The sequence below is a fragment of the Lithobates pipiens genome, unplaced genomic scaffold (genome assembly GCF_037356315.1).
Source record: "Lithobates pipiens isolate NorthernLeopardFrog02 unplaced genomic scaffold, aLitPip1_a1.2 Scaffold_8, whole genome shotgun sequence".
NCBI classification, from domain to species: Eukaryota; Metazoa; Chordata; class Amphibia; order Anura; family Ranidae; genus Lithobates; species Lithobates pipiens.
Genome location: NW_027507903.1, coordinates 121,129,523 through 121,201,611, shown reverse-complemented (window position 1 = coordinate 121,201,611; position 72,089 = coordinate 121,129,523). Strand labels below are relative to the sequence as shown.

The 72,089-nt window shown below is 44.2% G+C and overlaps 2 protein-coding genes across 4 annotated transcripts in view; one reads left to right on the top strand and one right to left on the bottom strand.

The window, feature by feature from the left end:
- Window positions 1–1,735, bottom strand: part of IDH3A (isocitrate dehydrogenase (NAD(+)) 3 catalytic subunit alpha) — a 51,790-nt gene extending 50,055 nt beyond the window's left edge. Inside the window, exon 1 of the mRNA XM_077474252.1 lies at window positions 1,631–1,735. Coding sequence (XP_077330378.1) covers window positions 1,631–1,657 — 27 coding nt within the window. The 5' untranslated portion in view covers window positions 1,658–1,735. The remainder of the gene's footprint in view (window positions 1–1,630) is intronic.
- A 17,535-nt stretch (window positions 1,736–19,270) lies between these two features.
- Window positions 19,271–71,827, top strand: CIB2 (calcium and integrin binding family member 2). 3 transcript variants are annotated; one of them, XM_077472688.1, is made up of 7 exons: window positions 19,283–19,428; window positions 22,645–23,126; window positions 43,644–43,678; window positions 54,050–54,161; window positions 59,888–60,035; window positions 65,959–66,154; window positions 70,600–71,827. In XM_077472688.1, the coding sequence occupies exons 2-7, from the start codon at window positions 23,076–23,078 to the stop codon at window positions 70,619–70,621; spliced, it is 564 nt and encodes a 187-aa protein (XP_077328814.1). In that variant the 5' UTR covers window positions 19,283–19,428; window positions 22,645–23,075; the 3' UTR covers window positions 70,622–71,827. The 3 variants fall into 3 exon arrangements, with proteins under 3 accessions (XP_077328816.1, XP_077328814.1, XP_077328815.1); XM_077472689.1 differs by having other exon boundaries at window positions 19,285–19,428; window positions 22,642–23,126; XM_077472690.1 differs by lacking the exon at window positions 22,645–23,126 and having other exon boundaries at window positions 19,271–19,428.
- The last annotated feature ends 262 nt before the right edge of the window (window positions 71,828–72,089 follow it).

The window sequence follows — 72,089 nt, the reverse complement described above, 5'->3', positions numbered from 1 at the left end:
GGTGCTACCCCCTTATCGATGGCCCTGCTTGTGAAAGATACTGCCACCCCTCCAGCACAGGCTGCCCTATAGAATTTCCTTTAGATGTACCAAAACTGTGTAACCTGATGATGAGAGTTGAGCTCAGGTGTGTTGGGATACTACTCTGAACCCTATATTCCCATCACACGTTCCTGGATAAAGATCTAAAGGTTTTGGGTGCAACCACCAACTGGATACTGGATCAGAAAGTGACAACAAGGATATCTGCCAGCACACCACGGATCATCAAGTAGAGTCCAAGCTGTTTTTTTAATGAAAGGTGAAAAACCTTCTGCAGCCCCCCCCCCCCCCGAGCCCCCTTTTACTTACCTGAACCCAATCATTCTAGTGACAGGGACAAACAGAGCAGCTCCGATTCCTTCTGCTGTCAAAGCCAGTGACAGGGGGGGGCGGGGCAAGTCCCGCTGTCTGTGTCAATGGACGCAGCAGCAGGACTCGGGAGCATGCCCACATGAGTGCCCCCAGGGAATGTAGGTCTCCCTGGGGGCACACGAGAAGAAGAGGGAGAGGAGCACCCTTCAAAAGAGGAAGATTGGGGCCCCTCTGTGCAAAACCCTTGCACAGTGGAGAGAAGTATGACATGTTTGTTGTTTTAAACAAAAACAAACTTTTACCACCCCTTGAAGCATGATCACATCACAGAAATGTAGTGCACCATTTCGGAGTCACGAAGGACCCATTCGTCAGGCAGGTAGATAGTAGGGATGAGCTCAGGTGTGTTCACATACTCCACACGCAGAGCCCGCCAGGAAGTCAGCACAGCGCTGCGCTAATCACAGGCAGTGAGACATTGACGATCTCTGAAACCCCACATCGGGGCAATGTCTCACTGCCTGCGATTTCCTGGCGAGCTCAGCACGTGGAGCATGCGAACACGCCTGAGCGCATCCTTAGTGGATACTAGTCTGAACCCGCAATGAAGCAGTCACAGAGGACAACCAATAAGTGACCGAGTGACACTAAGTAAGTGACATTCCCCGCCCCCAACCGTATACACACCCCTTGTATTTGTGTGGGGGAATGCCTCCTCCGTCTGATTGGTTCTCCTCTGTGGCACTTCCAAGCGGGATCACACAGGGGGGCGGGGCTAGTATCTGATCACACCTGAACTCATCCCTAATGAGGATCTACTCAAACTATCCTTCCAATCAGGAGAGGTATTGCATATTTACTACATAGATGTTGGTAGATCTATATTAGATTGTATAGTGTATGCCCCCCCCTCCAGTCTGACCTTTACTCAGTTACCATACAAGTGACAAATGCATCCTACATGGGGTTTCTCCCACGGGAAGAGGACGATAGGGGGCGCCCTAGCATAGTCACCGTATAGGGAATACAGAGTGCACACATCCCGGGCTGTCCATGTCCTCACATACACAGCTCATGGCTGCTCACGCTTCCTTCTAGCCCCGCTACCGTAATTAACCTAGACAGCCCGACCTTGCTATGCCAGGTGCCGTACACGCTGCTGGTGACTGCACCAGGCCGGGCTGCTGTATTCGTCTCTCCTCGGTAGTTATCCTCCCTCAGCCCAGCACAGACCGCGTGTCTCCCATACACACAGCGGCGCGGCCCCATCACTCACCAATGACCTCCAGCCGCTGCCTGCCATGTTCTTGCGGGGATCTGCGAGGGGGCGGAGCTTCGCACGACGCGTCTAAAACCCGGAAGTCCCTCCCTGTACTATACCGGAAGTGTCTGTTGCCTAGCTGCGGACTGCGGAGCTGTGTGCGATAGAGTTGGGTTCATATCAGTCATTTCTTATCTCATCTTATAAATGTATATATGGCATCAACATGAATGACCAGCTTATGGTTTAGCTTGCTGGTATTGGTTTTCAGTAATAATCATGGTGTGATGTTTGTCAACCAAGAAGGAGCCTGACATCGTGTCCATTGAATGCAATGTAATAGATTCTCCCCTCACTACCAATGATACTTTTACCACACTCTTTCATCCCGCCATTCCTATGTCACCTTCTCCCCTTACTCCTAGCCAATCATTGGGCCTGGATACTGTCACATGACGAGGGGAGGAGGTCATGAACCCGGCGTAACCAACCGGTGTTTCCACCCATCAGAAGTTCAGTAAAAAAAAAACACTTTTCTTCTGCCAGTAGATGCCAGTGACAGGAAAAGGTTGCCAGTAAAAAATATGGCTGTGACGCTCGGCTCACCGGCTGAAACCATACAATGGGGGGAGGGGAGAGTGAGTCTGGTGGAGGCGGTGCCTGAGTGAGTTATGTGACATCATGGTTCAAGGGAGCGGAGCAACCGGAGCCTCGTGTGCGGGCACATATATGTGCTCGGAGCCTCGTGTGCGGGCGCATATATGTGCTGCTGGATTTGTGCCGCTGCACAGTGTGCCCCTAATACAGAGACAGCTTCAGGTCTCCTACTAACGATCGGGGACCATGTCCTGATTACCTAATCGCTGTGATACCCTCTGATTGGCAGTGATCAGTTGCTGCACACCCCTCCAGAAACACACGGCACCTGCCACAGGAGCATGCATGCTAGGTAAAGGGCAAACCTGCAAACAGGCAGCTTTGGGCCAACCCAGGACAACAGCAAAGGAACTATTTAAAGGACAAAAATAGGTGATGATAGGCAGGTCTGGACCTTTTCTTTTAAACTTTAAAACATGGGTTTAAAGTGGTTGTAAACCCTTACAAACCACTTTGGCCTACAGGTAAGCCTAGATTAAGGCTTACCTGTAGGTCCAAGAAGTATAGGTTTAGGAGATATTTACAAAAAGACAGGCACCGCTGTCTACGGCCCATGCACCGTAGACAGCGGCACACTAAGCAGGCTGCAGATCACTGCGATATGCTGCTCGTGTCGGCTCCCGTGCGCATGCATGGGAGTGACGTCATCGCGACTCCGGCGAATCACAGCGCCGGAGCAGCGAGACCCGGAAGTCACTCCAGGTTACATGGCAGCGGCGAACATGAAGATGAAGGATGGCTTCGGGGGCTTCGTTCTCAGGTAAGTTATTCATAATGAGCTAGTATGCTATGCATATTAGCTCCTTATGCCTTTGCCTTGCAGGTTGCATTTTTTTTTTTTTTTTTATTGCCTTTACTTCCTCTTTAACAACTGGACAGGAAGTACACATTCTGCTTCTTCAACTAATAATTGGACAAATTTATTATACGAGATTCAGCAAAACTGTTCCTCGGAGGTTGGAAATAATGAATAAATAAATAAATGTTCTGCTCTGTGTGCTTTGTAGGGGGACATTGCTGTCCTTGTATGTTAATAATTATTACAGAGGCTGCACATCCCTGCCAAACAGTGAAAGCCAATGCAGTATATGTGTCAGATTTAATCAAGCACATTGACCCCTATGAAGATAAGCACCTTGTGTCCAAAGTCCTAATAAAGTATTTCTAAACTTGAAATTTCACAATATAAATGGACAGAAGCTTCCACAGACACCGACCTTTCATGATCACAGACACCGTATTTTCATGATCCACTGGTAGATCAAAATTCAAAGCAATATGAGAGGATGTGTGTACTTTTCTAGGAAGGTAGTCTGTAGTCCTAAACTGAACCTGTGTTGAAAGTAAACAGGGGTATTACGGTTCCTGAATATCTATAATTATTACAAGACATTGGTACTTGATTCCCTAATAATAAAAAGTTGATGCTCCTGTGATGGTTATTTCTGTCTGAGTTTCCTGACATATAAAACAAGTATAAAGGTTAGTAGAATTGTTGGATGTATAATTTGTGTAATGCATTCTCTATTAAAATGAATAAAGGCCAAAGCTGGAAGAAATGATCTCTGTATTGATAGAGAGGTGTCCGTTTATGAAGCAGTGAAATATATTCACTGCTTCATTCTCAGAGATTGTTCTCCTCTGCTTGCCAGTTTATGAAGCTTTGTAGATCGCTTCTCCTTTGGAGGAGTGAAGAGATCTACAAACACTTCAAACACTGGAGAACGGCCCCGATACTGAAACTTTAGGAGATTACAGTACAGAAATTCACAGAAACACAGAGATGTCAGTTTATTAAGCAGTGATAAATTATCACTACTCAGTACACAGACAGACAGCGTGGTTAATGTTAATAAAATAAATAGCCTCCCCTACATAATATATATACCATATTTATCGGTGTATAACACACACTTTTTCCCCTTAAAATCAGGGGAAAATCATGGGTGCGAGTTATATGCCATCTCCGCTGATTGTGAGTGGAGAGGAGCGAGCGCCACCGATATAAACATAGCCGAGTGTACTCGGCTAGGCTCCGCTCCACTCACAGTCATGCCCAGTCCCACCACTGGACCTGCGTTATGTCCGTCATAGGGGCGGGACTGTGAGAGGAGCCGAGCACACTCGGCTTTGTGTATGTCAGCGGCGCTCGCTCCTCTCAGCTCACAGTCAGTGGAGATCAGCGCCAATTTTAAATATTCAGCCTGCAATGAGGCTGGGCAATGCTGCAAAGACACTGGGCAAGGCTGCAAAGACACTGGACAATGCTGCAAAGACACTGGGCAATGCTAAAAAGACACCGGGCAAGGCTGCAGATGGACACTGGGCAATGCTGCAAAGACACTGGGCAATGCTGCAAAGACACCGGGCACGGCTGCAGATGTACACTGGGCAATGCTGCAAAGACACTGGGAAGGCTGCAGATTGACACTGGGCAAGGGTGCATTGATGGACAAGGCTGCAGATGGACACTGCAAGGATGCAATGACACTGGACAAGGCTGCAGATGGACACTGATAAGGTTGCATTGATGGGCATTTAAATGTAAGTTTTTTTTCCTTAAATTTCCCTCCTAAAAGTTTTTTTCCTTAAAATTCCCTCCTAAACCTGGGGTGCGTGTTATACGCCGGATCGTGTTATACCTCAATAAATATGGTATATATATATACATATATATATATATATATATATATATATATATATGTATACACATAAATATGACAGGTACATGGTTACTGTCTTGGGGGGTCTGAATGAGGTACAAAGAAGTTTCCTCCTTCCCCCTCAGATCCCCCCAGATTCCCTCTTCACTCCCCGATTCTCCACCTCTGAGCTGGTGAATCGGGGAGGGTGAATTCTGACTCAGATCGACAGTGAAGCATTGAGATCGCAGCTTTAAAAACTGTCCGTTTCTGTGTCAGTCAATGAGGATTCTCAGTGTGCGGAGATCATCGGCGGGAGAACATGTTCAAATTTGTTCTTCCCCGATTATCTCTGTTTCATAAACCGTTTATGAGCTGAGATCAGTGGCGATCCTTGGGATCACGATGTTCACAGTTTCATAAACGGACACCTTAATGTGACACTAAACAATATACTTATTCTTCAAAAATAATCCATACACATCCACTGCTTAATGGCCCTGTAATCTATTTTTCATTAAACTGTTTCTTACAGTGTTTTTCCGCCTCCATCCAACGCCCTTTGTGATCTCCTGAACATCTTCTCTTCCCTCTCAATTCTGTTTGGTTGGGACGAGCAGTACACGTTAATTGCGGTTACTAAAGGCTGTGAGTAGGCACTGCTGTATCACACATTTCGCAGAGCCTACCTTCTGAGTTACAGAGGTGCTGAGAAGAGGAGTTTTAGAAGGCGGAATCAGCAAATGGATCATAGTTTGCAGGAAGCAATGTACCATGGGATATGTAGTCTTGAGAAATTGAAAGTTAAAGAGGAGCTCCAGACTCAACCCCAAAACAATAAAAGTCAAGAGCTACAAATACTGTAGCTGCTGACTTTTAATGTAAGGTCACTCACCTGTCCAGGGATCCAGCGATGTCCTCACCCGAGCCAATTAATAGTTAAATGAAAATGTATGCTGTGACCATAGAACTACTTTACATTTCACTTTAAATATATTATGTTCCTTGTACAACTATTTTTACAACACATATGACAAGATCAGTGAATGAATAGTCTTACCACAGTCATTCATGGTATCATTCATACCAACAGAAATGACAGAAATGAGGGTAGTAATACTGACAGCCAAAGAACAGCACAATTAAATGTGTGCCCCTTACTTGCATTGTAAACACTTTCATACTTAGAAATGACCTGTAATAGGCATTTTGATAATTAGTTATAACTTTGAAAATGTTTGAATCTCATATCTGAACCAGGATAATATGGGAATATTATGTTCCTTCTAGTCATGTAAACAGGATAGATATAGCATTTAATTATATTAGAGAAAACCCTAGAAGGGCTGGCTCTAGTATTCCACATCTAGGTATTGTGCTTTAGGGGTATCATTTATTCATGTGCCCTGCCCCTTGTTTTTACCCCCAGGCTAATGGGATATAAAGACATAAAGACAATCCCTTACACATGATATAGCAGAATTGAGTTACATGGACAGTTTGCTGTATTACAAGAAACATTAGACACATACTCCTCCTTCAAAACAGCACATTCGTTTAACCATACACAAAATGTATGCACTTCACATATAATGGGCTATCTACTATTGACGTTTATACCTTTATTATAAATAAATGCATATATCCCTATACAGGATAATGAAACACATCTCAGACACAGTAAGGAAAAACTAGGTATGCTTGCCTGAAAAAAAATTATTCTGTTCAAAAATCAAGTTCTACTAAAATCCAGCCCAGTGATGGCTGGTGCCTCCCCCCAGGTCCACCCACACTCAGCCCCTCCACAGTGACGCCCCTCCAGCACCCAGCCATTCTACAGTGACGGTCCCCCCACACTCAGCCCCTCCACGGTGATGTTCCCCCCGGCACCCAGCCCTTCTACGGTGGCGGTCCCCCAAACTCAGCCCCTCCACAGTGACATTACCCAGGCACCCAGCCCTTCTATGGTGATGGTCCTCGACTCCTCCCACACTCAGCCCCTCCACAGTGACATTCCCCCCGCACCCAGCCTTTCTACGGTGACAGTTAGAGATGGCCTTGCGGTTCGCCCGACAGTCGGTTCGTGGCAAATTTTGCTTGTTTGCGATTTGCCAAACCGATGGACTTGTGTCGCTGTTCGTGCGGCGGACATATGTGTTTACATTGTGAAGAACTTTGACCCATGATGACACATCCACCATGGGGTACATGACAGCCAATTGAGACATTTCAGCACATGGACAATTGGACATTCCCCCTACCTTATAAATAGACCTGATCTGGCGGCCATTTTACATTCTGTCTTTTGTCAGTGTAGGGACAGGACGCTGTGTGGAGCAGGGACAGTCAGTTTAATCACTAGCTATTACTATTAGGTCCACAAAAGTCCTTTTAAGGACTGGTATAGGTGTACAGTATATAGGGTTGTAATACACTTAGAATATACTTTCTTTCAAATATACAAAGTATATTCTGGTGCACTGCCACTGACACGGACCTTTTTTCTACCTTTGGCTCACTTCCTTGTACAAAAAAAGCACACAGTACTATATGCCCATACCCTCCTGTTTGAAGAGGTTGAGCGGTGTCATATTTTTGGGTCCTGCAGCGAGTTGCTGGTGTCAGTCCTGGTGTCAGTGCTCTCTATCTCAGTGTTGGTGTCAGTGCTCTCTATCTCGGTGCTGGTGTGGTCTCAGTGCTCTCTATCACGGTGCTGGTGTCAGTGCTCTCACGCTGCTGGTATCAGTGCTCTCTATCACAGTGCTGGTGTCAGTGCTCTCTATCATGGTGCTGGTGTCAGTGCTCTCTATCACGGTGCTGGTGTCAGTGCTCTCTATCACGGTGCTGGTGTCAGTGCTTTCTATCACGGTGCTGGTGTCAGTGCTCTCTATCTCTGTGCTGGTGTGGTCTCAGTGCTCTCTATCATGTTGCTGGTGTCAGTGCTCTCACGGTGCTGGTGTCAGTGCTCTCTATCATGATGCTGGTGTCAGTGCTCTCTATCTCGGTGCTGGTGTCAGTGCTCTCTATCTCGGTGCTGGTGTCAGTGCTCAGTCTCTATTGTGGTGCTGGTTTCAGACGGTGAGGGAGATAGCAGCAGAGAAGCCAATCAGCAGGCAGTGCCAGTACCATGGCTGAGGATCAGCACTGGACTGGCACCTCCGGACCACCGCAGTGGAGCCCTGCATAGGTGGGGGTAAGGGCCGGGCAAAGGGAGGGGCCCAAGCACAGGTTTGCATACTGGGACACTGGCACACGACTACGCTGCCCTGACTGTGGTACTGATCATTTCCTACACCCTCTTCATAGCCTGGCCTGACCTTGCCTCTCCTCCATGGCCTTCATGCGCTCCTGAATTGTCAAAATTTCACAGATAAAAAAAGAATGCTTGTCGTTGTCGATCCCAGATTCACTTAATACTTTTGTTATGTCAGTGTCCATGTTGTGGGACTATGTGTGCACAGCTAGTAAGTATTTTGTGGCTGAAAATATGACCTGGAGGTTTTTAAGGTTCGCCTGCCATTGAAGCGTTAGCGAAATGTCCCGTCAGAAGTTCCTCCATCACTAGTGACGGTCCCCCTATACTCAGTCCCTTCACGGCTTTCTCGGCTTCTCATCATAGACAACTCGATCTGCCTCCTGTCCTGATTGGCCAGGAGGAGAGAAGAAGACAATAGCGAATATTAATTCGCTAGTGTAACAAGTGGGTGGGTTCAGAGCCCAACCTTTTTCAAGCACATAATTAGAGCCTCGGGCTCTAATCATGTGCTTGGAAAAAAAAAACAACTCGAAGAAAGTTATGAGTCCAGTTTCCTGCAGGGGGGCGGCACCACTGTGCCCCTAATGGACTGGCTGCTCCTGATCCAGCCTTGTGTAAATGTTGATGTAAACCTAATCCAAAGATAGAAACATCCCCTGTTACTCTCCAGCTCTCTCCCCCGCCAGACCTCCACAGACATTCCAGTATTCCGGGAGAATGTAAAAGGGGGGCACAATTCATTTGGGAGCACCTTTATGGGGTTGATTCCACCTTTTAGCATTGAATTTAAATGCATTGCAATTCAGGAGCGCTGGCTCTTTAAACATTCCTGCTTACCTGTGAGCAGGTAGGAATGAGCCAATAGAATTCCTGGGAATGTTCTGGAAGCAGTGAGGCTCAGTATAAAAGGGGCCCACCACCCAGGGATCTTGCCGCTGGTTAAAGGCTTGGCTTTAAAGAAGATCTACCCATCCTCCCTAACGTCGCGTGCACTCTATGTGGTACGTCACCTTTGCATCAAAGGGGGACTTTTGATGTAAGTTATTTGCTTGAGTCATTAAGGCTAAGAAATGTTGTGAATGATACATTTATTTGAAATGGATTTATAATATGGTTTATGTAAAATTATATTTTGTTAAACCAATAAAGTGCCACGGCCAATTTATGCCAATATTAGACTGTGGTGTCTTATTATTAATAGTTTTTTTTTGTGTTGGGAGTTGGGGAAAAGGGTGCAGAATGCAATGCCATGCTCCTGTAGCGCTGTTTTACAATGTTTAGGTTTTTTGCAGATACTTGTGTCTCTATCATAGGCGTGTGCAGGGGGTATACAGGCACACCTAATCACTATGCGTGAAGCTGATTCCCCCTACTGCCTGGGTTTTACCTCCATGTTACCCTCCTCAGTGCTGCTGCCTTCCCTCCTCTCCCCTGCTGCTGCAGGAAATGTTTCAGAATAGAGAGCGCAGGAAGGGACTAGTAAATATGTCATTTACCAGCCCCCTTCCTTTTCTAAATGAACACAGTGAACACACCCACTCACTGTGTTTATTCATAACTGAAGCATAGTAAACAGTGTTTACTATGCTTCCATTTGTGAATGAACAGGAAGCTGCTCAGCACAGAGCACTTTTCATTCATTGTGCATGCATCTGAGGCTGCAGAAAAATGCATGTGTGTTTGAGCTTTGGGGTGCATACCACAATGCAATAGGCTGCGCAGACCTATGGTCCCTATTGTTACTAAACAAAAGCTGCTGAGCTGTTCAAGTGTGTGTAAGGGGAGCAGCTTTAGGAAGTCGGTTAGCCAAGGGGCCACATACCTGTTTTGGCTGCTATGACCATCGATCTTAGGACAACCTATCAGTGCTTACAGGGGCTGTAACTTTCCAGGACTGTGAATCGAGAGGGTTCCCTACTTTATGGTAAATCAATCCAGAGATTACTTCATGCTAATTCTATGGGGATTTTCTATACTGACTTTTTCTTACAGTAAGCATATATCCTTTCTCATTCATAGGATCATATGTTAAAGAGGAGCACCAGTCTCCTATGTAAATTAAAAAAAAAACGAGCTGCAAAGCCAGTACCGACACCAGGAAAAAGCTCTTGTAAAAACGCGCTTTTAGAAGCATTTTGTATCAGCCTTAATGCACGTTTAGTTGCAATAACGTTTAGCAGCGTTTCTCTGCCCTCTGCATAAATCGCCATCATGTTATGCCGATCCCTTTTTTTGGCCACTAGGGGTGCACGCATGACCCCTTTTTGTCAACAGAGCCGATGCGAGTGCCCAGTGGTCGGGATCACTGCCGGGCTCCCACGATTGCCACCACCAAGAACCAGGATCTGTGTGTGTAAACACACAGTTTCCGGATCTCCGAGGGAAGAAGAGATAGCAATCTGTCATCCCTTCATTTAGAACACAGAGAGGAAACACATTTTACCCCTTGATCGCCCCCTAGTGTTAATCCCTTCCCTGCCAGTAACATTTTTACAGTAATCAATGCATTTTTATAGCACGGATCGCTGTATAAATGCCAACGGTCCCAAAAATGTGTCAAAATTGTTCGCCGTGTCTGCCATAATGTCACAGACCTGATAAAAATCGCAGATCGCCGCCATTACTAGTAAAAAAAAATGAATAATAAAAATGCCATAAAACTATCCCCTATTTTGTAGATGCTATAACATTTACGCAGACCAATCAATATACGCTTATTGCGATTTTTCTTTTTACCAAAAATATGTAGAAGAATACATATCGGCCTAAACTGAGGAAAAAATATTTTTTTTTATATATTTTGGGGGATATTTATTATAGCAAAAAGTAAAAAATATTGTGTTTTTGTTCAAAATTGTCGCTCTTTTTTGTTTATAGCGCAAAAAATAAAAACCACAGAGATGATCAAATACCATGAAAAGAAAGCTCTATTTGTGGGAAAAAAAGGACATCAATTTTTTTTGGGTGCAACATCGCGCGAATCGCGTGCAATTGTCAGCTAAAGCGACGCAGAGACGAATTGCAAACAGTGCTCTGGTCAGGAAGGGGGTAAAATCTTCCGGGGCTGAAGCGGTTAACGCGCGTTTAGTCCCATCAGACGTTTTTTTACAGCTGTAATGCTGCTGCTCAAGAATGCGCTGGCCCTGGGTTTTTTTGCAGATTGAAAACGCCTATGCCTCTTACAGCTCTTAAAAGCCTATGTGTGAATGGAAACATAGAATAACACGGAGAGGTGATTTTGGCTGTTAAAAAAAAAAAAAACGCCAGATGCTCCTAAAAGTGTTCGAAAAAATGCCCTGTGTGCATGAGGCCTAATAAACAGCCACTCACCTGTCCCATGATCCAGCGTCGTGCTCGGCCCATCCGTTTTCACCCTGTGAACCCAGCTATGATAGCTTGCAGCTTCAGCCTGGGTTCACACTGTAGCGATGCAGGAACCAGCGAGATTCCAGTCCAGTTCCCGCATTGCATCTTTCCTGCAGGCAGTTCACACTGCCCTCTGTGAACCTCTGCGGGTGTCAATACAATTTTAATCACACCCACAGATCGGTTCACAGATTGCAGTGCAAACTGTGGATTCGGACAGAAATCGGAACGCATGAATGAGAACATCCATGTGATCCAATTCCAGTGCGGTGAAAAAAAGTCCCTGCACCTTTTTTGTGCGAAACCAATGCGAGTTCGAACTCACATTGCACAGACATGGCATGTAAATGGCACAGCAATGCGAGTGTAAATCACATGCAATGTCTGTGTTCACTAAAATGCGAACCAGGGCTTACAGCCAGGTTCCCACTGTGCATGCTGCAAACTGTAAATGGTCCCGCAGTCTTCTGGGACCTGGACATGTCCCAGAAGACTGCAGGCGGGGAAGGGGGAAGGAGAACTTTAAAAAAGCTCCACTTCAGAAACGGGAGCGGGTGAGGGGGCCTTAAATTGGAACTTCCCCTTTTGGGTGGAGCTCCACTTTAAGTTTCCACTGTGTCAACATGCTTCTGGGTGATGTCTATATCTATCTATTGAAAATAGAGGAAAGAAAGCTTGAAAAAAAACAAACAAATGCAGGTGGGTAGTTGGTAGTTAGGGTGTTATTGTGAAGGTCAGGGTTACATAGAAGGATAGTGCAAGGTTTAATATCAGGATTAAAGTATAACTAAAGGCAAAAGTTTTTTGTTTTGTTTTGAATAGAGTGGAGAGGAATTAGAACACGTCAGGTTTTTATTGCTGTCTGCTCCCCCTGTGAAGGAGATTCCCCCTCTCTATTTGTCCTGTTTACCATTATCATTAAAAGAAAAGTAATAGAGGGGAAATCTTCCAATGGGGACACTAGTTTTGGTGACCTGGGCATCCCCAATTAGGTCCCATAATTTGCAGGGATTTCCTCTCACTTCCTGTTTTGACTATGGGACAGGAAGTGAAGGAAAATCTCCGTAATGGGACACAGATGGCGAAAGACCAGGGGTTATAATCTTACTCTATCCAAAATGAAAAAAAGTTTTGCCTATAGTTCTACTTTAAGGCTCGGTTCACACTTATGCAAATTGCATGTGGGTTTCCCCGCATCCAATTCGCAGGAAATTGTGACTGGCTCTCTATGGAGTCAGTTCACACGGCTCCGGGGCGGCCGCAGAGCACCCTGGAAAAGGGTCCTGTGCTTAGCTGCATTTAGGTGCAAATTCTGGCAAAATTTTGCCCCCTCATCCCTTATAGGCTGGCTTCACACTGAGTTGGTTTTCAGGCGTTTTAGCGCTAGAAATAGCCTCTAAATAATGCCTGATGTTATGAAAATTTTATAAGCTTCTCTTTATAAGCAAATATTTCTGTGTGCTAATAAGCACAATCATAGCTCTATTTTATAATGCTGGGAAAGCACGCTTGTGTATCTCCAAGTAACACAAACATTTTATTTATGCTGTAAACATGAATAACAAAAGAAAGTGGTGGCTTCAGAATCAGCCAATCAGACACTTCTATTCTTCCAAAACAACCAATCACACACATGTGTATATATATTCAAATAGAATTCCAGAAGTGACGTGTGCCAACAGTCGTGTGCAGAGCCATTTGGCTAGGTTCCCTGTGACACACAAAGTGTTTGAAATAAAATTTGAACACTACTTACTTAGCCCTTGTACACACGGTCGGAGAATCCGTCGGAATGTGTCCTATCGGACCGTGTTGTCGGATAATCAGACTGTGTGTGGTATGCATCGGACTGATTCCGTCGGAATATCCGTCGGACCCAATTTTCCAACTTGTTGGAAATATTTTCCGACCAACTGGTTCGATCGGACATACTCCGATCATGTGTAGAGAATTTTGATCGGACCAAGTGCCACGCATGCTCACATGAAATTCCTACATCAAAGCTATTGGCTACTAGCCTTAACGTAGTCCCATCGTAACGAAATTACATCATCACGTTCTGAATGATCGGATTTTCCGACAACTTAGTCCAACCGTGTGTATGCAACAGTTTCGGACAAGATCCGACGGGCAAAATCCAACGGATTTGGTTGTCGAAATCTCCGACCGTGTGTACAGGGGCTTACAGGGCTCTGAAATAAGGATGAGCTCAGGCGTGTTCGCACACCCCACACGCAGAGCCCGCCAGGAAGTCGGCACTGCGCTGCGCTAATCACAGGTAGTGAGACATTTCCCGATCTCTGCAGCCACGCATCAGGACAATGTCTCACTGCCTGTGATTAGTGCAGTGCCGACATCCTGGCTGGCTCTGCACGTGGGCTGTGTGAACACACCGGAGCTCATCCTTACTCTGAACACGATTGTGTGCACATTCCCACTGCTACCAATGACGCGAGCCATACTCTATCATGGCTCAGTGAGCCATAATTTTTGTATGGTTATGCTATGGTTCCCATGTACGCAGATCTGTTTGCTAGGAGCGTTAATGCAATCGCCATGAGGTTGCCAGTCTCTTGGTGAGGCATAAACAAACATCCCTAAAAGAGCAAACAGATCCACGTGAAGGTCCACGGGAAGGTTTCCGCAGCCAATGGTCTTCCACCAATGTTTTTATGTGCAAATAAGCTCGCATGAGCGTATTACAGCAAAACTGACACGGGGGACATCTGACAACATAGATTAATAAAAATATCCACATCACTGAAAACCTCCCATTCATTTCAGTGACTTCATTTCTTGCAAGCAGCATCTTTGGGGCAGTATGGGAGCGCTGTATACAGCGCTCCAAAAACGCCCTGCCCATTGAAATTAATGGGCAGCACTTCCAAAGCACCTGAAAAGCGATTCGGAAACGTCGCAATATGGGCGCTTTTAACCCCTTCTTCGACCACTAGAGGCGGGTTAAAAGCGCTCTGCCAACGGCCAAAAAGTGCAGCTAAAACGAGCAGCGCTTTGGCGCTAATGCTCGACAGCCCCAGTGTGGAAGTAGCCTAAAACTGAACACCTATTAATTACACAGGTTCCGAGGCTGATTGAGGTGGTAAATAAACTCATTTAATTAGCTTCAGAACGTGTGTAATTAATATGTGTTCAAGTTTAAAGGGATGAGGTGGCAACTCTACCTGATTTGCACCTGAAACGGTGAACAGGAACGTACCAGACTCCTGCTATGAGCCGCCGCCGCAGCTAGTGTGAACCCAGCCTAAGGCAGCATTAGCATGAGGTTTAACAGTGTACCCAAAGGAGTAATAGCGTGATGTTGTAGAGAGTGTGATGTGTAAATGGATAGTTAAAGCGGTTCTTCACCCTAATCTTATCCCTCCCCCCCTCCGGTGCCACAATCGGCACCTTTCAGGGGGGAGGGGGGTGCAGTTACCTGGATAATCCAGGTAACTGCACCCACTTCCGGCCAGACCGCCGCAGACCCCCGCAGACGCTCCGCCCCCCCCCCCCCCCCGTTGTGTTCTGGGAAACACACAGTTCCCAGAGACACAGCGGGGGACCATAAGAGACGCGCAGCGCGACTCGCGCATGCGCAGTAGGGAACCCGGGCAGTGAAGCCGTCATTCTTCACTTCCCGATTCCCTGACAGAGGATGGCGGCGGTGGCAGCAGCGAGACGAGCGATCGCTCGTCATCTGCCGCCGACATCGCTGGAACCTGGGACAGGTAAGTGTGATTTTATTAAAAGTCAGCAGCTGCAATATTAGTAGCTGCTGGCTTTTAATATTTTTTTTTTAGGTGCAGCTCCTCTTTAAGGAAGGGTGTGTCAATAATAGTACATTTAAGGGAGGTTTATTGTGAGGAGGCCTTTAGGATATAATACATTATCAGTGCACTGTGCCAAGAAAAACCAGTGCCAAGCCCACAGTGCTGATGATTGCTGAATGAGCATTGTAATGATATTTCTTGCACTAAAACTTCATAGCTTAACCATTTCAGACATCTCTCTGTGGGGTCATGGATGTGACACACAATAGTCGTGTTCCTATATATACCAATATTCTTTTTTTTTTTAAATATACATTTGATGGTGGTAGAATGTATGCTATTATATTTTTATAATGGTTTTTACATTTGTGTATTTGTTTGATGAATACATTTAAGCAATGCTTGCAATTTTATTCTGTTTCCAGTTCCTCTATTTTTGGGTGCCTTTTCCCTAGTCAATAAACATAGAAGGCCAGTGGAATGAAAACAGAATTGTTTCATCTGCTGTACATTAAGGGCCGGTTCACACAGCGGGCGATGCGAGGCGACACGACTCGCCTCGCTCCCGCAAGTCGCCCCCGTTCTGTACAATGGAACCGTTCTGAGAGGAGCGACTCGAGTCGCTCCGACTCAGAAAAAAGGTTCCTGTACTACTTCTGGGCGACTTCGGGGGCGACTTGCATTGACTTCTATACAGAAGTCATCTGCAAGTCGCCGCTGAGGTCCCTGCAGGTCGCGGCGAGGCAAGTCGGAGACGCCTCGCCGCGCCTGCAGTGTGAACCGGCCCTAAAGAGTATGTCAACTCAACATTTCATATTCCTGATATATGTCTGCTGTACCATGTACGCGTATGAATAAGTATCCTGTTCTCTTTGTATCGCTTTCATTGTGCGAAATACCTGATTTGCTTGCCAGCCCCTCTGCTTTATGCTTAAAAACTGGCCACCCTAGGTATGAGAACACAGCGTGGTCAGTTCTCTAGCTGTGCTGGGAACGCAGCCTATTTTCCTCCAATGATCAGACTTGTCCTGACATGCCCCCCAATGTGCTGCTGTTTCTCCTCCCTCAGTTCTCAATCTAGAGCACTAAATTTCATTTCTGTCTGCTGTCTTATTCCTCTGCTATCAGCAGGAATGACTTCTGACAAGTTTTTCTGACACCAAGAGAAAAATGGTGATGGAGAGGGAACTCCAGCTGATTGACAGCCTCAGCTCTGTTTCTATGAGCTGTGTGAAGGGGGTGTGTCTCTTCCCTCCAATTAGCTCTCAGAGCTCTCCTTACTGAGCTCTGCAGAGTGCCATTTTAGCTCTCAGTCCCCTTTCTTCTGAACTCATAGATCAGCTTTAAAAAATCTGCACTTGAATGACTGCAGATAAACAGATACAACTTATGTAGGAGGATCTGTTTCATCTCTGTGTATCACCTGAGGCCAGCCACTTCACAGGGTATATGTAAGGCTTTACAACCACTTTAATCAATCTAAAGCCGCGTACACACGTAGCGGTATGTCCGACGGGAAAGCGGGACTTTCCGAACGGGCTACTTGCCCACACACGGCACTTGAGCGGACTAATACGGCGTACTAAGTCCACGCAGAGGAAAGTCCGCTCATTTCGAGCGCGTCTCCAGGTGGGCGGGGCCCGCGAGGGAGATGTCGCTGCCCCCGCCGCCTGTTATGGACTTAAAGGGGAACCCAAACACCGAAAAAAATCGGCGTGGGGGTCCCCCCCAAGTCCACAACAGACCCTTGTCCGAGCACGCTACCCGGCCGGCCAGGAAAGGGGGGCGAGCGAGCGCCCCCCCTCCTGAGCCGTACCAGGCCACGTGCCCTCAACATGGGGGGTGCCTTGGGGAAGGGGAGCCGCGCGCCCCCCCCCCACCCCAAAGCACCTTGTCCCCATGTTGATGAGGACAAGGGCCTCTTCCCGACAACCCTGGCCGTTGGTTGTCGGGGTCTGCGGGCGGGGGGCTTATCGGAATCCGGGAGCCCCCTTTAATAAGGGGGTCCCCGGATACCGGCCCCCCACCCTATGTGAATGAGTATGGGGTACAATGTACCCCTACCCATTCACCTGTAAAATAAAAGTACAAAAAAAACACAACACACGAGATAAAATACTTTATTGCACAGCTCGGGGGGTCTTCCGTCTTCGGGGGTCTTCTCGCCGGACTCCTCCGCTATCTTCTTCTAGCTCTTTTACTAGCGGAGGAGCCCGGCTTTCTTCCTCGCCGCCGGCCTCTTCTTCCGACTTCGGGGGTCTTGTCCCCCTCTTCGGTTCTTCTGCCGGGCCACTGCGCCTTCTTATAGCTCTTTTACAGGTGGTGGCCCGGTCTTCTGTCGCCGTCGCCGCCTTCCGTTCTTCTTCTTCCTCTTCTTCTTCTCCAGGAGATGTTGACTCGACGATCTCTCCGGCCGCAATGCCAGGGACGCGCTGCACTGCCACTTATATAGAGACAAGGGGCAGTGTCACATGGGTTTATGTCACATGGGTTGGTCACATTGGTTGATGTCACATGGCGACAGTCCCAGCATCCTCTGGGACTGTGACATCGTAAGGGGGTGGGGTCACCATGTGACACCAACCCATGTGACATAAACCCATGTGACACCGCCCCTTGCCCCTATATAAGTGGCAGCGCAGCGCGTCCCTGGCATTGCGGCCGGAGAGATCGTCGAATCAACATCTCCTGGAGAAGAAGAGGAAGAAGAAGAACGGAAGGCGGCGGCGGCGACAGAAGACCGCGCCACCGCCTGTAAAAGAGCTATAAGAAGGCGCAGTGGCCCGGCAGAAGAACCGAAGAGGGGGACAAGACCCCCGAAGTCGGAAGAAGAGGCCGGCGGCGAGGAAGAAAGCCGGGCTCCTCCGCTAGTAAAAGAGCTAGAAGAAGATAGCGGAGGAGTCCGGCGAGAAGACCCCCGAAGACGGAAGACCCCCGGAGCTGTGCAATAAAGTATTTTATCTCGTGTGTTGTGTTTTTTTTGTACTTTTATTTTACAGGTGAATGGGTAGGGGTACATTGTACCCCATACTCATTCACATAGGGTGGGGGGCCGGTATCCGGGGCCCCCTTATTAAAGGGGGCTCCCGGATTCCGATAAGCCCCCCGCCCGCAGACCCCGACAACCAACGGCCAGGGTGCTTTGGGGTGGGGGGGGCCGCGCAGCCCCCCTTCCCCAAGGCACCCCCATGTTGAGGGCACGCGGTCTGGTACGGCTCAGGAGGGGGTGTGCTCGCTCGCCCCCCCTTTCCTGGCCGGCCAGGTAGCGTGCTCGGACAAGGGTCTGTTGTGGACTTGGGGAGGACCCCCATGCCGATTTTTTTTCGGCGTTGGGGTTCCCCTTTAAGTCCATACCAGGCGGCGGGGCCAGCGACATCTCCTTCGCGGGCCCCGCCTACCTGGAGACCCGCTCAAAATGAGCGGACTTTTCTCCGGGCGGGAAAAGTCCGCTCATTTCAAAAGTAGGGCGGACTGGCACACACACGGCTGGATTGTCCGCCGAAATTCGAGTCCGGCGGGAAGATTGGTGTGCAACACGGCATTCTAAGTCCGCCGTACTTTCGGGTCAAAAAAGTATGCCGGAGGCTACACACGGGGGGATTGTTTGGCGGACTTGAGTTTGCCGGACTTTTCCACCGGATTGTTTGATCGTGTGTACGCGGCATAAGTGCTGTAAGAAGAAAATAAATAGCATCTTCATCCCTTTTGGCATGCAATAAACCTACTCATCAAACATGAAATTGCAGGAGATGACTGTAGTTTGACCTCAAGCTCAGCACAGATGTCCTAGAAAAGTAATAAATTGGAATTTTAGGCTAAATATAAGCCTGCTTAAAAACACTGCTCCACCCTCCTCTTACCTACGCTGTATATTGTTTTAAAAAAAAAAAATAATTGTGTAAATACCTTTTCTTGTATCCGGATACATGATGCAGAAGCTCCGGCTCCTCAGTGTCAGGGAACGTTTAACAACAGGGCTGAAATGACGTGAAGTCATCCACCAGCATCCATTGCCCCAGCATTGTTGGGGCTCCCTCCTCTCCACCGCAACATCTGGTTACTGACACAGGGGAGCTGCTGCTTCTGCATCATATGACTGGACTGAAGGGGATTCAAGAAAAGGTATTGACACAGATCTCTTTTATAGACAGTATACAGCATGGGTATGAGGAAGGGGGAAACAGTTTTCCAAAAATGTATTATATATTATACAGTGGGGGAAATAATTATGTGATTCCCTGCAGATTTTGTAATTTTGCCCACTTACAAAGAAATTAATGGTCTATCATTTTTATCATAGGTGTATTTTAAATGATAGAGACAGAATATCAACCAAAAAGCCAGAAAAAAAACACACAATACAAATGTTATAAATTGAATTGCAGTTCAGTGAATAAAATAAGTATTTAATCCCCAAGAAAAACATGACTTAGTACTTTGTTGGCAAGGACAGAGGTAAGACGTTTCTTACATAGTTAGTGACTAGATTTACACACATCTCAGGAGGGATTTTGGTCCACTCTTCTTTACAGATCTTCTCTAAATCCTTAAGGTTTATTGGCTGTCGCTTTGTGACTCGAAGTTTTAGCTCCCTCCATACATTTTCTATAGGATTAAGGTCTGGAGACTGGCTAGGTCTCTCCATGATCTTAATGTGCTTCTTCTTGTGCCACTTCTTTGTTGACCTGGTGGTATGTTTTGGGTCATTGTCATGCTGGAAAACCCATTCACCACCCATCTTCAGTGTTTTGGCTGAGGAAAGAAGGTTCTCGTCCAAGATTTTATAATACATGGCTCCGTCCATTAGCCCCTCAATGTGGCAAAGTTGGCCTTTACCTTTAGCAGAGAAACAGCCCCAAAGCATAAGGTTTCCACCTCCGTTCTTGACTGTAGGGATGGTGCTCTTAGGGTCATAGTCAGCATTTTTCTTCCTCCAAACACGGCGAATCAAGTTAATGCCAAAAAGCTCAATTTTGATCTCATCTGACCACAGCACTTTCTCCCAATCCTTCCCTGAATCATTTAGATGTTCATTGGCAAACTTCTGATGGGCTTATACATGTGCCTTCTTGAGGAGGGGGACCTTGTGGGCGGTGCAGGATTTCAATCAATGGCAGAGTATTGTGTTTCCAGTGGTTTGTTTGGTGACTGTGGTCCCAACTGCCCTGAGATCATTCACAAGCTCCTTCTGTGTAGTTATGGACTGATCCCTCACTTTTCTCATGATCATCCATACCCCATGAGGTGAAATTTAGCATGGAGCTCGAGGGCGATTATTTTGTATTTCTTCTATTTGAGAATAATTGCTCAAACAGTTGTCGCCTTCTCACCAAATTTCTTGCTGATGGTCTTGAAGCCCATTCCAGCCTTTTGCAGGTCTACAATCTTGTCCAAGACGTCCTTTGACAGCTCTTTGGTCTTGCCCATGATGGTGAGGTTTGAATGAAAGAAAGAGATTACGTGGACAGGTGCCTTTTTATACATATAATGAGTTGTCCCTAGGAGCACCTTCTTAAATTGACAGGACTAATCTGTGTACCAAGTGAGCACATACTGTAGCCAGGCTGTGGGAGCCAGAATTGTTGTTGGTTGGTAGAGATCCAAATACTTCAGAATCAGAAAATATTATTGTCATTTTACAATAACAATCACAAAATGAAACAGAGTTATAGCTCCCTCACATACTTATTTTACTCACTAAACGGCAACTCAACTTATAACATTTGTATCGTGGTTGTTCTGGATTTTTGGTTGATATTCTATCTGTATCATTTAAAATACACCTATGATAATGATGGTAGACCCTTCATTTCTTTGTAAGTGGGCAAACTTACAAAATCTGCAGGGGATCAGATAATTATTTTCCCCACTGTATATATTGTTATTATTTATTATTGTACAGTATTTTTATATCAAAATAAAAGGAGACTGTGCAGTTACAATATAGTTCAATACAAGAGGGTTCAGAGAGCCCTGCCCATGAGAGCTTACAATCTAAAAGGGAGGCTAATAACTGTCAGATGAGCGGATAGAGAAAGTAATAGTATGGTTTTTTAGGTGGAAGTGGGATAGGCTTCCCTAAATGCAAACAGAGTAGGAGATACAGTACAGTAACTGGAGAGATTGGGGTAGGGAGTTGCAGAGGATGAGAAAGGCTTTGGAGAAGTCCTGGAGGCAAGCACTGGAGGAGGTGACTAGGGGGAGAGTTGGTTATGAAAAGAGTAAAGGGCACAGTTTGGGTGGTACTTTCAGATGCAGCGGTAAAGTAGCTTACGGTAGAGTTGTGGATGGCTTTGTATGTTGTTAGTATTTTGAATTATTATATTTGTTGAGCAGAAACCAGTGGAAGGATTGGCAGAGAGGGGTGGAGGGCACTCAAGCCCCATACACACTATCAGTTTTTCTGCTGAGTTTTTCCTTCAGGTTTACCAAAACCATGTAGTAGAAGGGCCTGCCTGATTGCATACAAATTGAAACTCCTAAGGTTTGACCTCATATTATATGCAGGGGCGGACTGACAACTCAAGGGGCCCCCGGGCAATAGGAGATTAAGGGGCCCCAGGCAATCAGACTATGGGGCCACACAGTATACACAAACACACACACAGTATACAATCACACAGGTTACACATACATGTTCACACAGTATACACAGATATGTTTCTATTGGCTGAGAAGGTACTGAAGAGGTGGGGCAGCTATAATCTCAGGATTTTTAGACCAATAGGATGTCGGCAAGGGACATTTCAGAGGCAGATGTAAAAAAAAACATAGATTTTTACATACTGTCCCTGGTTTAACTGAGGCTGGAAACCCTGATGGGGCCCCCTAGTGGCCCGGGGCCCTCGGGCAGTGCCCGGATGGCTTAATGGTCAGTCCGCCCCTGATTATATGGTTTGGGTAAATCTGAAGGAATAACTCAGCAGGAAAACTGATAGTGTGTATGGGGCTTCAATAGTTGTTAAAAGCGGATGAGTCTGGCAGTAACATTCATGATGGACTGAAGGGCATTCCCTGTGTAAAGATAGGCCACCAATGAGAGAGATTGCTAAAGTCATGGCGTGAAATAACAAGGGAGCAAATTTCTATGTACAGTGTACAGAATGCCTCCGGATTTGCCTATTATGAGGAAACAACATTTAAATGTTTTGGTAGTTTTAGAAAAACAAAGCAACTGCAGCTTGAGATGTAAAGGGACTTTAAAAACAATAAATAACAAAGCAATTCAATTACAAAGTGTATATGTAGCAATATATATATTTTTTCGATTTGGATAAATTCAACATTTAAAAAAATGTAACTTTGTAACATCGATTGACACACTATTTATCTCAGCAGAACCCTGGAATCAGTCCTGGTTTTGGGGCTAGGGCTGGTCAGTGGTCAGCTGCTGGGTGATTTCTCTGCGCCATCTAGTGGCCTGTGACAGAAGTGCTGAGCTGTAACAATTCAGAGGGAGTGTCTTGTCCTCTCTGATGAAGTGAGCAGCACATAGAACATGCACAGACATCCTGGAGACTGCAAGCTGCTGGCAGAGGAGCATCAAGGAGAATTCCGAGAAATCCACACACCATTCTCAACTATCTCATCTACAACCCAGTGGATGCTTCTGAAATCTGACACTGAATCTCATCTCTCCTTTTACCAAGCACCCTGATGTCCCTGACTACCCCATCTGCCTCCTTGTAAATGCCAATGCATACACTAGATATCCCAGCTGCCTCTCACTGTGTGATGCATTTCAGGAGAGCAAAGATCCCTTATTTAACATGGGAAATAAGCAAACTATTTTTACTGATGAACAGCTAGATGCTTACCAGGTAAGGACCAGAAAGTGTCATTAATGTATTGGTGTGTGCTATAGTCTCATATACCTGTCATAATTATATTGATGTGTGCCATATACTCTTATACCTGTCATTACTGCAAATCCATTATTAACAGATAATGGATAGTATGGGGGAGCTGTGGATGATTGTATTGGTTCATCTGCTGTTGATGATCACCAGTGTTCATAGACAGAACATTATTATTGTAGTTGTATAAACACATGCATTACACTTTGGATTATTTTGTAGTTGTATAACACAGGTATTACACTCTGGATTATTATTGTAGTTGTATAACACAGGTATTACACTCTGGATTATTATTGTAGTTGTATAACACAGGTATTACACTCTGGATTATTATTGTAGTTGAGTAACACTTGTATTACACTCTGGATTATCATTTTAGTTGTGTAACGCTCCAGATTATCATTGTAGTTGTATAACACTTGTATTACACTCTAGATTATTATTGTAGTTGTATAATACTTGTTTTACACTCTGAATTTTTATTGTAGTTGTATAATCTGGATTATCATTGTAGTTCCATAACACTTGTATTACACTCTGGATTATCATTGTAGTTCTATAACACTTGTATTACACTCTGGATTATCATTGTAGTTCCATAACACTTGTATTACACTCTGGATTACCATTGTAGTTCTATAACACTTGTATTACACTCTAGATTATTATTGTAGTTGTATAATACTTGTTTTACACTCTGAATTTTTATTGTAGTTGTATAATCTGGATTATCATTGTAGTTCCATAACACGTGTATTACACTCTGGATTATCATTGTAGTTCTATAACACTTGTATTACACTCTGGATTATCATTGTAGTTCCATAACACTTGTATTACACTCTGGATTATCATTGTAGTTCTATAACACTTGTATTACACTCTAGATTATTATTGTAGTTGTATAATACTTGTTTTACACTCTGAATTTTTATTGTAGTTGTATAATCTGGATTATCATTGTAGTTCCATAACACTTGTATTACACTCTGGATTATCATTGTAGTTCCATAACACTTGTATTACACTCTAGATTATTATTGTAGTTGTATAACATGTGTTTTACACTCTAGCTTGTCATTGTAGTTGTGTAACACTTGTATTACACTCTGGGTTATCATTCTAGTTGTATAACACTTATACAACTGCAATGTCAGCCTAGAGTGTAATACAAGTGTTATACAACTACAATGATAATCTAGAGTGTAATACAAGTGTTATACAACTACAATGATAATCCAGAGTGTAATGCAAGTGTTATACAACTACAACTACAATGATAATCGAGAGTGTAATACAAGTGTTATACAATTACAATGACAAGCTAGAGTGTAAAACACGTGTTATACAACTACAATAATAATTCAGAGTGTAATACAAGTGTTATAGAACTGCAATGATAATCCAGAGTGTAATACAAGTGTTATATAACTACAATGATAATCCAGAGTGTAATACATGTGTTATACAACTACAATGACAACCTAGAGTGTAATACATGTGTTATACAACTACAATGACAACCTAGAGTGTAATACAACACTTGTATTACACTCTGGATCATCATTGTAGTTGTAAATAATACAATGTATAAAGATACTGATGCGCACAATTCTGTATATATAAATAGGTAAGCTAACCATGAATATGTAATAAGCTCTTGTGTACACAGTGACCTGTGGCCATGAACTCCATTAGGTTGTTGTTGTTGATGTACAAACATAGCATTGACAGGAAATGAGACCTTACTGTTGTATGACTCACACATAGCACTCATTAGCTTGGTCTTTGACGTCATAATGCATGACATCCTCTTTGGAGGAGATGACTGCATTCTGATTGTAGATGGGTTATGTGAATGGAAGGCAGTCATTGGCCCTGGGTATCACCCCACCTGGCACTAAGGAATGGGTGCTCTGGGCTACAGTAGAAAGATAGACTTGGCCACATATGTAAGATAATGGGCAGGAATGAACAGTATAAGGCTGGTATGATGGTTTGATGGCTGTAAAATTAGTGGTGGCTTGTAAGACTGGAAAATGGTGCTGATGGGAGGGCAATAACCAAGAATACTTTATAGAATTGTCTATGTAATTTGTTGGCTGTCTGTTTTCTAACATGATAACATCTGGCACACATCCCATGCCATCCAAGCCTACATTCAGTATATTATTGCTTAGAGGCCAGCCATATAAATGGCAGTAACAAGATAACCGTTCATGGTGACTATATAAAGAGCACGGCCTGCAACAAATCTTTCATTGCAAGTGTCAGCTTAGGAAGAGGCCTAGTGGGACTTGTGTGGAAATCACTGCAGAGGTGATTATTTCATCAGGAAAAGGGAAAATAAAGATATTACACTAAAAAAATAGGTCAGTTCAAGTGATACTAAACTCTGATTTAAAAAAATATCTTTTCAATTATGTATTCATAATTCAAAAAACTGCCTTCTATTATCAGCTTCCATCCAAAATGTTTTGTGATCTGACTTCCTGTTAGTGGGTGGCTACATTCGTTTTCTATGATCCCACTCATAGATGTGCGCAGGGGGTGTGCCTGGACACACCCTAATCACTATGTGGGGTGCCAATTCCCCCTACTGCCTGGGCTTCCCACCTCTTATTGCCCCCCCCCCCGCCCCCGAAGTGCTGCTGGCTTCCCTCCTCTCCTTTCCCTCTAGCTGTTGCGGGATATCTTTCAGGATGAAGAGCGGGGGGAAGGGGCTAGTAAATATGTAATTTACCGACCTCCACCTTTTCTAAATGAACACAATGAACACACTTGCTCACTGTGTCCATTCATAACTGAAGCATAGTAAACTGTGGTACAGCACAGAGCACTTCCTTATTCACTGGCCCGTGGAGCTAAATCTGCAGAGAAAGGCATGTGTGTTTCAGCTTTGGGGTGTGCACACCTATGGTCCCACTGTGTGTAGGAACATAGCCACCCTCTTTTTCCTGTTCCTGAGATGGACTATGGCGGTGATATGTAATTAGTGTACCTCCCAGCTGTTGCAAAACTACAAGTCCAATCATGCCTCTGCCTCTGGGCGTCATGCTTGTGGCTTCCAGAGATTTGCTATGCCTCATTGGACTTGTAGTTCTGCAACAGCTGGAGGTCCACTAATTGCACTGCTTGTTCCAATCAAAGGGAAGTGAGAAGGAAAAAGAGAGGTTTAGGTGCTCACGGAGAACATTACAAGGAGGCAGTAGGATTCAAGTTCATGAAAAATGACAAGGCCATTAAGTAGTAGATGTTTGGATTATTTTTGGAGAATAAGGATATTATTTTGTGTCACTTTAGGTTTTCAAGCTTTGGAAAATAAACAAGGACTCTTGAATGGCTGCATCTGTATACAGAGCAGAAAGGGCTATAGAAAGAAAAACCCAAAACATTGCAGGCTATCATTTTATATTGCACAACACTTATAGAGCTTATGTCATAGAGCTTAGAAGTAACTGCACATTGTGATTTCTGTCTAATATTAACCACTTGCCGCCCACCATATAGCAAAATGACGGCGGCAAAGTGGTTTCAAGATCCTGCCCAGACGTCATATGACGTCGCCAGGATGTCATATGCGCGGGGGGGGGGGGGGGCACATCGCGGCAATAATTTTTCTGGTGTGTCAATCTGACACAGCACAACACCGATCTAGGTAAAGAGGGTCTGACGGAGACTATTTACCACATGATCAGCCGTGTCCAATCACAGCTGATCACAGTGTAAGCAGGAAGAGAAGTTGAACAGCTTTTCCTCACTAGCGTCTGTCAGATGCGAGTAGAGGAGAGCCAATCACCTGCTCCTCTGACGGGGGTTCTGTGCTGATTGATTATCAGCGTAACCCCCCCCCCCCCCCTGAGGATGCCCACACTGGACCACCAGGGACACCACTAGGACCACCAGGGATGCCAATCAGTGCGCACAATGGATGCCAATCAGTGACCACAATGGGCATCACTGATTTGCAGGCATTATTGTTTGGCACTGATTGGCATTCATCCGTACCATCAATTAGTGTACATCAGTGTCACCTATCAGTGCCCATCCATGCCCATCCATACCACCTATCAGTGCCCCTCTGTGCCGCCTATCAGTGCCCATCTGTGCCACCTATCAGTGCCCATCTGTGCCACCTATCAGTGCCCATCCATGCCACCTATGTGTATCCATCAGTGCTGCCTATCAGTGCCACTTATCAGTGCTGCATATTAGTGCCCATCAGTGCCACCTCATTGGCGTCACCTCATCGGTGCCCGTCAGTGCAGCCCCATCAGTGCCCATCAGTGAAGGAGAAAACTTATTTATTTATTTACAAAGTTTTGTAACAGAAACAAAAAAAAATGGTCTTTTTTTTTATTTGTTTAGCAGAAAATAAAAATCCCAGAGGTGATCAAATACCACCAAAAGAAAGCTCTATATTTGGGAACAAAATGATAAAAATGTAGTTTGGGTACAGTGTTGTATGTCCGCGCAATTGTCATTCAAAGTGCGACAGTGCTGAAAGCTGAAAATTGGCCTGGGCAGGAAGGTGCATAAGTGCCTGGTTTTCATAAGCATGCATGTTAAAGGGAGCTTTATTATTTAGGTGCCCACCCTCCTTTAACTTTAAGAAAAAAAGTTTTTTGATCAGCCAGCAGTTTAAGCAAAAAAAAACAGTGACCTGATCCCCCCATCCACACATTCAAAGTGTATGGGGGAATTCTCCAGCTGTGTCATTGTATTCTATAAGTGGGGAGACTTCCCCTCCATCAGATTACACTGATCAACACTGCAGACTATAAATTGCAGCGTTGATCGAGTGGATTTTTTCCAACGGTCTGGTTGAACAGAAGTTGGTTGGTAGACTTCTGTTGAACCACAGTGCCCATACATGGATTGAAATTCAGCCAGTCCCTGCTGAACCAGCCAAATTTCGATCCATGTAATGCCAGCTTAACCTGGCCATGCACTGCTCAAATTTCAGCAACCCCACTCAACCCTCACTCAACAAAAGTACATTTTCAGTGTATTATCTAAAGGAGCTGATCTGAGTGTGAGTGTTATATCACATTTGTTTTGTAACTGCATGAAGTACAAGGTCTGCTTTAAAAATGTGTCAGTGTGGCACTCACAGGAATTTCTGAATTTGATGCCATGATCTGATTTTTCTCCATAAAGATGGAAGCATCTTTGTGCAGGCAAAATGCATGGACAGCATCTACTTCTTAGTCTGAGATACTGAATTAGAGATGACACAGTAATTTAAAGAGGAACTGCAGTCTGCTCACATAATGTGTAATAAAAACATCTTTACCATTCTGAAGCTTCCCTCCAACCACTTTGCGTATTATTTTATATATACTGTGATTCTGTACTTGCCAAATATGCTGCAGAAATCTCCTTTCACTTAGTCTGGCTGCGGCCATTTTAACTGTGGGCAGCTGAAGCTGCTTCCTGTTCACTTCCTAGATTTACACAGAGGCACATCTCCTCCAGCTCTGCAGCATTCATTGGTCCTCGTATGACACACCCCCCTTCCTTCCCAACTCTTACAAGAGTGAGAGAGAAAGCTGTGCATGATGTCATAAGCCTAGGTTTTTTCACCAGACAAGAAACAGGAAGTGGGCTGTATAAGGTATTTACTGGCAGAAAAAAAAAATGTTTTACTATCCAAAGTTAAAACAAAAGAAGTTTGTTAAAAAGAAGGCAGAAGATTTAATAAAGTTGAAAAAAAATTACTCAAGATTCGCTTTAAATCCTGGTCACTTTGCACCTGCAGATTGGTTACAAAGTTTACATTTTGCAGTCTGATCACTGGAGGAGAGGAGACTGAGGAAATATTTCCTCCTGTCTGCAGCAGACATATGACATCATCAAATCCTAGGCAAAGCATAAATAGTGGACTGGAGTCACTCTACCTACTGTGATGCGTAGCAGGATTGTGGGGTAGATTTACTAAAACTGGTTTACTCAGAACCTGGTGCAGCTGTGCTGGTAGCTAATCAGATTCTAACTTCAGCTTGTTTAATTAAAGCGGGATTCCACCCTAAAGTGGAACCTCCGCTGATCGGATCCCTCCCCCCCTCCGGTGTCACAATTGACACCTTTCAGGGGGGAGGGGGGTGGAGATACCTGTCAAAGACAGGTATTTACACCCACTTCCGGGCATAGACTCCCGTGGGAGTCTACTCCATTTCCTGCCCTGCCGCGCTGTCTGCTGGGACACACACGGGTCCCAGTGACAGCGCGGAGATTTCCTATTGCGCTGCGCGACTCGCGCATGCGCAGTAGGGAACTGGGAAGTGAAGCCGATTCGCTTCACTTCCTGATTCCCTCACCTAGAATGGTGGCGGCAGCAGCCGAGAGCCTAGCGATCTATCGGCCTCGGCTGCCGGCATCGCTGGAACCCGGGACAGGTGAGTGTCCATTTATTAAAAGTCAGCAGCTGTAGTATTTATAGCTGCTGGCTTTTAATATTTTTTTTTTGGTGGAATCCCTCTTTAAGCTTTGGCAATAAATCTTGGAAGCTGATTGGTTTCTATGCAGAGTTGCACCAGCTTTTGCACTCTTTAGTTTTACTAAATAAACCACTGACTGTATGAAAAAACAAACAGTGGTGTATTTAGCTGTTTGGCTGCTGTTCCAGTGTAATTCTGCAGAAAAAAGATCTTGGCTAGGGTGGGATTTTTTTTGGCTAGAACCCTGAGAGCACTATATTCAGAGTTGCTTAGGCTTCAAAATAGAATATTATTACCCACATGACGATTGGCTTTAAAGTGATTGTAAAGGATGTTTTTTAAAAAAATGTTAAAATAACAAACATGTCACATTATACTTATACTTACCTCCACTGTGCAGTTCATTTTGCATAGAGTGTCCCCGAACATCCCCTTCTGGGGTCCCCCGGCAGCTCTCGGGGCTCCAGATAACCCCCTAGGAGAAGCATTCTCCCAAAGGGAGTCTAGCATTTGTGTCCACAGACACGAATGTTGGACTCGGCTCCGCCCCCGTCACCCGCATCATTTGATTTGATTGACAGCAGCGGGAGCCAATGGCTGCTCTGCTATCAATCTATCCAATCAAAATCCAGGACCCCGTGGAGAGAGAGACAACGCGTCCCCGCTGAGGAGATGAAGGGGCTCAGGTAAGTAAAACGGGGCGGCTGGGGGGCCCGTGACTGCCAGGTGTTTTTTCACCTTAATGCTTAATGCATACACAAAGGTTTAGAACCCATTTAAGTATTGCTATTGGGGTTGTGAAAGTGGGGGGATAGAGCAGAGATCTAAAAGGAAGCAGTCACATTCTATGCTAGCACCACTTGACATTTATAAATTGAAGCTTTAAAAGCTTATGCCACCTTTCTCACCTTGTCTTTATGTTACACCCATATTTAGAGTGTAACATAAAACATGGTTACCAAATGTGGCAGGGGAGAGTACATAAAATGTTACTAAACCCAGGACTCTGCATTCTCTATATCTGGTCTCCCACAGTACATGGAAATGCAATTATTTTAGTAAATATAAACTCTTAAATACCTTTTCTCATCAACAGTATATAGCAGTCTTGTGTCTTCTAACAGTGTTCAGCCGAGCACTGGTTAAAGTATGTAGGAGGGGTTTCATTCTTCTTTGACTGTCCTATGAGGCTGCATGATTCCTGACTTTCTGTCTGATTGGCCCTGTGCTGATTACATGCACTCTCCCGAAAAAAAAGAGAAAAAAAAACCTCTCTGGCAATACACACCAAACTGAGCATGTGCAGCGTGCCCCCAAGACTCTGTTCTATAAGAAGGTGGATTGGGGACTGTGGAAGAAGGGAAGGATCAGAGAAGACAGGATCAAACAGCCTTTTGTACACAATGCAGATGATTAACCCCTTAGGTTCCACAGTGAGTATAGCAAGCATGTTTTACTTCATATACATGCTGATTTTACTGTTGTGGTGTTAGTAACACTTTAAAGGGGAACTTCCCCTTTGGGATGGAGCTCCTCTTTAACCACACGTTTTTTTTGCTAGAAAATTACTTAGAAACCCCAAACATTATACTTTTTTTTTTTTCTAACACCCTAGAGAATAAAATGGCGGTCATTACAATACTTTTTGTCACACCGTATTTGCGCAGCAGTCTTACAATGCATTTTTTGGAAAAAAATCACTTTTATGACTAAAAAAACAAGAAAGCAGTAAAGTTAGCCCAATTTTTTTTTTTATATTGTGAAAGATAATGTTACGCCGAGTAAATTGATACCCAAAATGTCACGCTTCAAAATTGCACTCGCTCGTGGAATGGCGTCAAACTTTTACCCTTAAAAATCTCCATAAGCGACGTTTAAAAAATTCTACAGGTTGCATGTTTTGAGTTACAGCGGAGATCTAGGACTAGAATTATTGATCTTGCTCTAACGATTGCGGCGAATCCTCACATGTGTGCTTTGACCACCATTTTCATATTCCAGCGGTACTCACATATGCGTTCGCTCGTCGGGATGGGGTCCTTTAAAATTTCATTTTTTTTTATTATTTATTTTATTTTATTTCTTTTTACACTGTTTTTTTTAAAAAAAAAGAATTTGGATCACTTTTATTCCTATTACAAGGAATGTAAACATCCCTTGTAATAGAAAAAAGCATGACAGGTTCTCTTAAATATGAGATCTGGGGTCAAAAAGACCCCAGATCTCATATTTGGACTTAAATGCAATAAAAAATTAAAAAAAGAAGAAAGAAAATTGTGATTTAAAAAAACGACATTGAAAAAATGTGCCTTTAAGAGGTATGGGCGGAAGTGATGTTTTGACGTCGCTTCCGCCCTGCTATGGTATGGAGACGGGTGGGGGGCCATCTTCCCCTCTCTCGTCTCCATACCAAGGAAGTGACAGGACCCGATCGCCTCAGGTAAGCGACGGAGGGTGCGGGAGAGCGGCGGGAGGGGGGGTGGCACCTCTCCAGCCGCCAATAACGGTGATCTCGTGGGGAATCCGCCGCAAAGACCACCATTATCGTTTACCCAAACGCCGTCTGCAGAGATGGATACCTCAGTTGTGGCAGCAGCTGCTGCCGTTACCGCGGTATACCTCTTCAAAAAAGGGACGTACATCGTTGTGTTTCGGCGTTTGGTAAGTGATTAAGCTTTGCACACTGGTACTAACTAGTATTTCAACATTTCTTTTCTCCATTAGTTTCTCTCCCTCATTTAGATAACATGACCCCAGTGTTGACAGAGAGGGGCAGAAGAGGGGCAAAATAGGACATCTTCAGGTGCCCAACATCCTCCCTATCTATCTATGGCTTCATCAGTTGTTGCCCGCATGGTACCCAAGGTTGTATTGCTGCACAATAAAAACCTCTGGCTTTGTGTAACAAAAAAGCATCCACCCGCCAGTTCGTTGATGATTTTTGAGCAATTTGTGGCAATTTGTAGCCATTTTGTCAAGGTATCCCTGAAGAACCTTAGGAAGCACCCTGGTTGAAAGACTGGTTTAGGACTGTACATGTAAAGCATTGGTTCATTTTAAACACTTGTTTACCACTGGGAACCTATGCGACAAAGGCCAACCTTCCTTCACTGAAACATGCCAGCACCAGAGTCTACTGTTCCACTGTACTGTATCGGTAAAATGCTGGGTATAATTATTATCATTTATTTTCCCTATCGTGTTTCCATTTTCCCTCCCCTCTTTCTCTGGTTCTGCCAACTCCACATGATTTTAATTGTTAATTGATTTTAAATTGGATTGTACCATCCCCTATTCTGGAGGAATGGATATCTTTTCTATACAAACTTGATTTTATCGTAAATATGTATCCCATGAGGAAGGCTCCGGCCGAAACGTGTTAGTGCTTTAGATGTCGCACTGCTGTTAGTGCTCAATAAAGATTTAAGAAGAAGCAATCGAGTTGCTGGCATTTTTTGCAATTATTATCAACATGTCACTTTTATTACATGTCACCTGAAGAAATTAACATAAACTGTGGCTTTGGATGTGTAGGATTAGGGCAGATGGTGCAGGTGGACCTATGAACTTTCCCTAGGCCTTGTAGAAGACATAAGCCTTCTTAGGCCTGGGTCACACCTATGCAGGTTGCAGTTTGCATTTTCTCAGGTGCATTTTGCGTTTCTCAATACTAGGGTTTTTTTTTCAGCGGGAACGTGGGGGAACGCAGTTCTGGCACCTCCAGCACTGAATGTATTCTATGGCAAGGTGTGTTGGAGGGTCAATTGATGCTGACTGCTGGGGAATCTATTGTCACTGGGGATCTATTTTTTTTTTTGTGGGGGTCTATTGTTTCTGGGGTGGTATTTTATTTGGGGGGGGTCCATTGTTGCTGGGGGGAGGTCTGTCATTGTGTGTTGGGGGATCTATTATTGCTGTTGTGGGGTCTGTTGTTGCTTGGGTGGGGTCTATCAAATTCCATACAATTTAGTAGCACAAAATGATACTTGGTTCTGTACTAAAAAGAGCAGTACTGGGAGGTTAGTAAGGGGTGGAGCCAAGAGACAGTGCTCGGAGGTGGGTAGGGGGGCAGAGACTAAGGGTGACTCATAAGGGGGGAGTTCACGCACCTATTCTCTGAGAAAAAAAGCCCTGCTCAATACATGTTTTTGATCCATTGAAGTCTATGGAACCAAAAACCAGAAAAAAATCCCAGGCCCTTTCCATAAAATGCAAAGATGTGAACTACAGCCATAGGAAACCATATTAAATGGACTGTAGTTTCTGCAAAACTGAAAATGCCAGGCCTTATACCGTGTATATACTGTTTATATATCAGAGGGGAGAAAGGACAGATGGTTGCAGCCTGGAGGATGCTGTGTGTTTGGATAGCCATATATTTATTTACTGACTGCCATCTTATCCTTAGCACAGGCCTGAATTATTCATTGCAGAGGCTCTAGAGAACAAACCTGGAACTCTAGACATTGATAATGTATCCTCCAGAACATTCTAACCAACCTCTCTCCCCATCCCCCCCCCACTAGTCATTAACCCCGTAGCTGCCGGCCGTGTACATTATGGAACATTGCACACAACATCAGCAATATCTGTCTCATTAATGACTCCAATGAAACATGCTTAACTGTGCAGACAGGAAAGACTGAATCTAAATGAATAGAATGCATGCAGCTGTTATCACGTCACCAGTACCTGCAGTGCCATGTGTTGTTTTGGGATGCATACACTATAGCTATAAGGGGCCATCGTCTGAATATGTATGCATATTAAAAAGCTGTTTTTGTATTTTGCTTAATTTAACAAATATGATAATGTAGGGTTAAGGTGCCATTTTTTTATACTAACAGGCTAAAATGACATAGATGCAGTTTGTGTGAATGCGGCCATTTGTCTGCTGGCTCCAGGGTTAGCAACTTTGCTCCATGGAAAAGTGAAGGGGGATTTGTCCCTTTTTTAAAGGCAGTACAACTATATTTAGGTGGGTGGGGATGATCAGAGCAGTTGTGGCATAAATACTAGAATCAATCCCCCTGCAGCGCAGGAGGGAGGAAGAGGAGGAGAAGCCTGCAGAGCTGTAGGGAGAGCCACAAGAGAATCAGTGTCAGCAATAAGGCAGTGCAGTGCACTGCACTTTTGAACTGATTGGGCCCAGTAGAGGAGGGCTGGTTGTGCTGTGTTATCAGCGGTCCTGCAACCCCCCCCCCCCCCCATCCTAGTGCCCTAAGGTGGCTGCCTAAACTGCAATATGCTGGTGCAGGCCCTGCTAAGCCAAGATGGGGTTAGTGTTGGGCCAGTGGTCATGCTGACAGCAGAGGTCATCTGATTACACTGCAGTGCAGAGGCTTTGCTAGGGGGGAAAAAGACCAGGGGCTTGAGCCTGAAGTCCAAGCCTGGCAGGGGGGGGGGGGGTTGACTGCTCGTCGGGGGGGGTTTGGCTCACTTGCTGGTTCTGGCTTACCAGTGACCATCCATGCTGACCACTAAACTGACCTACCAGACTCTGACACCTACACTGTCCCCCCTAACACCTACACTGACCCCCCCTGACACCTACACTGACCCCCCCTGACACCTACACTGACCCCCCTGACACCTACACTGACCCCCCTGACACCTACACTGACCCCTCCTGACACCTACACTGACCCCTCCTGACACCTACACTGACCCCTCCTGACACCTACACTGACCCCTTCCGACACCTACACTGACCCCTTCCGACACCTACACTGACCCCTCCCGACACCTACACTGACCCCTCCCGACACCTACACTGACCCTCCGACACCTACACTGACCCTCCGACACCTACACTGACCCCTCCTGACACCTACACTGACCCCTCTGACACTTACACTGACACCTGCACTGACCCCCCTGACATGCACTGACCCCCCTGACACCTACACTGAATCCCCCCTGACAGGTGACCTCTTGACACCTGCAGCTCAGCCTTACCTGTAGTGTAGCCCATCTGATTCATGACTACTCAGAGACAGCAGGCTGCATGCACCAGGCAGCCAGAGAGCCAGGATAGGAGAGCAGCTCCACTGCCTGCCCATTTACACAGAGCGAGTGGGCATCTCAGTGCTTGGCGTGGCTGCAGTGTCATTCCCACCTCCTGGATCCGACAGCGCCTATGATGGAGTCACACATCCCACAGCCCAGGTGTTCTGTCAAAATCACAGGCTGAGTCATGTGACAGTCTGACTCTGACTGTTTCTCTTTGTATATGGCCACTCAGGCTCCGGGTTAACAATACAATTATGAATGCCCGAGACCCGGGGCTTTTTGGGGAACCATTTGGGGCTCCAGCCCCCCTCAGCCCCACCCGCCGACGCCACTGCTGTAGTGCCTGTTTTTCCTGCATATATCCCCATATATTCTACGGGCCTGGGTTGTCACATGACACAGCTGCAGCAGGAATTATACCCTCTGTTGCTTTTGATGGGTGTAACACCCACTAAACGTGACTGCCGATTCAAGTGCATCTTAACCACTTAAGCCCCGGACCATTTGGCTGGCCAAAGACCAGAGGACTTTTTGCGATTTGGCACTGCATTGCTTTATCTGAGAATTGCGCAGTTGTGCGTCGTGGCTCCCAAACCAAATTGACGTCCTTTTTTCCCATAAATAGAGGTTTCTTTTGGTGGGATTTGATCACCTGCTATGGTTTTTATTTTTTGCGCTATAAACAAAAAAATAGCGACAATTTTGAAAAAAACGCATAATTTTTTACTTTTTGCTATAATAAATATCCCCAAAAAATATATAAAAAAACATTTTTTTTCCTCAGTTTAGGCCGATACATATTCTTCTACACATTTTTGGTAAAAAACAAAAACAAACGCAATAAGCGTTTATTGATTGGTTTGCGCAAAAGTTATAGCGTTTACAAAATAGGGGATAGTTTTATGGCATTTGTATTAATAATCTTTTTTTATTAGTAATGGCGGCGATCAGCATTTTTTTATCAGGACTGCGACATTATGGCAGACAGATCGGACACTTTTGGAGTAATTTTGGGACCATTCACATTTATACAGCGATCAGTGCAATTACAAATGCATTGATTACTGTGTAAATGTGTCTGGCAGTGAAGGAGTTAACCACTAGGTGGCGCTGTAGGGGTTAAGTGTGTCCTAGGGAGTGATTATAACTGGGGGGGCCTATGTGTGACGCAACACTGATCACCGCTCCCGATTACAGGGAGCTGTGATCAGTGACAGAGTCACTAGGCAGAACGGGAAAATGCTTGTTTACAGTATTTCCCCGTTCTTCCACTCTGTGAAATGATCACGGGTATCCCCGCAGACATAGAGTCTGCAGGACCCGCGAACACGCTCTCGAAGCTGCCGGCGGGCACGTGCGCTACCGGCCTCTTAAAGGGCAATGTACAGGTACGCGATTCTGCTGTACATGCTCTTCTGCCACAGTATATCTACGTGAGGTGGTCGGGAATCGGTTAAAGCGCCCCAAATCCACATGCTGGTGGCAGGACTCAAAGTCTTAAAGCAGGCGGTGCAATACAGCGCCTCCTTACTGCCTGTCAAATGCTCTCTCAAGAGCGATCTAAACCCAGATCGCTCTTCAGATATCAAAGCACATGTAAATGATAACTGGCAAATTTACAATGAAAGCTAAAACAAAATGCACTACATAGTGTGAGGGGTTTAGGGTGGCTTCTCTATCTATGGAGGAGCAACTGAGCCACCCCTGGAAAGCAGCATTTGGGTAGTGTAGGGTAGGGTAGGGTAGGAGAGGGTAGTGTTAGATGGATTGGTAGATTTAGATGGACTTTAAATAACTGATTAACAAATTATAGTCAAACTTTTTTTACTCATAGGACAAAGGTTTTAACTAAATTAATAAAAACGGACCTTTGTAAACACCCCTGTCTGTATTAATCTTTAATGTGCTGTTCACTTTTTTTTTAGCTGCTGCTCTGCAATTATAAAAAAGGAGACACTTTTAAGAATAATTGTTCTTCAGATGGTAGATGAATGTACAGTATGGATTAAGGGTCATCCATGTACTACCATGAGAGCTCCTATGAACTTCTCCAAATGTGGCCATAGATGAATATAAATTCATCCGGTTCCGCAGGGTGTGGATGTCCCTATTGGACAGAAGTTGAGCTAGCACTCAACTTCTGCCAAATGAACATGCTGGAAAACTTTTGACGATCAGCAGCTGCAGCTGCTGATCAGTGTATTCTGAAAGCACCAGGTCCTGCTGTCAGAATATATTGTCCAGGTGGGAGGGATTCCACCTCGCTTTTATGGATGGAGGAATCTTTTTATATTTTTAATGGGTTTCTTTTGATCAGTCTGCTTGCAGAAAAAAAAAAATCATGTATAGTCAGCTTAAGAGTCTATTTGCTCTGCTGTGGTTTCCTATGGTATAATGTGGGGCAAACCACACAGCATAACTGTAGCATAGAAAAGTTTACTGTTGAATTTAGTGGTTCTGGTTTAGAAAAATGTACCCTGAAGTTTAATTCCATATGGTTTTCCAAAAATACATGCGTATTGTCTTCAGTAGCGCTGCATGCAAGTCAAAAGCAAACCGCATGGTAGCTTTAGAAGAGATTGAAGAATCTCCAATCCCAGAAGATGCCAGTTGTGCGTCAGATGGAGTTAGCATGTGATGTCATATCCTGGTGGCATGTTGGCTGGTTTCCATGGCCACATTGGCTTGTTTAATGCCTGCTTTTTTATCTATATTAAAGTGCAATACCTTTTAATAAAAGTCAGGTTAAACTCACTGCACAGTGAGGAGCAGAGGATGAGACAGGTTCTTCCTATATGAGAAGTACTGTATATTATCTTCATCTATCCCAATCATCCAAAGGCTTTTGACAGTGAGAGTGTCGACCTTGTCTTTGAGATACCAAAGTGCATTTGATCTCTAAGGCCGCGTACACACGGGCGGACTGTCTGACAGACTTGGTCCGCTGAAACGTGTTTCAGCGGACAATCAGCTCGTGTGTGGGCTTCAGCGGACTTTTTCGGCGGACAGTCTGGCGGACTAAGTCTTTCGGAATTTCCGTAATATTGTCCGTCCAAACTTGGTTTCAGCGGACAGTCCGCTCGTGAGTAGGCTAGTTCGACGGACTAAGTATGGCGCATGCTCAGAAAGGATTTACACGGCGAAAGGTTGCATTGCAGTGTATTGGACGTCGTATTTCTAGTCCCGTCGTACGTGCTGTACACGTCATTGCGCAAGCTTTCGGCGGACTGTCTGTTCATCGTGTGTGGTCAAGTCCGTTCATTCGAAAGTAGGACGGACTGTCTGTCGGATTGTCTGACGGACTTAGTTGGGCAGACAGTCCGCCCGTGTGTACGCGGCCTAACGTGAGATCAAGGGGAAGCTCACCTTCACTTTAATATTCAGAAACTCTGGGTTATTTAGTTGTCCATTCTGTAAGGACACCTGACAAAAAAATAGTCTGACAATACCATGGCCGTGGCCTACATGAATCATCAAGAATGCACTGCTCTAAAATAATCTTCATGTTCTGGCCCTGACCACCTTTCACATCCCAGGTGTAAAAAATTGGTAGGGGTTTTTTCTTGACTATCAGTGTCTGGATCCTAGGAATTGTGCCCTCCATCCAGTGGTTTGTCAAGCCCTTTTTGTTGGATCCCCGATGTTGACCTATTGGCATCCTGGTTTAATAAAAAATTAGGCAGGTTTTTCACCAGGTCTAGGAACCCACTGTATGCTATAGTGACACATTTGTTCATTGCCTTTTTGCCCCTCCAAATTCTGTCATCTTATTGCAACTGTAAGTCTTACTTTGTTGATGCGAGATAAGGGACTTTCATTCTAGAAAGTACTCAATGGGACACATTCTGTCCCACCATTACCGTGGTCTTGGCCAACATCTGACCTTCAGTACTATCATTGGACAAATCTTGCCCTTGGCCTTTCTGTTTCAGGGACCTGTAGCTTCTCATTCCCTAGTTAGGGTCTTTGTTTAAGGCAAAACTCACATCTCTCCTCTTGTCCGATATCCTGTTTCCTCTTGACACCTAAGTTGGTTTCTCTTGGCTCTACAGAAGCAACCTTTCAAACCTATTAGGGATTTTCTATTGCCTGACCTTACACGTTATTATGTGGGTCTGTTGACATTGTTGTTGTATTCCCTACAGTACTCCTCAGTTGTACTGCTTTTGGACAGTCCCAGTCATATTTAAAGAGTCTGTGTCCTGTGATTTTTGACTTACAAGTAAAATCTGTTTCCTGGAATACAGTCCAGGACAGAGGTCACTTCCCTTAATTTTTTATGATCTCCTTATTACTTGCTACAAAACTGAGGATAGCTGGGAATGAAAGGGGATATGGGAAATGTTCCAGCAATATTTTTTCTTTGTCAGTGTCTAATCACCTGAAAATTGCTGCATATAATCCAGGCATAGTGATTTAAAGAGCCCGTGTCCTATACTGCTCTCCAGAAAACTGGTTGTACTGGTAAAATGCATATTAGTAAAAAAACATTGCTGTGCTTTATAAATAGGTGGTGTTTTTGTTTTTTTTAAAGCAGAATTATAGGCATTTTTTTTTTTTTGCATAGAGTAAGGGTCCTTTCACACGAGGCAGACCAGTGCTGATCCGCCCTGCGGATATCCGCTTGCTCAGCGGGGATCGCCAGAGCGATCTCCGCTGAGCAGGAAGATGACAGGTCTGTCTCTGCACACTGCGCAGGGACGGACCTGTCACAGCGCCGCTCTCCCCTATGGGAGATCGGGTGATGACGGACTGCAGTGTCGATCCGATCCAATCCGATGACGGATGGAAAAATAGCTTTTTCCTCCGTCACACTTTTTCGGATGGGAGCGGGTCGGATGTGAAAGGGGCCTAAGGGAGAGTTAAAACACCATCTGTGTGCCACTGGGGAGATTTCCCTTCCCTTCCTGTCCCATGGCCAATACAATCGCTGCAAATCCCTGCAAATTAAGGGAATCTCTTGGAGGGCCCCCAGATTTCCCCTCTATTACTGTTCTGAGGACAGCCCAAAATTTTGGATTTTCTTTTACTTTCACACTATTGCAAATTGGATGGATCCAATTCGTATGTCAGGAGATTGTGACCGACTCTCTATGGAGCAGGTTCACACATCTCTGGAGCGGCTCTGGCGCAAATTGCACAGGAGTCCTGTGCTGTGCGTCTTCTGGTCCATTTCAGGTCCAAATTCAGCCAACAGTTCGGACTGAAATCGGACCTGAAACGGTGAACAGGGACTCACCGGATCCCTGCTGTGAGCCGCTCTGTGTGGCAGTTTAAACCCAGACACAATAATAATAGTAAACAGAACAAACTTGACAGGTATTCCAATCTGTCCCTACTCTCTGTCCAAAGCAAAAAAATTAAATAAAAAAGTTTTGCCCTCAGTTATACTTTAGGCAGCGGTAAGCATGAAATGCATGTTGATTCTGGCACCAGCCTGAGCTTCCTGGATCCTCACAATAGGGTGTTCCTAGTTTTATTGGGTCTGCCTGTACACTCCATAAATCAGTGTATAGATCGCATCTGCTTCCTGTACACTACCAACATCACTGGAATCATCTTAAAAGTTATCTTTGTTCAATTTTATTTATTGTATGTTTTATGTTTTATGTATATACTATAGGATTTTTAGGAAATGTGTATGCATTGTTATGAGTCATTACAGACTTTACAAATATTGGAATAAGTTATACGAATAGTCTGCCGCTTAAAATAAAATCCTGATTTTTTTATTTTATTTTTTTATTGGACCATAGTTTTTCTTTTAGGCAACTGTAAAAGTAACAGTACTGTTACTAAAAAAATTAAAAAAAAATAAATAAAAAAAAAGGCATTTGACATAATCTACAAATTGTGGAATTAGCTTTGTTATATATACAAAATACATACATTGTATACTAAAATTTGTATACTAAAATCTGTGTATTGGACCATTACAAATTACTAGGAGTTTGTTTATCTCATTTGGGATTGTTAGCACAGCTCATTAAACGAAAATGTCCTCCTTCTATACAGGACTGTTATCCTAAAAATGAGAGTAATGCATTCTGGGTACTGTGATTAACGCACTGCTGCCTTTAAGGTCACTGGGAGTTCTTGCTGCATCTCATCTCTAAGTTTTTGGAAGGGATAGTGCGATTTTGGCAGGAAATGAGCTATAAATCTATATTTTAATCATTCACAAAGTCCTTCCTGTTCTAAATCACAGTGCATGTCCCCAAATGCACTTCTAAGTACTGTAAATCCTGTTGATTTTATAAAAAACATTTTAAAGGAATAATCTTTTAAGATTCTGGCAAGATTTTTCTAATGTATCAAGCAGTGCTGTATGAACTGAGTGTGCTTTACTTAGCAGTCTTAATAAAACAGTGAATTTAAGAAAAAAAATATGTTTAAGTGTTCACTGAAAATTTACAATAGATAAATACTAAAAAGAAATAAAAGAACACGTATGTACGCAGAACTTTTATAAACATGAAGCAAGGACTGATATCCTTGACATCTTGGGTTTGATAAAAGCAACCTTTCAATACCTCGGTCTAATTTTCTTGGCCTATCCTGTAAGGCTCTAGCTAGCATAAGGGATGCCACGCTGGCCATTAATCTTCAAGAGCTAGATTGACACAGACTCTGATTCCTGGCTGTACCTCAATATAAGTGTTTACTTTGCAGACATGTATAACTAGGAACAAGCCAAGGATCAGGACAGGAGCCAGATATGGATAACAAGGAACCAGGCCCGAGGTCAGGACAAGAATCAGACACAGATAACCAGGAACAAGCCAAGGATCAGGACAGGAGCCAGATATGGATAACAAGGAACCAGGCCAAGGTCAGGACAAGAATCAGACACAGATAACCAGGAACAAGCCAAGGATCAGGACAGGAGCCAGATATGGATAACAAGGAACCAGGCCAAGGTCAGGACAAGAATCAGACACAGATAACCAGGAACAAGCCAAGGATCAGGACAGGAGCCAGCAGGGGTGGGCTGGACCGGGGGGCAGGGTGGAAATTTCCCCCCAGGCCGCCTACCTTGACATTAAAAACGGCCGTGGCGGTGCTCTGTCATAAATTCCAACTTATCAAATTCTGAACCTTATGACAGAACAGCGGCCGCCGATTGGCTGTATGGCACCTTCTGCACTGCACTCTGGGAGTTGTAGTCCGGCCGCGCTCGAGTTCCTGGTGGTGGGAGGAACTCGGCAATGCAGAAAACTACAACTCCCACCTCCCAGGAGTCTCAGAGGCAGTCGTCAGGGCATATGACATACCAGGGGTGAAGGTGCGTCACGTCACACGTGACCTGAATGGTTGTGGACTGGGGCCGAGCTCTGGATTGAGGAGTGGCAGAGAAGAGGTGACAGATTCTTCACCCCACCTCGAAGAGACCATGCAAGGCAAGGACCTGGCTGTGAGATAGACCCAGACACACCCCCCAGCTGACCCCCCCCCCCCCCCACATCCCATGGGCACTGATCAACCTGCGCTGATGATGGGCACTGCACTGTGAGGCTGAATTGATGGGCACTTATCAAACTGCACCAAGGATGGGCATTTAAACTGCACTGATGATGGGCACTTGTCAAACTGCACTGATGATGGGCATTTAAATTGCACTGATGATGGGCACTTATCAAACTGCACTGATGATGGGCATTTAAACTGCACTGGTGATGGGCACTGCACTGGTGATCCTGCTTTGATGGGCACTGATTCGGCTGCACTGATGCTTGTCAAGAATAAATTGCAGAAAAGCAACAAGTAAATAAGTAGAGATGCAGATGAACTTGTTTTTGATTCCCATGAATATTTCCATCTAGATCGCAAATGTATCTTTATTGGATCTTAAGTGGATGTTGTTTTACTAATATCTCTGTGGCTGGGCATGCAAAGTATTTTAGAACAATGGAATCATGCTTGGCAATCTCTAGAATTAGATTTGAAAATATCAGAAAATATGTCAGTTTTTGTACTGCATGGTTATTAATGACGTGTTTCACTCTTTTTCTTTTGTTTCTTTTAGGATTGTACTTTCTTCACACGGAAAGAGATACTTCGGTAAGTGAAACATTAGTCAAAAGCAACAAAGAAAAAAAAACAGAAATTCTACCAGAAATGATAAGCCTTAGGCCGCGTACACACGCGCGGACTGTTTGCCCAACCTTGTTCGTCAAACAGTTTCGGCAAACAGTCCGCTCAAAATTTGCATGAGCGGACTTGCCCACACACGAGCGGACTGTTTGACGAACAAGGTTGGGCAAACAGTTCGCTCAACTTTTGAAATGAACGGACTCGCCCACGTAAGGAGGAGGCAAATCCGCCCATTTCGAGCGCGTGTACAGGTAGGCGGGGCCCGCGAAGGAGACGTCGCGGGCTCCGCCGCCTGGAATGGGCTTAAAGGGGAACCCCAACGCCGAAAAAAATCGGCGTGGGGGTTCCCCCCAAGTCCACACCAGACCCTTGTCCGAGCACGCTACCCGGCCGGCCAGGAAAGGGGGGCGAGCGAGCGCGCCCCCCCTCCTGAGCCGTACCAGGCCGCGTGCCCTCAACATGGGGGGTGCCTTGGGGAAGGGGGGGCCGCGCGGCCCCCCCACCCCAAAGCACCTTGTCCCCATGTTGATGAGGACAAGGGCCTCTTCCCGACAACCCTGGCCGTTGGTTGTCGGGGTCTGCGGGCGGGGGGCTTATCGGAATCCGGGAGCCCCCTTTAAGAAGGGGGCCCCCGGATACCGGCCCCCCACCCTATGTGAATGAGTATGGGGTACAATGTACCCCTACCCATTCACCTGTGAAATAAAGTACATAAAAAAACACAACACATGGAAAAAGTATTTTATTGCACAGCTCCGGGGGTCTTCCGTCTTCGGGGGTCTTCTCGCCGGACTCCTCCGCTATGTGTGTGTAGCTCTTTTACTAGCGGAGGAGTCCGGCTTTCTTCCTCCCCGCCGCCGGCCTCTTCTCCCGACTTCGGGGGTCTTGTCCCCCTCTTCGGTTCTTCTGCCGGGCCACCGCGCCTGGTCCGGTGGCCCGGTCTTCTGTCGCCGTCTTCTGTTCTTCTGTCGCCGCCTTCGGTTCTTCTGCCGGGCCACCGCGCCTTCTTGTAGCTCTTTTACAGGCGGTGGCCCGGTCTTCTGTCGTCGCCGCCGCCGCCGCCGCCTTCCGTTCTTGTTCTTGTTCTTCTTCTTCTCCTGGAGATGTTGACTCGACGAGCTCTCCGGCCGGAATGCCAGGGACACGCTCCGCTGCCACTTATATAGTGACAATGGGGCGGTGTCACATGGTATATGTCACATGGGTTGGTCACATGGTGACCCCGCCCCCTTACGATGTCATAGTCCCCATGTGACATCAACCCATGTGACCAACCCATGTGACATATACCATGTGACACCGCCCCATTGTCACTATATAAGTGGCAGCGGAGCGTGTCCCTGGCATTCCGGCCGGAGAGCTCGTCGAGTCAACATCTCCAGGAGAAGAAGAAGAAGAAGAACAAGAAGAAGAACAAGAACGGAAGGCGGCGGCGGCGGCGGCGACGACAGAAGACCGGGCCACCGCCTGTAAAAGAGCTACAAGAAGGCGCGGTGGCCCGGCAGAAGAACCGAAGGCGGCGACAGAAGAACGGAAGACGGCGACAGAAGACCGGGCCACCGGACCAGGCGCGGTGGCCCGGCAGAAGAACCGAAGAGGGGGACAAGACCCCCGAAGTCGGGAGAAGAGGCCGGCGGCGGGGTGGAAGAAAGCCGGACTCCTCCGCTAGTAAAAGAGCTACACACACATAGCGGAGGAGTCCGGCGAGAAGACCCCCGAAGACGGAAGACCCCCGGAGCTGTGCAATAAAATACTTTTTCCATGTGTTGTGTTTTTTTTTGTACTTTATTTCACAGGTGAATGGGTAGGGGTACATTGTACCCCATACTCATTCACATAGGGTGGGGGGCCGGTATCCGGGGGCCCCCTTCTTAAAGGGGGCTCCCGGATTCCGATAAGCCCCCCGCCCGCAGACCCCGACAACCAACGGCCAGGGTTGTCGGGAAGAGGCCCTTGTCCTCATCAACATGGGGACAAGGTGCTTTGGGGTGGGGGGGCCGCGCGGGCCCCCCTTCCCCAAGGCACCCCCCATGTTGAGGGCACGCGGCCTGGTACGGCTCAGGAGGGGGGGTGCGCTCGCTCGCCCCCCTTTCCTGGCCGGCCGGGTAGCGTGCTCGGACAAGGGTCTGGTGTGGACTTGGGGGGAACCCCCACGCCGATTCTTTTCGGCGTTGGGGTTCCCCTTTAAGCCCATTCCAGGCGGCGGAGCCCGCGACGTCTACTTCGCGGGCCCCGCCTACCTGTACACGCGCTCGAAATGGGCGGACTTTCCGAGCGGGAACAGTCCGCTCATTTCGAAAGTACAGCGGACAGGCCCACACACGGGCGGACTGTTCGCTCAAACACAGTTTCAGCGGACAGTTTTTCGGAATTTCCGAAAGACTTTGTCCGTCCAACTGTCCGCTGAAACTGTCCGCTGAAAGCCCACACACGAGCGGACTGTCCGCCCAAACACTGTTCAGCGGACAAGGTTGGGCGAACAGTCCGCCCGTGTGTACGCGGCCTTACATAAAAAAAAACAAATCATGTATGTGTCCTGAAAATCAAATGTACCTCCAGATACGGTCATCTTCCTGTATTTCTGGTTGAGTTTATCTGTGTTTAGACTTCAAAAATGGCATGTAAGGTAATGTGTGCTTGCTTTTAATTACGTGCATACATTCCCATCCACCTTTGTCTCTGTAGTCAATAAGACATATGGCTACTGAATAATTCTGTCTTTTTTCTCTCTCTTGTATTGCATGGGCTGTCACTAGATGTAAATGAATTTGTACAGATCGGTTATTTTCAGAAACATTGTAGTAGGGCTGTCTGCATTAGGTGGATGGCGGTGCATTCATATATTTTGTACTAGGCCTAAAGTCTTGGTCTGTTACTGGCTGCCCAATGTTAGAATTCCTGGCCTATAGTGTAGTCTAGGGTTTTCTAAAAGCTCTTGTTAATCATAGCTGTGGTAGAGGCATCTATTTAATTATATTTGTTCTGGGCTAATAGCAAAGTATGACGTGATCACTCAAGACCAAGGTCCTTTAGACTTCCACTGTGCTCCTCACATTTAGTTTAACTTTTTCACCTGACTTTATGGCTATGCCCTGCCATTATTCAAATCCATTTAGACAGTATCAGTGGTCACTGAGGGCACACATCTGGCTAATAAAGGTAAAAAGAAGCATCTCATGTGCCTGCCCTTAGGCAGGACTTTTATTTATTTTATACCCACAATTGACCCCTATATTCTATACCCACAGTTGATCCATAGGAAGGCGGAAAACCCCAGCAAAGCATGATCCAATTTGTTACAGCAGGGGAAAAATTCCTTCCTGATCCCCTGAGAGGCAATTGGATATTCCCTGGGTCAACTTTACCTATAAATGTTAGTATCCAGTTATATTCAGGGGCAGACTGACAACTCATGGGGCCCCCGGGCAATAGGAGATTATGGGGCCCCCGGGCAATCGGAGATTATGGGGTCACACAGTATACACAAACACACACACACACACACAGTATACAGTCACACAGTTTACACATACATGTACACACAGTATACACAGATTTGTTTATATTGGCTGAGAAGGTACTGGAGAGGTGGGACAGCTATAATCGCTGGATTTTTAGACCAAAAGGATGTTGGTAATGGACATTTCAGAGGCAGATGTAAAAAAAAACACAGATTTTTACATACTGTCCCTGGTTTTACTGAGGCTGGCAACCCCGATCGAGCCCCCTAGTGGCCTGTACATTTAGGAAAGATACGAGGCCTTTTTTAAAGTCTAGTGAGCTGGACAGAACCAGCTCTGGAGTAAGTCTATTCCACATTTTCTCTTTCTCTTTCCATATTTGAGGATAAAATCTCTTTTCCTCTAGATGTAAAGAGTGCCCCCTTGTCCTCTGTGATAACCTTTAACTCAATAACGCAACACCATGTTCACTGTATGGACCCCTTATGTTATTGTACATGTTGATTCTCCCTTAACCACTTGCTCACCAGCCGCTGCAGTTTTACTACGGCAGAATGGCATGGCTGGGGGAAAGATGTTATGTTACGCCGTTTTGCCCTGTGGCCACTAGGGGCGTGCGTCCGCTGCTCTTCCCCCAAGCCATTGCGAGTGCTCAGCAGGCACAATGACTGCCGGTCTCCCGCGATCGCTCGTGACACAGCGAGAACCGGAAACTGTGTGTGTAAACACACAGATCCCGGGTTCTCTGAGGGGAGAAGAGACAGATCGTCTGTTCATACAAAGTATGGACAGCGATCTGTCGTCTCCCCTAGACAGTCCCATCCCCCCTTCATTTAGAACACACACTAGGGGACACATTTAACCCCTTGATTGCCCCCTAGTGTTAACCCCTTCCCTGTCAGTAACATTTTTACAGTAATCAGTGCATTTTTATAGCACTGATCGCTGTATAAATGCCAATGGTCCCAAAAATGTGTCAAAAGTGTGTGATTTGTTCGCCATAATGTCGCAGTCCTGATAAAAATTGCAGATCGCCGCCATTACTAGTAAAAAAAAAAATAATAATAATAAAAATGCTATAAATCTATCCCCTATTTTGTAGACGCTATAAATTTTGCGCAAACCAATCCAATATACGCTTATTGCGATTTTTCTTTTACCAAAAATATGTAGAAGAATACATATCAGCCTAAGCTGAGAAAAAATTAGCTTTTAAAAAAAAAAAAATTTGGGATATATTATTGCAAAAAAGTACAAAATATTTTAGTTTTTTTTTAAATTGTCGCTTTTATTTATAGCGCAAAAAATTTAAAGCGCAGAGATGATCAAATACCACCAAAATAAAGCTCTATTTGTAGGAAAAAAGGAACTTCAATTTTGTTTGGGTGCAGCGTCACATGACCACGCAATTGTCAGTTAAATCGCCACAGTGCTGAATCGCAAAAAATGGCCTGCTCAATCAGCAGCCAGATCTTCCGGGGGGCTGAAGTGGTTAATCTCCTCTTCTCAAGAGAATACATTCAGTTCCTCTAATCTTTCCTCATAGTTGAACTCCTCCATGCATCTTATCCATTTGGTTGCCCTTCTCTGCACTTTCTCCAGTTCCCTGATATCCGTTTTAAGAACTAGTGCCCAAAACTGAACTGCATATTCCAGATGAGGTCTTACTAATGATTTGTACAGGAGAAAAATTATATCTCTTTCTGGAGTCCATAGTCTACCAAAGCCTTCAGATCCTTCTCCACTATGGATTCCCCCAGTTGTACGCCCCCTACTATGAATGATGCATGCATATTCTTAGCCCCCAAGTGCATAACTTTACATTTATCAACATTAAACCTCATTTGCCACAGAGTTGCCCATTAAACTGTGCATTGAGGTCGGCGTGTGTGTGTGTGTGTGTGTGTATATGTATGTATATATATATATATATATATATATATATATATATATATATATATATATATATATATATCATCTCACAAAAGTGAGTGCACCCTTCACATTTTTGTAAATATTTTATTATATCTTTTCATGTGACAACACTGAAGAAATTACACTTTGCTACAATGTAAAGTAGAGAGTGTACAGCTTGTATAACAGTGTACATTTGCTGTCCCCTCAAAATAACTCAACACACAGCCATTAATGTCTAAAGTGCTGGCAACAAAAGTGAGTACACCCCTAAGTCAGAATGTCCAAATTGGGCACAAAGTGTTAATATTTTGTGTGGCCACCATTATTTTCCAGCACTGCCTTAACCCTCTTAGGCATGGAGTTCACCAGAGCTTCACAGGTTGCCACCGGAGTCCTCTTACACTCCTTCATGATGACATCATGGCGCTAGTGGATGTTAGAGACCTTGCGCTCCTCCACCTTCCGTTTGAGGATGTCCCACAGATGGTCAATAGGGTTAAAGTCTGGAGACATGCTTGGCTAGACCATCTCCTTTACCCTCAGTTTCTTTAGCATTATTATGTTGGAATACTGCCCCACGGCCCAGTCTCCAAAGGGAGGGGACCATGCTCTGCCACAGTATGTCACAGTACATGTTGACATTCATGGTTCCCTCAATGAGCTGTAGCTCCCCAGTGCCAGCGGTACTCATGCAGCCTGAGACCTTGACACTTTCAGCACCATGCTTGACTGCAGGCAAGACACACTAACTTTGTACTCCTCACCTGGTTGCCGCCACACACGCTTGGCACCATCTGAACCAAATACGTTTATCTTGGTCTCATCAGACCACAGGACATGGTTCCAGTAATCCATGTGCTTAGTCTGCTTGTCTTAAGCAAACTGTTTGCGGGCTTTCCTGAGCATCATCTTTAGAAGAAGCTTCTTTCTATGACAACAGCCATGCAGATCAATTTGATGCATTGTGCGGCATATGGTCTGAGCACTGACAGGCTAACCTCCCACCCCTTCAACCTCTGCAGCAATGCTGGCAGCACTCATACGTCTATTTCCAAAAGACAGCCTCTGGATATGATGCTGAGCACATGCACTCAACCTCTTGTGGTCGACCATGGCGAGACCTCTTCTGATTGGAACCTGTCCTGTTAAATTGCTGTATGGTCTTGGCCACCGTGCTGCAGCTCAGTTTCAGGGTCTTGGCAATATTCTTATAACTTAGGCCATCTTTAGGTAGAGCAACATTTTCCAGATCCTCAGAGAGTTCTTTGCCATGAGGTGCCATGTTGAACTTCCAGTGACCAGTATGAGAGAGTGAGAGTGATAACACCAAATTTAACACACCTGCTCCCCATTCAACCCTTAGACCTTGTAATTCTGAGTCACATGACACTGGGGAGGGAAAATGGCTAATTGGGCCCAATTTGGACATTTTCAGTTAGGAGTATACTAACTTTTGTTGCAGCAGTTTAGACATTAGGGGCTGTGTGAGTTATTGAGTTATTTTGAGTTATTTTGAGGGGACAGCAAATTTACACTGTTATACAAGCTGTACATTGTAGCAATGTGTCATTTCTTCAGTGTTGTCGCATGAAAAGATATAATAAAATATTTACAAAAATGTGAGGGGTGTACTCACGTTTATGAGATACTGTATATATACAGAGGGGCACAACTTCAGTATGAATAGTGGTAGTCAGCAATTGATGAACTCTACTTAATGCAGGAACATGTCAGCAACTAGTTGCAAAAATATCCTGGGGGGGGGGGGGGGGGGGGGATTTAATAAAGCTGCTGCTCCACTTTTCTGGTGTAAAATCCCTCTTGTTAATGTATTGAGCAGAATTTATGAAGCATTTATGAATTCCAGGGCTTGTGTCCTAGCTCACGATATTGTATTCTAAAGAATTCCTTGAGTGACAGGAAGGAATAAGCGTGGCAGATTGTGTTGTACAGTACAGTATAGATCAAGAAATCTTCATTTTGAAAAATGAAGGCCCCAGAATATGGCAGGTACCATTCCAACAGTTCAGGACGTCAGGAATGGATGTGTTAAAGTGAAGTGACATATATGGGGCACTTGCCCATACATTATCATGTTTTGGAACAGAATCCTACAACTATTCACTGACTTAGTGGATGATATATTCCTGAACCATACGTGTGCCCAGGCACACCCTAATCTTCCCTGTGCTTTGTCTGTGTCTCAGACCTTTTGTTAGTTCCGACTGCCTGCAAAATGTCTGTCCTGTCCCTGTGTAACTCAGTCACCATCACTGGGGTCGGGTGCGGCCTGCAAAAACAGCTGTGCTGCGAGTGGGAGGTGATCAAGCAGGGAACTAGGACCACAGCTGCGGAGTAACCCAGCCGCATTTGCTGATGCAACTTCTATAGTTCCAGCTGCAGGTCCCGCAGGCACCTCAGGCTCCACTAGTCCACATCTGCACTCCGCCCCCCCCCCCCCCCCCTCCGGCCTCTCTCTCTCCCTTAGAAGCAGTGGACTAGTGGAGCCTGGAGAGTGGCAGACGAGTGGCTGCAGTCTGCTAGATCGAGGTGAGTTGGACAGTACTGAGCAGGGCACCTGGACAGGCAACGGGCAAATGATGCACCAAAAAAAAACCAATCCATATGAATCTTAACCTGCTTTTATATATATATATATATATATATATATATATATATATATATATATATATTTGCTTATATATATATATATATTTATATTGTGTAAAAAAAAAAAAAAAAATATATATATATATATATATATATATATATATATATACATACACTACATGTCTTTGGTATGAAAAAATAAATCCCAAGTGTATATTAGCCACCTCCCATATGCCCACAGCCCCAATATATGGGTTAACATTCCTTACGTTAACGTTCCGTATGTCAGCCCACATTGGAGCAGTGGTGGTCGGTGCTCAATTGTAGCAGCTGTGCCTATCAAACGCAGCCACTGTACCCATAAATTGCCCCCACTGTGCCATTCAACGCAGCTACTGTACCTATCAATTGCTAACAGTGTGCCCATCAATTGCTACCACTGTGCCCATCAATTGCTGCTAGTGTGCCCATCAATTGCTGACATTGTGCCCATCAATTGCTGACACTGCCCATCAATAAAAAATGTGCATTTATTATTTTTTGTTGCAGAAGCCTGGAAAGCATTGCACCAGTGATCAGCAAATCACTGATGCCATACAGGTCTCATGTACACTGTCGGTGTATCGGCTTACCCGTAAGGGTAAGCCGATACTCCCTGACAGCCTACCATTAAAGTTCATGTGCGTGTAAAGGCAGGCATCCAAATATTTTAATAATATAGTGTAATTATATATATACACGCATATGTGTTTGAGCTTTGGGGTGCACGCCCTAATGCATAAGGCTGCGCACGCCTATGAACTGAACCTACCCCAGCCTTCTGTGCTGTCTTTGTTGCCAGGCTCCTACAAACAGATCAAAAAAGTCTGATTAGACACTTTTTAAATGCGGCTTGTTCTGTTATTGCCAGGAGCTGGCATCAAAACGGCCCACCTACCTTGGCCACTTGGGCTTGTGAAATAAATCAGATCGAATATTTAGAAAGTATAATAGCTCTGAATGAGGATAAATTACACACACCTATCCCTATAACTTTCATACATTTACATCCTCTAGTCTACGGTTTGACCTTGTACATTCCTCTGGAATTCTCTCTGGAAGTGGGTTGCCTTCTTTTTGGTCCTTTCAATGCCTGAAGTCCCCCCCCCCCACACCCCATTTTTTTCCCCACCTCTCTCTCTTCTACATTCTACTTCTATACATACTCTCCTTCAGGATGTTGCTGAGTAGAGCCTGGGATGGGCTCTTTCTTTTTGATACCTTGCTGCTCTCTAGCACTCTCCGGCCATTTACTATGTTTTTGCAGGAAGGTGTTACTTTTTTTGTGTTATTGAATAGTATGTATTAATGCTCCTCATCTATGTTCTGATACCTACTTGTATTCTTTAGGTTATTGTTTGTACCGCTGTTATGTATTGCCCACATGTGTGGAAACAAATTGGAAGTGCTCTGTTTGCCTTGTCTGCACCCTTTGAGTTTCCCGTCATGTTTTGTTGACTGTTATATTTGCAAAAAATCAAATGAAACAGAATAAACCTATAAAAAGAGTGCAGTGGAAGAGTAAACAGAAGGGAGAAAGAATGATAGAGCAATAGGTGTGTGTGGTAGTCACAGCGAGGAAGAGATAACCCCAAATCACTCCAGTAAGTGCTCAATAAGAACAGTTTGTTCCACTAACTAAAGATACTAGAGTTTTGAAGTTCTCAGTGTCCATGTAAAAAATCCAAGAGGTCCATTTGGTTTGACTAGAATCATACCTGTTTTGTTGTTGGGCAGTTGGTTCTTTCACCTTCTTCATATGGCATAGTATGATGACTATCCATTCCCTAATTCTGGGCACTTTGGGCGCGTAGTAGTGATCTCTTGGCTGATGAAACTGATCCAGGGAACATCCAGGCAAAAAAATATAATCATGTATGGATTGATGTCATACATTTCCAAAACATGTAGGAACATTAGTGGCTATTGGTCATTTTTTTCTGACAAATGATAGTATCTTTTCAAGGACATGTTACAGAGACAGCTAGTGGTTGACAGAAGTTAATAGGCAGTAGTTTGTTGGTATTGACATCTTCCAGATGGGTGGCTAGTTAAGTGGACTTCAGACATGGGTTCTGTTGCGTAAGATATATAGCACTGTTTAGGTGAAACATAAAGAAATATGACTTGTGGTATTTGTCTCCAATACGTATAGCCTTCTAACAACAATGAATAATAATAAATCATTTCTAGTACTGGAGTTGCAATTACTAATCACTTTTCAGGATTTATCGGTAAGTAAGGGAATATTTAGTATTGTTCACTGTTTGATACTAAATGGAATACGTTGGGTTTTTGTGGTTTCTTACAGGTTACACGGGATTTTCTATGATCTGGCTCCCAATATTGTGCCTATGGATTATACAGATGATCCAGATGTCAAAGTGCCCATGCAACTTATTATTAATATGCCTGAGCTTATGGTGAGCAATGCAACAAAAGATCATATTCGCTACCATCAATGGAGCAAAAAGTTACAGTTTTAAATATACTGTGTAATTGTTAGGCCAATGATGTGTAGGTAGAAATTATAAGGTCATTTGCTTTATTAGAAAGTTGGGTATTTCACCTAAAATCATGAAGCCTTGCATTTCATACTCATAGGGAAAATTAGAACTACAGACTTTAATAAATATCTCATGATAAATAAATGTCAATGTAGAAACACATTGCATTTCACATTTTACTCTTAGTGCCAGTTCACACAGGGACGACTTGTCAGGCGACTTATCCGCCTGACAAGTCGCGCTCTGTTCTGTACTATGGAACCGTTCTAATAGGATTGACTCGAGACACTCCAACTTAGAAAAAGGTTCCTGTACTATTGTGGGACGACTTCATGGCGACCTGCGTTGTCTTCTATACAGAAGTTATTTTGCAAGCGCCGCTGAAGTCGTGTGCAGATCGCCTTACAAAGTCGCACTGCAAGTTGGGCTGCCCCTGTGTGCTTTTTTCATCAAAAGCATAAAGTAAATAGCATGACACATAATTATTGAACAAAAAAAAACAATTATTTTTTTCCAAAAATGCAGTCCCTCAAATGTATAAACAACGAGATGCTGTTCTTTGTGCAGTCTTCAAACATCGTTTATAATGATAAAAGTGCAGAAGGTCCCACCACCATTTACACTCTGCTTGCACCTTACTGTTTGGATCTATTTGGTTAAAAATAGGTCAGATGCGCATTCCACTTTAAGGGGTTTACTCCAAGGCACCACTGCTCTCCCACTGTCCTCTATGTTTCTTAGATAATAACTCTTCAACTCTCCAACTCCACACCAACCTTGAGGACTCAAGTATAGTGCATTCAAAGTATTGTACTGTAGGTGTCCCATTAAAGTGGTTGTAAAGCCACTATAGTATATTTATGCCATCCCCTCTGTTAAATAACGATATGTGTCCAAGTGTCTGTGGTATATAAAAAAGATGCCAATCTGTATCTTATATCAGAGCGTCTCCTGGCGCTCATGTGACTCCTCGCCTCTCTCCTCTCCCAGGCTGACAGCTACAGCAGGAGGGGCAGAGAATCCCCCGTTGACATCAGCCGGGGAGGAGGGGAGGAGAAAGCCAAGCAGTCACATGAGCGCTGGGAGACACTCTGATTTAAGGTAGAAATCTGCATCTTTTTTAGTACAAACACTAGGACGCATATCTTTATTTAACAGAAGGGATGGGATGAATATAATGTAGTTATTATTGCAACAAGAGGGGAGCAGAGCGGCACTGTCATGAGCTGACAGGCAGGGAAGGAGGGGGGAGAGATTACAGAGGAGGAGAGAGCAGACGATGGAGGAACGTAAACTGACCACGGTCTCAGGGCTCAGCAGCCACGATAAACCTTGGTCAGTTTACGAGGGGGAGAGCAGAACCAGGCTAGATCTGCCAGGTATTTTAGGTTATACAGGGGGGGCAAATTACACAGCACAGCACTGTGCCATGTAAAATGCTTTAAGGGAACCGGATCCATTTTTTTTTTAAGGGTAACAAACGCTTTAAGGCTCAGACTTCCAGCTCACATAAACCAGCATGGATTTAGCGTCACTTCCTGTGGGGCATACTGATGTCACTAGGCTCTGCCCTGTTGAACACTCATATGACATTTTGAAATCGTTTAAAACAGATTTAATAATAAGAATGCTATAATTTTTTTCCATAGTTATAGAGATGTCACAAATTTTTATGCACTTTAATGCATGAAACCTTACATACGTTGTTAATATTTGATTAATCATTGTGTTGCGCAACACTTTTTATATCTGACATATTAGCCACTTACTGAGCAGGACTTTTTCTGAAATGTGTTGCTTACAATATAAAAATAGCATTTTTCGCTAGACAATTACTTAGAATCCCAAAAAACAATTTTTTTTTAACAGAGACCCTAGAGAAAAAAATGGCGATCCTTGAACTTTTTTATGTCACACAATTTTTGCGCAGCAGTTTTTTAGGCGCAATTTTTTGTAAAAAAAATCCACTTTAATTAATTTTAAAAAAATACAATAATATATATCCTGATTTTTTTGTATAACAGGAAAGATGATTTGATGCCAAGTAAATAGATACCTAACATGTCATGCTTTAAATTTGCGCACACTCATTATGCCAGACTAAGCTTTTTTTTAAATATCCAGAGGCAAAGCTTTACAAAATTCTACAGGTTACCAGTTTAGAGTTACACAGGAAGTCTAGTGTTAGAATTATTTCTGTTGCTCAGATATTCACGGTGATACCTCACATGTGTGATGCAAACACAGTTTACATATGTGGACCTGGCCTACATATGTGTTCGCTACTGCACACAGGGACAGGGGCACTTAAATTTTTTTTATTATTATTACATTTTTTTTACTTTTACACTGTCTCTTTCAAAAAAAAAGTTTGATCACTTTTATGACAGCATGACAGGTCCTCTTTATAGAGAAATCTGGGGTTTAACAGACCCCAAATCTCTCCTCTAGCTTTAAAAGCAAAAGATAATTTTTTTTAATCTTTTGCTTAAAGATTAAAAAAAACATGTTTACATGGCTCAAGAACTGGAAGCGACGTCAACGTCACTCCATTCCTCCAAGCGCAAAGAGATGAGTGGTGGTCATCTTGCTATTACTAATCTCTATGCAAAAACGCAGCCGACACTGGATGGTCCCCATGCTCAGCCATCAGTAATGATAGCCTGGGAAGCGGCGGGAGGAGTGGGGTCACCTCTCCTGCCAATTATAAAAGTGATCCCGTGGCGATTCCGCTGCTGGGATCACTTTTATCGGAAAGCCGGCCTGCTAAGGAAAAGAAAAGATACCGGTGGGTTATGGCATCTAGCTGCAGCCATAACCCATGTATTTTATGTCAAACTAATGACTACTTTTAGGTGGTCAGCAAGTGGTTAGAGAATATATATATATCTGGATTTCCATCTGGTGGATATTATGCACATCATGGCATTTATGGAATCACTATCCCACTCTAAAAGGCCAGAGTTCAGGAGAGACCTTCCAACATTCTGAATAGCTTCATTCACCAGTGCAAAAGGACAGGGCGGCCATCACCCCCATAATCACATAGTCAATACCCCAAGGTACAGCAGATCCTTCTATGCCCCTGTACACACGGTCGGAGATTTCGACAACCAAATCCGTCGGATTTTGTCCGTCGGATTTTGTCCGTCGGATCTTGTCCGAAACTGTTGCATACACACGGTCGGACTAAGTTGTAGAAAAATCCGATCTTTCAGAACGTGATGACGTAATTTCGTTACGATGGGACTACGTTCAGGCTAGTAGCCAATAGCTTTGATGAAGGAATTTGATCTGAGCATGCGTGGCACTTGGTCCGATCAAAATTCTCTACACATGATCGGAGTATGTCCGATTGAACCAGTTGGTCCGAAAATATTTCCAACAAGTTGGAAAATTGGGTCCGACGGAATCAGTCCGATGCATACCACACACAGTCGGATTATCCGACAGCACGGTCCGATAGGACACATTCCGACGGATTCTCCGACCGTGTGTACAAGGGCTATGAGTTTCTTTGTATCTCTAGGGGAGTTGCTATGTTAACTGTAGCATATAGATAAGTGGACCTTTTTTTTCCAGGCATAAACAGGTTTCAAACAACATTTTGACTGTCACAGTAAGCGTACCTGCACTCCTAAAAAAAATTTAAAGATATATGCATTGGCCTTCCTAATACTGCAAGTATTTCTTTCATTAGAGATAGGATTTTTAAGGGGAACTGACCAGCAGCAAGGGAAAACCAACACTGGGGTCTACTGCCACTAGTCACCAGCAGCCCGTACATTGCTTTGTCTTTTTTGTCTTTTCAAGTTCTTCTACTGTATTAGTGTTGAGTTATATTTTCGTAATTAAAAAAAGCCATGTGGAAATTTTGTGGTTAGTCAAGGAGAAAATTAACGCAAGAGAAGTTAAAATAAAGGTTATGGGGTATTGATTAGCCATTTTCCTGTTTGACTAATCAATTTATGGATGAAAAGAGAAATGTCATCTGATGATAGATATGCAGTCAATTGTGCATATTAAAGAATCACTTTGCTGACACTTGAAAAACAGCAGCTGGAAACATAAACACTAGTGTTCCGTGTAATGCATTTTATGAAGCTAAACCAAAAACGTGTGACTGCAGCTCTGGAAAACTATAGAGAACAGGTTTTGTGGAGTAATCTATACAAAAGGGTGGCAAAGGCACTATCAGGCTTCTTACTAAGTCCATGGAAAGTATAGAAGCCCGTAGTGGCCAATCAGATATCACAAGTTTATAGCAAAGCTTCAAACTTTCAAACTTTGTTGCCCTTGGCTACATGGTGAAGAGCTACAACAGATATTTCAGTAAATATATATAGTATGTATATAGTATTGGGGTGCCTGTCTTTACATGCACATGAATTTTAATGGAATTCCAGTCTTAGTCCGTAGGGTTAAATATTGAGTTTGCCCACTGTTTGCAGCTATAACATCTTCAACTCTTCTGGGGAGGCTGTCCACAAGGTTTAGGAGTGTGTCTATGGGAATGTTGATGATGATGTCAACTGATGTTGAACTAGAAGGCCTGGCTCGCATTCTCCGCTCTAATTCATCCCAAAGGTGTTCTATCGGGTTGAGGTCAGGACTCCGTGCAGGCCAGTCAAGTTCCTCCACCCCAAACGCACTCACCCGTGTCTTTATGGACCTTGGTTTGTGCACTGGTCCAAATCATTTGGTGGATGGGAGATTATAGTGTGGGGTTGTTTTTCAGGGGTTGGGCTTGGCCCCTTTGTTTCAGCGAAGGGAACTATTAAGACGTCAACATACCAAGATATTTTGGACAATTTCAAGCTCCCAACTATGTGGGAACAGTTTGGGGATGGCCCCTTCCTGTTCCAACATGACTGCGACCAGTGCACAAAGCAAGGTCCATAAAGATATGGATAAGTGAGTTTGGGGTGACTGGCTTGCAGAGAGTCTTGACCTCAACCTGATAGAACACCTTTGGGATGAATTAAAGCAGAGACTGCGAGCCTGGAATTCTTGCCCAACATCAGTGTCTGACCTCACAAATGCGCTTCTGGAAGAATGATTAAACATTCCCATAGACACACTCCTAAACCTGTGAACAGCCTTCCTAGAAGAGTTGAACCTGTGATAGCTGCGAAGGGTGGGCCAACTCAATATTTAACCCCATGGACTAAGACTGGGATGCCATTAAAGTTCATGTGCGTGTTAAGGCAGGCGTCACAATACTTCTAGTAATATAGTGTTATATATATATATATATATTATAGAAAAAAAATTGCATGTGCAATATTTTAGCTAAATTTGTGTGCCTCATTGTACGATTTAGCCCACAAGAGTGCATTTCAGATTTCACTGTTGACCTGCATGGGGAGATCTTATGGCATACATTCTAGTCCGCATGGGCCTTCATTTTGTAATCTATAGACTGTGCCTGCAAGACAGCGGAATAATTAGTGTAAAAATCTTTTGTCTTCTGGTCAGCAACACCCATCCTATCTCATTTTTCTTGTTTCAATTTGTGACATGCTGTGAGCTTGTTCTGTTGCCTCTCTATAGAAGAAAAATGTCACAATTATTAGGTTGCAATAAGATGATGTCATATATCACAATGACACAACTAAAATGACCTCTTTCTCTTTTTCCAGGAAAACCCTTTCAAGGAGAGAATTGTGCAGGCATTCTCAGAAGATGGGGATGGCCAGCTCAGCTTCAATGACTTTGTAGATATGTTCTCTGTGATGAGTGAAATGGCTCCCCGTGAGCTGAAAGCAATCTATGCCTTTAAAATCTATGGTAAAGGTTATGTAATAAATACAGGGGCATGTGCAATGTTTTATAGCAGACCTTCCAACAAATCCCTGTAAATAGAAGTGGGGATTAATAGGCAGCATTCTAGGAGAGATGAAGAGAAAAGTACTTTGTCCCTTTCTTCCCTCTGTCTTCCTCCTCTTCATTCCTCGTCTTCTTCTCTTTCTCTCTTTATAATTGTGTCCATCTTTTGCACTCTTTCAGTTTCTATCTCCCTCTCTATTTTTTTTTTGTCTGTCGTTTCATGTTTGGATCAGTGGCGTTGTTATAGGGGTTTGGACCACAGCCGGTGATACTTGCCACAGGGGTGACACCAAGTAGGAAGTGATATATATATAGTTTACACTATTGCCACACAAGCTATATTGCAAGTTAATGTTATTAGAAATTTTCTTTTCTTTTTCAATCTGCAGACCCTGTAATCTTCAGTAAAATTCAATGCAATAAGTCACCCTGAAGGCGTTCTGTACACTGTATACAGATAACCCGCAGAAATGTAATTTCCTGCCTGTGTAATTGGCTCATTGAAAGTCTGCACCAAAATACAAGTCACGTTTTCGCTATCCCCTGTAGTTGGAGTTTTTGTTTTGGTGAGATACTCTAAAAGGGTTAAATACTTCTAAAGGAATGCAGACACTGCAGCTTTTTTCCTCATAACATTAACACTGCACCAGGTAATTATAATGAACCAGTCCCTCCCATTTACAATTACTATGCAAGGTGAGAGCAGAAGCAGGTTGGAATCTGCAAAAAAGTTTGTTAAAATCCTTGCAATGTACATTAAAGAGGGAGTAAACCCGCTGACGTTTTGTTTTTTCTGACCTGCAAAGAAAAAGTCATAATGAGCTAGTATGCACCGCATACTAGCTCGTTATGAAATACTTATCTTAGAACGAGGCCCCGACATCTGGCCCGATCCACTCCGAGGGAGCTGACATGTTCCCTCGGCGTGTCTTCCGGGTATTGCGGCTCCGGCGCTGTGAGTGGCCGGAGCCACGATATCGTCACTCCCGCGCCTGCATGTGGGAGATTTCTTTCCGGCAGGTCCGGCGTCTGCCAGACTTTCAGCCAAGAATCCCCTGTGCGCATGCGCCGCTGCAGTCAGCGGCACATTACGAGGGTAATATCTCCTAATTATAGTCTTACCTGTAGGTTAAACTTATAAAAAAGACGATACAACCGCTTTAATCTTCTAGAGGGGGATTGTTTTTTCTCAACAAAAGTGGAGTTAAAGTTTAACCACTTAAGGACCGCCTCACACCAATATACGTCGGCAGAATGGCACGGCTGGTCACAAGCACGTACAGGTACATTGCCCTTTCAGAGCCCAGGCACGGGTCGCGCGCGCCGCTGCAGGCGGCACACTCGTGGCCCGGTCCTGAGCTCCGCGGCCGCGGGACCCGCGGACCCAATCGCCGCCAGTGTCCCGCGATCGGGTCACAGAGCTGAAGAACAGGGAGAGTGTAAACAAACCTCTCCCCGTGCTTCCTAGTGAGCTTGTCACTGATCGTCTGTTCCCTGTCATAGGGAACGTCGATCAGTGATGTCACATGCCAAGCCACGCCCCCTACAGTAAAAAAAACACACATTAGGTCACACTTAACCCCTACAGTGCCCCCTAGTGTTAACCCCTTCACTGCCAGTGACATTTTACAGTAATCAATGCATTTTTAATCACACTGATCGCTGTATTAATGCCAATGGTTCCAAAAATGTGTCAAAATTGTCTGCCATTACTATTAAAAAAATATATATTAATAAAAATGCCATAAAACTATCCCCTATTTTGTAGACGCAATAACTTTTGCGCAAACCAATCAATAAACGCTTATTGCTATTTTTTTTACCAAAAATATGTAGAAGAATACTCGGGCCTAAACTGAGGGAAAAAAAAATGTTTTATATATTTTTGGGGGATAATTATTATAGAAAAAATTTAAAAATATTTCATTTTTTTCAAAATTGTCGCTCTATTTTTGTTTATAGTGCAAAAAATAAAAACCACAGAGGTGATAAAATACCACCAAAAAAAAGCTCTATTTGTGAGAAAAAAGGGACGCCAATTTTGTTTGTGAGCTACGTCGCACGACCGTACAATTGTCAGTTAAAGCGATGCAGTGCCGAATTGCAAAAAGGGGCCTGGTCCTTTAGCTGCAAAATGGTCCGGGGCTTGAATGGTTAACCCATAACTAAAAGCAAAACTCTTTTTTAGTTTGGTGGGGTAAAGATGACTAGTGGATGTAAACCTTATTTGTAAAATTTGACCTGAGCACATATATCTGTAGTGTTTTCTTATCTCTCTTCAAAACCCTAAGTCCTAGACATGTGCAGAGTAAAATATTTCGTTTCGGAATTTCGTTTTCGTCCGAAAAATTAATTTATTTAGTTACTTCCGAAATTCGTTTTTATTTATTTAGTTTTTCGTTCAAAAATTGCATTTGTCCGAAAATCCACATGAATTACGGTCGAATCTGTCTTTGAAGGCTTATGGTGTCTGTCGAATGTATAAAGAAGATTCGACGGAGCTAGTATATAGCATACTTCGTGTGAACTTTAGAACCCTATTAAAGTCTATGGGACTCCAACGTTCAAAATCGAAAGTACTAATTTTAAAGGCAAGTTACTGTCCTAAAAAGTGTTTGGGGACCCGGGTCCTGCCCCAGGGGACATGTATCAATGCAAAAAAAAGTTTTAAAAACGTCAGTTTTTTCGGGAGCAGTGATTTTAATAATGATTAAAGTGAAACAATAAAAGTGTAATATTCCTTTAAATTTCGTAGCTGGGGGTTGTGTATTGTATGCCTGTGAAGGGGCGCATGTTTCTGGTGCTTAGAACTGTCCCTGCACAAAGTGTCATTTATGCAGGAAAAAAAAGTCCTTTAAAATCACTCGCAGCTATTATGAATTGTCGGCTCCGTAATACAGAGAACACTCATTGAAAGTCATTGATAAAATAAATAAATAAAGAAAGAAAGAAAGCATGGGGGTCCCCCAAATTCAATTACCAGGCCCTTCAGGTATGGATATTAAGGGGAACCCTGTGTCAAATAAAATAAAAAAATTGACGTGGGGTTCCCCCTAAATATCCATACCAGACCCTTCAGGTCTGGTATGGATAGTAAGGGGAACCCCACGTCAAATTTAAAAACAAATTGACGTGGGGTTCCCCCTAAAAATCCATACCAGACCCTTTATCTGAGCACGCAACCTGGCAGGCCACAGGAAAAGAGGGGGGGACGAGAGAGCGGGCCCCCCCCTCCCTCCTGAACCGTACCAGGCCACATGCCCTCAACATTGGGAGGATGCTTTGGGGGTCTGTGACCCCTCAAAGCACCTTGTCCCCATGTTGATGTGGAGAAGGGCCTCATCCCCACAACCCTGGCCGGTGGTTGTGGGGGTCTGCGGGTGGGGGGCTTATCAGAATCTGGAAGCCCACTTTAACAAGGGGACCCCCAGATCTTGGGCCCCCCCTGTTTGAAATGGAAAGGGGGTACAAAAGTACCCCTACCATTTCACAAAGAAAGTGTAAAAAAATTGTTAAATAAGACAAACATACTTTTGAAAAATTCCTTTATTAAAAATAAAAAAAAGATTCCAGCGGTAGTAATCCACTCTTGCTATCCAGCGACGGATGATATCTCTCCAGCGATGGTTGATCTGATCCTGCGCAGCGAATCCATCCATCTTCTGTCTCCACGGAGGAGACACTGCGGGGATCCCGGGGGCCTGACGTTTGTTCTATGGGGAGGGCGGGGCCACCCGTCACCTGACCCCGCCCCCCTCTGATGCAAGGGCAAACCCGGGCTTCCCCGTGACGTATGGGTGATCCCGCCCCCTCTGATGTAACACAGGCAGGTTTCCGTTACACCAGAGGGGGGGCGGGGTCACCCATACGTCACGGGGAAGCCCGGGTTTCCCCTTGCGTCAGAGGGGGCGGGGTCAGGGGAGGGGTGGCCCCGCCCTCCGCATATAACAAACGTCAGGCCACCGGGATTCCCGCAGTGTCTCCTCCGTGGAGACAGAAGATGGATGGATTCGCTGTGCTGGATCAGATCAACCATCGCTGGAGAGATATCATCCGTTGCTGGATAGCAAGAGTGGATTACCACCACTGGAATCTTTTTGTTATTTTTTTTTTTTTTTAATAAAGGAATTTTTCAAAAGTGTGTTTGTCTTATTTAACTATTTTTTACACTTTCTTTGTGAAATGGTAGGGGTACTTTTGTACCCCCTTACCATTTCAAACAGGGGGGGCCAGGATTTGGGGGTCCCCTTGTTAAAGGGGGCTTCCAGATTCTGATAAGCCCCCTGCACGCAGACCCCCACAACCACCGGCCAGGGTTGTGGGGATGAGGCCCTTCTCCACATCAACATGGGGACAAGGGGCTTTGAGGGGTCACAGACCCCCAAAGCATCCTCCCAATGTTGAGGGCATGTGGCCTTGTACGGTTCATTAGGGAGGGGGGCCACTCTCTGGTCCCCCCCCTCTTTTCCTGCGGCCTGCCAGGTTGCGTGCTCGGATAAAGGGTCTGGTATGGATTTTTAGGGGGACCCCCACATCAATTTTTTTTTATTTGACGTGAGGTTCCCCTTAATATCCATACCAGACCTGAAGGACCTGGTAATTGAATTTGGGGGACCCCCACGCTTTATTTATTTATTTATTTATTTATTTATTTATTTTATCAATGACTTTCAATGAGTGTTCTCTGTATTACGGAGCCGACAATTCATAATAGCTGCGAGTGGTTTTAAAGGACTTTTTTTCCTGCATAAATGACACTTTGTGCAGGGACAGTTCTAAGCACCAGAAACATGCGCCCCTTCACAGGCATACTATAGACACCCCCAGCTACGAAATTTAAAGGAATATTACACTTTTATTGTTTCACTTTAATCATTATTAAAATCACTGCTTCCGAAAAAACGGCAGTTTTTAAAACTTTTTTTTGCATTGATACATGTCCCCTGGGGCAGGACCCGGGTCCCCAAACACTTTTTAGAACAGTAACTTGCAGAATCTTTTCTCTCTGTCAAATCTTTTTTCTCTGTCGAATATTTTCTCTATATAATCTTGGACTACTAGAGGTAACAGTGGCGGCCCGTCCATAGGGGGTGCCTGGGCGCCCCCCCCCCCCCCAGTCACCAAAGAAAAAAAAGAAAAAAAAATGAAAAAAAAAATTTTTTTTTTTAAAACTGGCCCTTTAAAAAAAAAAATAAAAAATTGAAAAAAGGTCCTTAAGTGCACTGTGTCCGGGCGCACTTAAGTAATAGAGGGGGAATCTTTCAAAGGGGACATTAGTTCTAGTGAACAAATAATTCCTTTAATATGCCAGGATTTACACTCACTTTGTGTTTTGGGACAGGAAATTAAGTTAAATCTCCCCAATGGGACACAGATAGCAAAAGAATATTAAAAATTACAAGAGTTATAACCTTTTCTTTTCTAACTCTATCCAAAATGGAAAAAAAAAAAAAGTTTTGCCTATAGTTCTTGCACATTGCAAGGGAGTTTTCCTCGGAGCTTAGTGAATACTTTTTTTTTTTTGCAGATAATTGGGTGATGGCAATCAGTAGAGCTTCACCCTATTTACTTAGCTTTGGGGAAAATTCCCTTGCAAAGTGAACAGTCTTTTTGCCTTTAGTAAATGAACCTTGTTGCGTACATTTTTAAACATTTACAGATATCAAACATTCATATAAGTTTTGATATTCTTTTTTTTTTTATCAGAACAAAGTGCCCATGTACTTGTAATATGCCTTTGAGTATTGATGTCTTCAAGGACAGGTCTCATTAATGTGTTGGTTGTCTAGGAGAGATCTCTATTGAGCAATGTATTGAAGCAGCTACGCAGTACTGCTTAGTGAGCATAAGGCCCTTATGTGTGGATTTTCTTCTTCCTGCTCAGATTTCAATACAGATAATTTCATTTGTAAGTCTGATCTGGAGCAGACTCTTAACAAGCTGACACGAGAAGAATTGGAAGAGGAAGAGGTGACATTGGTATGTGAGAAGGTTATTGAGGAGGCTGACATGGATGGTGATGGCAAATTAGCATTTGCAGACTTTGAGAATATGATTTCGAAAGCCCCAGATTTTCTCAGGTAATGTACTTAATTAAACTAATGGTTATTTCAAATAATTTGTGTTAAAGTTCCATTTAGTAGCCATATGTTAACCCCAAAAGTGGTTGTAAAGCTTAATATTTTTTAAATTAAAATAACAAACATGACATACAATGGTTTTGCACAGAGCAGCCCAGATCCTCCTCTACTTAGGTCCCCCCGTCGGTGCTCCTGTCCCCTCCCCCCTGCTTAGCGTCACCTAAAAGATACTGACACTGACCCAAATGAAACCCTGAGCTAGCTTTTTATCTGAAATTTTTTTTTTTTTTTTTTTACACAAACATTTTTGTTTACATTCTTCTCTTGTACTAAGGAGAAAATGATTCATTGTATCTTTTTTTTCCATTCAAGAGGAAAAAGAGAAAATCCTAGTTTCTAGACTGAACTATTTATTAGGCCATCTGATTGCTAAAGATCAGGCTGGGTTTGTCCCCCTTAGGGGCCCAGGTGACAATATCTGCAGGGTGGTGCATCTCACACATTTTGCCAAACCTCGCTCCCACCCTACCATGTTATTGTCTCTTGATGTTCGCAAAGCTTTTGATACCATTTTCTGGGACTACCTGTTCTTTGCCTTCAGCGACACCTGCCTTTCTTGGATTTCTGCATTCTACGATTGCTTGTCCGCAGCCCTTAAATTTGCTGTCTTTACTTCTGAGCCTTTTGCAGTGTGTAGGGGCACCAAACAGGAATGCCCCATCCCCAATACTGTTTATTCTGGTGCTCTAACCCTTGACTGTTGCCATCCGCACTCGTCCAGACATCCGAGGCCTGGAACTAGTGCAGGACCATTATAAAATAATGTTCACTGACTACATATTTTTGTACGACTCTAGCTCCCATACCTCTTTGCCAAACTTTTTTGCTCACCTTTTTGACTTTGGATCCACATCCCAAGTCCAAAGCCCTAAACCTTTCCCTCTCCCTAGATTAGCTATTGGTTATCCGCCTCAACTGTAATTTTTCATGGCCTACTTCCTTGCCATATATGGGTGCCCGTCTAGCCCCGTCATACAATTCTCTTTACCAGGCTAATTATCCTCCTTTGTTTAGGAAACTCTCAGGTCTTCTTACCTCCTGGGCCTCTTTCTAGATCTCATGGTTTGGCAGGACCCATGCTCATGGCATGATGTACTTGCTTAAACTTCTTTTTTTTCGGGACCTTCCAATCCCTATACTGAACCATATCCTTTGTATTGAGCATTATTTGACTTTGCTACAGTTTGCGGCTGCCTGCATCAGCTTTGTACCATAGACAAACATTAGGGGGTTTAGCAGTCCCTAATCTCAAATCACACTACATTATCGACCACTCATTTCTTTTCATGCTACCACTGAAATTCCTATCTAGGTTATAGCAATTGTGGACTGCTCCCCCTTCCCAGTTTTTAACCTTATATGGACTCCGCCTCAGTATAGGCCCAATCTTTTGGACACTCAGTGCTGTTATTGGACTCTGCTTATTTGATTTCCTCCCATTGGCCTTTATCCGGTATCTTAGACCTCCCCCAATTTCCACCAGCTAATGAAAACCCAGAGGAGTTTCGCTGGTGGAAAATGTGAGGGACTAAATACGTATACGAGTTTTTGATGGCATCTTGCAGGGTTTGATGACTACTTACATGAGCATTGGTAAACTCTGGCCACTGAGATCTTTCTTTACACTCAACTCTGTCATCATGTTTTCTCTCTCCTTAAACTCTATTCGGATTCCCCTAAACCATTGACCCTATTTGAAAATAGGTGTCATAAGGACCCCTCAAAGGATTTGGTGTCCAACCTCTACAGATCATTGACACACAACTCAGGGACCGTGTACCCTTTTTTATTTTACAAAGTGGGAAGCAGACTTGGGTAAATCTCTGCATGATTCCTCGTCAAACAAAATTTGATACTCCTAAATACCCAGAAGAATCCCTACAAGCTCCTCTCCCATTGGTATATGACCCCATTGCAGGTGGTAAAATGTGTCCCCTCTGGTGGTCCTGCCCCAAAGCCATAAGATTCTGGACCCAGAGCTACTCATTGAACAGATCAGTTCTAAATATTTTGCTGGCATGTGATCCCTGGGAACCCTTGCTGCATAAGCCCATTCTGTCCTTGACTAAAGCCCAGAGGAAGCTACAGAGGTTTGTCTTCCCGGAAGCTGGACAAACATTAGCTAGCCTTTTCCTAATTTTGCTGAGGTCAAACAGTGACTCATGGGGACCATGGTCCACAAGAAGCTTACATATATCCTAACAGACACCCATTATTGAAAATTTGGGACCCGTGGATTGTAATGATCAATCGGGTCTAGACCGCTTTTAGCTATCCATATGACTGCTCATACAGTCTGATTGGATTACACAGTGGACTGAATTGTGTGGAAAACCGCCCTTCTTCTTTTTTCCACTTTTTTCCTTCGCCCCAGGCAAATTCCTTTCTCTTTTGTCTCCCCCCCTCCTCTTCTTTCTAACCACAGGTTGTTGTGGAATAAGGTGGCTATTCCTCACTCTTCCTTCGCCCCTCTTCTGCCTCCTTCTTGGGCATTTCTGTCCTTCCCCCACCCCCTCTTCTGCTCTTTCTCAGGGGGAAGTTTTGTTGGACAGGATGCTCTTCTACTGGGAAGCCTTTTCTGTTGCGATGGGGACGAATCTCTACACTTACAGATTTTTATTCATGTGTGATGAATCCCTGTGTATTGCTGTTGTGTGCAGACAGATTTGTTCTTTTTAAAGTATGACATTTTTTTACTTTAATGCATTCCTTGCATTAAGGTAAAAAATTGTCTAGTGTTTGCATGCCTCCCCAATACTTACTTGGTTCCCACTCAATCCAGCACTATGCCCATCTGTAGTGGCTCTCTCCTCTCTTGCTGCATACACAAGACAGAGAGGCAGCAGCGGGCCAATTGACTCCTCTCCTTCTGCCAATCAAATTCTGTGGACAGAGAGTGGGGGGGGGGGGGGGCATGTTTCAAGCTGTGTGTATCTATGTATCTATAGATATACACAGCCCAACTCTGGAGTTCTGATCACACAGTGACAGAAGTAGTGATCTCCTATGCTGCCATTGAACTGACCTAACTTCTGGAGTTCTGTCATGCAGGCGGCAATGCTCTTGTCCCTGGGCCAGTGCACTGCGATGATTCTTGCTCCATGGGGTTCTCTCACTGTAAGAGTTGTTGCCCTCTTATAGACTGAGCCATAGCTTCTGAACAAGCCTTTCTGCCCTCCTTCCCCTGCCCTCCTCTGCCCTCTCATTGACTGAGCTATAGCCTCTTGGCCCCGCTTCCCCTGCCCTCCACCACCCTCTCATTAACTGAGCTATATCCTCTGAAAAAGCCTCTCTGCCCCACTACCCCCCCCCCCTCTACCCCCTCACGCACAGAGATCTCAGGAGAAGAAAAAAAAGCTACATGAAGACTCCTGGGATTTGTGATGTAGATATCCCAGGAGTCAACAGGAGAACACATTATGTAATTTGCCTAGGTGATCACAGCAGAAAAACAAAAAAAGGGTATCTAGACATCTAAATATTTTTTTTTTTTTAATATCCATTAGTGTTATAGGAGAGGGGAAATTATTCCAACAACAGCAACTTTAAAAATAGGCTGAAGTTCCACTTTAAGCTGGCCATAGATAATTTTTTTTTGTTTTGTTTTCATTCAACCTGCTGGCAAAAAAAGTGAATGGTTTTCTCGATCCTCACAAGCAAGATTGATAGAGAAATATTCCCCGTAGGAACATTGTATTCTGACAGCGGGATAGAATATACTGACCTATGGCTGCAGCTGGCTGATCGAGAAAATGTTTCCAACAAGCCCATTTGACAAAATGTGATCTAACGATCAACTTCAGTTGAACAGGCTCGGCCACACAATTCAAATGAACTAGACAAATTTCAAACAATCTATGGCCAGCTTCACTTGCTAACCTTGTCTACTGTGCATGCATTCTGGGGCCTAACTACATTCCCAGTAATGAAGTTTATTAAAGCAGTGGTCATCAACCCTGTCCTTAGGGCCCACTAACAGGCCAGGTTTGCAAGATAACTGAAATACATCACAGGTGATATCATTTGCTGCTCAGTGATTGCCGTATTCTAGTCTGCATCTCCCCAAGGTAATACGTAAAACCTGGCCTGTTAGTGGGCCCTGAGGACAGGGTTAATGATCACTGTATTAAAGGACAAAAGCATAAGGTAAACCTTTTGCAGTCATTTTAACAGATTTAACATTGCTGACGTGGAGGATTGTCCTGTAGTAGGTGACCTCTGCATCAGTCTCTTCTTCCCTGCAAGTGGGACATGAACTCTGGACACTTCACTAACTCAGAAAGCCCAGGTCATTTATTCCGTATGACACAGACGTAATAAGACTTTGGTTGCAGCTTGCATATAAAGATACTTAATAAAACTTTTGCCTTGTTTCTCCTTTCTAGTACCTTCCATATAAGGATATGAGGATGATGCAGCCGTTTTCTCTGGTTCAGGACAAATGGAACTCAGGCCTCCAAGGGACCCAGTCTTTCCAACTTGCAAAAAAAATACTGTGTCCATTTGCACAGCAGAAGTAAACTTCACTCCGGGAAGTTCGGTGTTCTTTAATATCAGTCATGAACTTGCTTGCATTTTATACTCTGAAACTTTTATTATCTTTAAAGCAAAAATGTTGAAGGATTTTTAAGATCTCTTCTCTTCTAAAGAAGATTATGATTATTGTGAGGGGCCATATGTGCGATAAAAGGGTTGTACTCAAGGAACTTCACAACTGTATTGGCATGCAGTACATTTCATTGCTGCGTGTTATCTCTGGACACTCATTGGTTGTGCAACACCAAGCGAATCAAGATTATTTAATGTTGTTTTGTTTTTTCTTTACATGCATTTTTTCTAAATTATGATACCTTGTCATCAAATTAAGGAAACGATAACACCAATAGCATGGAGTACAAATGACATATGCTTTTTCAAGGGCTTATATCAGTGGCGTGTTTCGGAAACGGATGCCATTCTGATTTTCAAGATGTCTTATATAAGATGTCTCAGGAACAAAGGACACACGCACACCTAAGGAAAGCTTTTCCTGATGAAAGCAATGAAGAGCAGAACTAAAACCCTATAACTTACCTGGCAGGTTGCGAATGGGAGCATACCTGCAGAATGTTAGACTTTATTCTTTGGCAGTTGGGGTATCTAAGGTGTTCTATGAATCTGACATGCTTGTCACTCAAAGTATATGCCAAACAAGCATTAATATTTAAAGACATCATTTGGCCGTATTGGATAAACAATTAATTTTGACAGGTGATCTCTTCTTTAGATAAACTGAAAATATTTGTTCATGAAGGATATAAATGTGTGCAATGAACTATCACAAGGGCTAACATGCAAGAAAGTATACCCCCTACGGTTTATGAACTTAGTAAGGATGGAGGTCAATACATGCCTCTACCATAATAAGTCACTGAACTTCTAAAGGGCATTGCTTGCCTGGGAGAACCTTCATGGCAATTTGTACAAATTCTCCCAGAATTAATATGGTGCCTTTTATAATCATGCTGAGTTTCTGAACATTTCAAGAAAATCATGAACGACTTTTCTTTTGTTCTGGAAATGCGCATATTTATTAAAGATATGGAAAATTACTTCTGTTTAAAGTAAAACAAAGTGTGTTGTAGAGTTATTTCTTCTTTACGTCCTAGAGTATACTAAATGTTCAGTGCTAATGGGGGCTAGACCAAGGCAAGCTTTGTTCTGTCTTTAGTTCTCCTAGATCTCTCTAGTTGACACTTCAGTTGATAGTCTTCAATTCTGGAAATACCTTCCATACTCCTTGCTCAATCATTTTGCACAGCCAGTAGGAAAATGTGTCTATGAGGTTTGACAAGATATTTGCAAATGCCTCTCCACTGGACATTTAACACTCTGT

Excerpts from the sequence above, each read along its gene's own strand:
- CIB2 (XM_077472688.1), top strand. The coding sequence starts at position 23,076 with ATGGGAAATAAGCAAACTATTTTTACTGATGAACAGCTAGATGCTTAC. Across the intron at positions 43,679-54,049 it reads ACACGGAAAGAGATACTTCG|GTTACACGGGATTTTCTATG; the intron begins GTAAGTGAAACA and ends GGTTTCTTACAG. Across the intron at positions 60,036-65,958 it reads CTATGCCTTTAAAATCTATG|ATTTCAATACAGATAATTTC; the intron begins GTAAAGGTTATG and ends CTTCCTGCTCAG.